Source organism: Homalodisca vitripennis, unplaced genomic scaffold, assembly GCF_021130785.1.
Source record: "Homalodisca vitripennis isolate AUS2020 unplaced genomic scaffold, UT_GWSS_2.1 ScUCBcl_335;HRSCAF=2099, whole genome shotgun sequence".
Lineage (NCBI taxonomy): Eukaryota > Metazoa > Arthropoda > Insecta > Hemiptera > Cicadellidae > Homalodisca > Homalodisca vitripennis.
Window position 1 is genome coordinate 1 of NW_025776448.1, and position 72,089 is coordinate 72,089.

The 72,089-nt window shown below is 34.4% G+C and overlaps 3 protein-coding genes across 4 annotated transcripts in view; 2 read left to right on the forward strand and 1 right to left on the reverse strand.

Annotated features, from left to right (window-relative positions):
• Window positions 1–880: 880 nt before the first annotated feature.
• On the reverse strand, window positions 881–28,068 carry LOC124370578 (transmembrane protein 94-like; the record flags this gene model as incomplete). Of its 2 annotated transcripts, XM_046828870.1 has the most annotated exon segments (5): window positions 881–1,017; window positions 11,384–11,518; window positions 13,847–13,980; window positions 14,508–14,728; window positions 27,530–28,068. In XM_046828870.1, coding segments are annotated over 3 exon segments (394 nt in total), but the record flags the coding sequence as incomplete, so codon positions are not given.
• Window positions 28,069–31,811: 3,743 nt separating this feature from the next.
• LOC124370582 (zinc finger protein 79-like) lies at window positions 31,812–48,145 on the forward strand. Its single transcript, XM_046828876.1, has 3 exons — window positions 31,812–31,962; window positions 35,663–35,735; window positions 46,853–48,145. Exon 3 carries the CDS (start codon window positions 47,354–47,356, stop codon window positions 48,005–48,007), a length of 654 nt encoding a protein of 217 aa, XP_046684832.1. The 5' UTR covers window positions 31,812–31,962; window positions 35,663–35,735; window positions 46,853–47,353; the 3' UTR covers window positions 48,008–48,145.
• Window positions 48,146–63,730: 15,585 nt separating this feature from the next.
• Window positions 63,731–72,089, forward strand: part of LOC124370581 (zinc finger protein 79-like) — a 20,222-nt gene continuing 11,863 nt past the window's right edge. The window contains exon 1 of the mRNA XM_046828874.1: window positions 63,731–63,864. The gene's annotated coding sequence lies outside the window, so the exon portion shown is untranslated. The remainder of the gene's footprint in view (window positions 63,865–72,089) is intronic.

Sequence of the window (72,089 nt, forward strand, 5' to 3'; positions counted from 1 at the left end):
AGTAACAAAAGGTCAAAGAGGCATTACGCACATTTGCTAGTTGTTTCAATAAAGAAGAACGAATTTTTATAGAGGATCAGAATTTGCATAGAAAATACATATACAATTTTACTTGTAAGGACCACAACCTATGTCATAATTATTGTTTAAATCAAGAACATGTATTAATTTTCATCAAAAACCCACCTTAATAAGTTCACTGGTTAAATAAATCTATGGGAATTTTAAAATGTTTTTAAAGTTTAACCAGAGCCATTTTCTTCAATTCATAAGTGAACAACTCCTCTTACAAACGTCTATTATTTCCATAAACTTTTTTTTTTTTAATTGCAATCTATTCTACAGAGATATTATTGAAAAATTTAACAAAATTACCAAAATTTTTAACTTGTTTATATGAGCTCCTGGAGTTATATAATCGTACAGTGTGAAACCATCAAATTGTTTTCAAAGATGTAATTTGGATCTTGTGAAGCATATGTGGAACTAGAAACAGGCACTATGGTAAACTATAAATCTAGATTACACCAGTGTTCTATACTGAGACCTCTCTTGTTTTTTGTAATTATAGGTGACCTACCTAAACCTTATTATAAAAATAAGTAATCTAAACTAAATTGATATTATATTATAAACTTTAACAATGTAACTAAAAAGACTTCTTTTCTTTTAGTATTGAACTCTTATAAACTAGTAGTGATGAATATGATCTCAATTTGTAACTGGCTTAAGTGAAATTGGTTATATAGTCAACAATTACATTTTAACAGTAAACAATGTTGTAAATATAACCTAAGAATATAACTTGAACAAATTCTAAAGCTATACATACTTTCATTATCAGTGGTTTTTCACCAAATCTCAACAGAAAAATACTAACGTTTCAATACTGAAGTTAAATCTACTGCCTTTTTGTACATTTCCTTGTGACGAAGCCTGGCATCCCACATGGCTAGTGACAGATTAAACACCAGCAGTCCCAATATCAGCAAGCCCTGGGCAACCAGGCAGCAGGAACTGAGGACAAATGGAAAGTGACTCACTTGTACGTATAAACGCTTTATTTTGTGACAAAGGCTGGCATTACACATGGCTAGTGCAGGTTAAACACCAGCAGTCCCAATATCAGCAAGCCCTGGGCAACCAGGCAGCAGGAACTGAGGACAAATGGCAAGTGACTCACTTGTACGTATAAACGCTTTATTTTGTGACAAAGGCTGGCATTACACATGGCTAGTGCAGGTTAAACACCAGCAGTCCCAATATCAGCAAGCCCTGGGCAACCAGGCAGCAGGAACTGAGGACAAATGGCAAGTGACTCACTTGTACGTATAAACACTTTACTTTGTGACAAAGCCTGGCATTACACATGGCTAGTGACAGATTAAACACCAGCAGTCCCAATATCAGCAAGCCCTGGGCAACCAGGCAGCAGGAACTGAGGACAAATGGCAAGTGACTCACTTGTACGTATAAACGCTTTATTTTGTGACAAAGGCTGGCATTACACATGGCTAGTGCAGGTTAAACACCAGCAGTCCCAATATCAGCAAGCCCTGGGCAACCAGGCAGCAGGAACTGAGGACAAATGGCAAGTGACTCACTTGTACGTATAAACGCTTTATTTTGTGACAAAGGCTGGCATTACACATGGCTAGTGACAGGTTAAACACCAGCAGTCCCAATATCAGCAAGCCCTGGGCAACCAGGCAGCAGGAACTGAGGACAAAATGGCAAGTGACTCACTTGTACGTATAAACACTTTACTTTGTGACGAAGCCTGGCATTACACATGGCTAGTGCAGATTAAACACCAGCAGTCCTAATATCAGCAAGCCCTGGGCAACCAGGCAGCAGGAACTGAGGACAAATGGCAAGTGACTCACTTGTACGTATAAACGCTTTATTTTGTGACAAAGGCTGGCATTACACATGGCTAGTGCAGGTTAAACACCAGCAGTCCCAATATCAGCAAGCCCTGGGCAACCAGGCAGCAGGAACTGAGGACAAATGGCAAGTGACTCACTTGTACGTATAAACACTTTACTTTGTGACGAAGCCTGGCATTACACATGGCTAGTGACAGATTAAACACCAGCAGTCCCAATATCAGCAAGCCCTGGGCAACCAGGCAGCAGGAACTGAGGACAAATGGCAAGTGACTCACTTGTACGTATAAACGCTTTATTTTGTGACAAAGGCTGGCATTACACATGGTTAGTGCAGGTTAAACACCAGCAGTCCCAATATCAGCAAGCCCTGGGCTACCAGGCAGCAGGAACTGAGGACAAATGGCAAGTGACTCACTTGTACGTATAAACACTTTACTTTGTGACGAAGCCTGGCATTACACATGGCTAGTGCAGGTTAAATACCAGCAGTCCCAATATCAGCAAGCCCTGGGCAACCAGGCAGCAGGAACTGAGGACAAATGGCAAGTGACTCACTTGTACGTATAAACACTTTACTTTGTGACGAAGCCTGGCATTACACATGGCTAGTGACAGGTTAAATACCAGCAGTCCCAATATCAGCAAGCCCTGGGCATCCAGGCAGCAGGAACTGAGGACAAATGGCAAGTGACTACTCAGCACCTGTAAGTGATGTAAATTTAAGAATACATTTACTGTCTTTACCTACACATTTCAACTACCAGTATCTTAACATTAACTGTTAAAACTACAAATGGGATACACAAATAAGAAATTTTTATAACTATAAATGTTGTCTTTGTTCGCCAAACGCTTTTTTCTAGGATCCTGTACAGGTTCATGCACTATGATGCTTACAAATAACTATTATTAAAGGAATACAGTCAAGTTTAATTATTTAGAGGTTACTATAAATTACCTGTGGCTTCACATGCAATTTTCAAAATTGTAGTCCATAGCCATTCTTAGTGAAAGTAATTATCATATAATATTATGGAGCCGTATGATATTTTTCAAACTGAAATAGGTATATATCAGTTACATATTATTTCAGAGTTGAAGGTTAAGGCAGTGCAATCGATTTGGGGTTGAGTAAAATTTGTTTAATTTAATAGTCACAATCCTTAAAGATACCCCTCCTGAAGACCGAAATGAAAAAAAAGATTTTTGGGCCACTTCACGAGAAATTATAGTCATTTTGTAACATATTGATATCATTCAAATTCAAATGGTTAGCACCAAGATAGGTAAGCAGAAATTGACTTGAACCACAAACAGCTGATAAAGCAAAAACAGATGTAATGTTTTCATCCCATTTAAACATATTGGTCTGGGTTGGAGGCTGAAGGGCTAAAGACTTCCGTTGATTTCCGATATGTGAGCCCCGTTTTATAACCACAACGGTTGTGGTGGAATCTCAGCCTTCTTACTTTCTTGTCTTGGCAGTGGTAATGAATACATGTGCGTGTATCCTATACTCAAGAAGCACATGTTTTAGAAAAATGTGTGAAATTTGATCATAATTAAAAGTATTAAATTCTAAACATATATTAACCCTTACCGCGCTATGCACTCAAATGCTAAATGTACCCAAAAAGCTGAAACTTATGTAAAAAAAATACAAATTTTAAATTTTAAAAGCTATGTTTGGTTTTAGGTTCTGTAATGTTAAAATAAAACAAAAATTAATAAAATTCTAATTATAATGTTGTATTAGCAAAATTATATACATATTTGTAAATAAAAAAATCAAAATTTTACCTAAAAATTTTCTTTTGTATGATATGCTTCAAAACAGTCTTCTACATGAAGTGCTGGGGTTGATGTGCATGTTTTGCAGAAATATGGTGTGTCACGTCTATGTCCGTTCTGCATACAAACAACACACCTTCTCCTTTTTTTTCTGCCTTTGATGGGAAATGCCGCCCACTTAGGCCGCTCGTGAAGGGGCCCAGCTGGCGCGCGCCGTCGTCTCTTTCTCTCTCCGTAGACTTGCCTTCTCTGCCACAAGATCTTCAACAAGGCTCTCCCTGAATTCCTCATGTGACATTGGTCTTCGGCCGTGTGTAGTTTGTATACTCTTATACAACAAATAAGAGTTTACAATTGCTACTTCTAGTAGCCAGAAAAAATATTTTCCTATACCACTTCTTTGTTTTGGCGCATGAATTGGTAATTGGATATGAAGTGGTCACTTCTATCAACAGCACCCATGTGCTTTGTATAAATCTAGGACGACATTAGGTTTTGGTATTGGAGGTTGATTGGGCCATTTACTTGGAACAATTGTCATATCGTGTTTGCTCCCTTTGCTCTTAGTGCTGAGCATGGGTAACAACTCTCTTGTCCCTCCAACTCACAACTAAGGTGTCTCCTTTTCGGTACGAAAATAAATCACCTTTTTTCATTTTTTTATATTTTTCTTTGAGTCCACGTGGCATTCCAACCCTATGCGTCATTACAGTGCCCGTGAGATGGCAATGAGTTTTCAATAGCTCTGCGGCTAATTCCGGACTTGTATAGTAGCGGTCGGTATATACATGAAGACCGCGTTTGGGATTAGTTACATCTTTATAGATTACAGAATCACTGAGAACTTTCACAATTTGAGTGGTTTTCAATAGATTTGAACCAGAAATCAAGGTTTCTTTTCCAAAATATGGAATGAAATTATAAACATAACCGTTATCACAGTCTGAGACAACAAAAAGTTTTCATTCCAAATTTTTACAGGTTTCTGAGGGTTATAAACCTTGAAACTAATATTTCCCTTGAAGGAAACTGTGCTTTCATCAATAGCTACAGAATTAGTTGGATTATAAAACAATTGACACATTTTCTTTATATGATCAATAATAGGTCTCACAAGAAACCCTTTATCTCTTGGTAGTTGCGTTTCGTTGTGGTTAAAATGGATGTTCCAAAATATATTGAGAAACTCGTCCTTTAGAAAAACACATCGCTGAAAAATGGCATCCGCTTAAACCCACTTAGTAGAGAAATAATTATTTATATTAGACATAGTTAAAAGGCCCATGTTGATGATAACTCCTAAGAAAGCTTTCAAATCTACTTCAGATATGTCTGTCCATTTTTGTAGGCGAGAATTTGGTGACAACAAACGTGTTTTTTTTGTATTAGCAAAATAGTTAGTCTCATCACAAATGTATTTTAACAAGTCATCATTAAAAAATAAAGCAAAATAGTCCATTGGTTTTGTCTTATGATCAAAGCTGGTGGGCAAGTTAGGCCCAGTATTTACACTATAAATCGGAATAGTAGTAGAAGGTCCTTGATCGAAATTGGTTACATCTATCCATTCATTATCATTTGTGGGAATAAGGCCTATAGTTCCTCATGAAAAGTTGACATACCTGGTAATCCGTCATTATTTTGATTACCGCCACTAGTACTTGGTAATCCTTCATTTGGAACACCACTTTCACTGTCTGTGTCACTGTTAGTTATATTGTGCAAAATCACATCGTCCATATCGAAATCTTCTGGTTCATTTGGATAAAAAGCACTCGAAAAGGATGTGTCCATTATCCCCTCAACAAAAACTATCAAACTCCGGATCGTCTGGATTCGCCATATTTTCACAAAAGAAACACTAATACTAATAAAAACTAACTGATACTAAATAACCATTATTATAACACATAAACTACATCACACTACAAATAAACACTACTATAAAAATGTCTTTGTACACTAAATAATATTGTAACTGAATAAAAATAGAAAACGAGTAAGCAACGATCCGTAGTTGAAAGCGAGATACAAGTGACTGACGGCTGGCACTACACGCACGCAGACCCTGAGTCAACCGCGCTGCCTGGGAGTGTCGCCGTGAAGCTCCAGACACAAAAACAATAAATAATATTTTGTCTGTCGACAAGGAACGGTCCGTGTCCACGTGTTGGGTTGCCCAGGCCCATACATCAACCTTCCCCTTCGTTCTAGCACGTTTGTTGTAAACAACACGTCATTTGTAGCCAATAAAATTGAATGCACTCAGCATCTGAGTTCACAGCGTTTTCAGTAACATGTGAACCTCACTCAGCGTTTGAGTGCATCGCGCGGTAAGGGTTAAAAGCTATTTATGCTACAGTATAACTGAAATTGGTGAGTGAAGCAAGACCAAATGCTCAAATATAAAATCTAAATTCAAATGAGTGAAATTAATTAAATCCTTGACTTAACATTGGTGAGGATTATTTTTAAGCAACGAGACTTTATTAAAATTAATTTTCAATTACAGCAATTTAAAAATTCAAAATTATATAAACAATAATTTGTGGTAGATTTAAACTATTAATAAATTTAATAGCATTGGTTTTTGTTAGTGAAGTGAAATAAAACTCAGATGTAGAATTTTGTCATGTTGCATAGCCAACATTGCATAATATAACTTAATTTGATATATGAAGCAGTTAAATTATAATAACAACATAATATACTTTACAACATAATTAAATCAATATAATATACTTTAAAGTTCATCCATGTATAATATACAGGTGTTGGTTCATGTATGGGGGCCTTTACACAATTTCAACTAGTTTTTATCACTTTTCATGTTATCCGACCTTGCCGCGGCCAGTTTAAGTCAGATAATTGAAACTCTACTGTATGTCTGTTACATTCTGTGTACATTACATTGTAAGATTTTATAACAGTTTGTTCAGTTAAGTCAAAAACAAATCTGACACCTCAAATATGATAGTATCTTGTGATTACCATTTGCACAAGTATCCACGAGGGAGTAAAGCCACAAACCTTAGCTAAACAAAAAATAATTAACATGGACGGAAAGTAACACAGTAATATGAATTATTTATCAGTAGGAATGGACTTCCCAGCTTATTTGATCCCAGAACGTCACGTCCGGTCATTTAAAAATTTCAAAAATGTTACTATACATTGATACAAAATTTTTATCATATCTATTAGAGTAGTTATATATAAATATATATACAGTGGAGTCCCGCTAATCCGAACACGTGTAATCCGAACGTCGGTTAATCCGAAACAGGTCCAGGAGGAATTATTTTTAACGATAATGAGCAGTTATAGGAACTAATTACTTAAAAATGAAAATTGGTGCATCATTTCGTACATAAACAAAGAAAACTTTAATTAAATAGACATACAGTATTTTATTAAGACAAATTGTGTACGGTACAGTACAAAAATAATGAAGTTAAATACAGTACCAAATTGAAACTTATAGGTTAAGTATGAGTTAAATTACTGTATTAAGAAGTGAAATCAAACAAAAATTGGGCGTACAGTACTGATATTATTATTGAGTACAATATTAATTGTTAAAAGACATAAATTCAGTTATTGTCTTCCGTCGCATTGAAGAGAGTCTATTGGATGACGCGTAGTTTCACCATCGTGTCATAAACATGATATCGGCAGGTGTAGCAGTAGCCTGTTGCTCTAGGTATCGTAGTGCAAGGTTTAAGCGCTGCTGCACCATCTGCGTGTGGCACCAACTCTCCTTATCGCCCAGGTTCTCATCGTCCCGTAGCTCGTGGACCCGTACAATATCCAGTACGCTCACATTGCTTAACAATAGAACTCTCACACTAAATACGGTAAATGTGCTTAGTATTCGCAAACACGTTTATTTATCAAGAAATACAATGCAACAGTCAGAAAACATGTTTTAATAAACAATGTTGATAATTCTATAACAAAATAGACCCATTCTCAAGTTTAAAACCGTATTTTTCTGTAATTCTGGCTAATCCGAACAATCACATAATCCGAATAGGGCTCGGTCCCAATTAGGTCGGATGAACGGGACTCTACTGTATATATATATATATATATATATCAATCATATATATATATATATATATCAATCATATATATATATATATATATATATATATATATATATATGATCCTATCTACTACTGTTATAATGTATAATCGAAACCAGGTCCTCCTTTTCTAAAATTATTTGGATTTTATCCTTGCTACATAAAAAATGACACCATAAGGGTATGACATATCTGCATTATGATATACTTAAAATATATATGGTTTAGAAATAAATATTCCTGCCGATTTAATAAAAAAAAGGTAGATTTCACTGAAGGAAGGATCCATTTTTAAACGTCAAACTAAACATGCATTTTTAGTTTAGACGGTTAATTTTTACAACAATGACGGTATAATGATTATGAAGACCAACTAATTAATGGCATGATACTTGCAACACTTCCAAGTATTTAAAAACTCTTATCGTCTTAAAATCTTAGAAACATGCATTTGTTTGTAAAAACGGAAAATTGATTTAGTTAAAATCAACCAGTAATTATGTTTGTTAATATATTTACTTATAAAGATCAAATATACACTTTGTATACTACCAAAGGAATGTTTTTTTTATATTTTCCATCCTTTAACAATTGAATAGTTTTATTTCAGAAACCCCCTAACCGACATTTTTTTTTAATTTGACTTTTTTGTTAGAAACTATAGTATTAGTATAAACCACACAGTTTGGTGTAGAACCCCTTATCTGTAACCTCTATAACCAACACTAAAATGCAAGTGAATATTCTGTTTAGTGCAGAAACCCCTCAAGTGACAACACTTGAGGGGTTTCTGAAAACAAATAGGGGATAATTTAAAATTTATGAGAAATGACAGTTGGTAACACTGAGCCAGTAGCATTTTTCCCACTCATTCAGTTCTGGTCAGCTGTTGTTTGTTTGTTAATACTGCTTATTTAACTAACCTAAACCTAAACTTGTCAGAAAATCTGAGTTAGTGAATAGTGATCACAGTTTTGTTTATTAACTATACGTGTTTGTCACAATGAGTGAAAGTTCTGATGAGGAGCAACAACCACCAAGGAAAGAAAAGAGGAACAACACGACCAGAAAGTTTATAAACGTTATATCATACGTGATGCCAGAGTAAAGGGGGCAGGTTATGTTTCCTACAAAGGTAAGCAGGTGTCAAGTAAAGTGTTTACCGAGGATATAGTTTGTAAGTGTCCAATCAAATGTCATCGTAAGATAAACAATGAGTCCAAGAAAAAACATTTGGAACTTTTTTTACTCCCTGGAAACAAAAAAATGCTCAAGATGTCTACCTTCAAAACACTTGTTGAGGCCAAAGAAATTGGTAGGCGTTCCAAATGTGGACAAAATATTGAATCAATGAGTGAAGAACCAAATGAGCTAATGGAACAGGACACTAGAAGTTTCAAGAGAAAGAAATCATACTTATGTTTATCATTTAAAAATTAACGGTTGTCTTATACCTGTTTGCAAAAGTGTGTTTTTAAAAGTCCATGGAATTTCAGCTGGATCGTATGAAAAGGGATTTGTCAGCTTTTGCTCCAGGAGAAAAGTTCCACGTGACTTGAGGGGCAAAACCCGAAGTGGAAACGCCATACCAGGAAATATCTGTATACTTATTGATCAACATATAAAGTCATATGAAATAAAGGAAACTCATTATGGTGGTAAGCCAAAGAAATACTTAGATGCTCGGCTTACTGTCAAGAAAATGCATGAAATGTTTATAGATAAACATCCTGATCTAGAAAAAAGTTGTAAAATACAACTTTTATTACGGCTACTTTAAGGAAAATTTTAATTTCTCATTTGGTCGTCCTCAAGTTGACGTATGCTGTCAGTGCGAAAAGTTTTTCCAGTAAATTAAAGGATCCCCTTATGTGTGACAATGCTAAAACGTAATGTTGCTGCTGAGCTAATTCTTCACAAAAGGAGAGCAAAAAAATTTTATCATTCCTTACAGTTAGCAAGTGAAGATACAAATGATGACACTGTTGCTATATGTTTTGATTTTTATGCAGAACCTCCCCCTGCCCCACATACCCGTACAGGAGGTATTTTACATGAGGCAATTATGGGTAAAACAATTTTTGTATTCATGATTTGAAATCAAATAAGGCCAAGATGTACGTCTATCACGAAGGGGAAGGAAACAAATCTCCCAATGAGGTGTGTTCTTTTATTTTTGACTATATAAAAAACGGAGATCCCAGATTCTGTAAAACATTTGATCTTATTCAGTGATGGACCTTTTCGGCCAAAACAAGAACAACACTGTAATTAGGTTTTTAAATGAATTTGTGTGACAACTGCAACTAGGAGACAATCACTTACAACTTCCCAGTACGAGGGCACTCGTACTCTCCTTGTGATAGGGATTTTGGTTGTATAAAGCGTCTCATAAGAAAAGGTAGACAGGATCTACACCCCTGAAGAATATAGAGAACTTATTTTGAGGGCTAGTAATACAGGCCGCTTTTCAGTTCACATGGTTAAAACAGATGAAATCTTGAATTTCAAGGACTGGTGGCCACTTTCTTATAAAAAGTCCACTTCTGCTTCTGATGAAACTTCAGGAAGGAATGTTCCGAAAAAAGACAAGGAGCCCTTCAAACTTTCAACATATAAGCAGTTTTGTTTCAGCTCAAGAACAAAGGGAAAAAGTAGTAGTGAAACCTTTTATTGATGGTATGATTTCATCTACATTCACCTTCCTGAAATGTGATAAGCCTCCAGAACTACCAAATCAGCCGGCCTATCCCCCAAGGAAAGGTAAGCCTAAACTTATTTCTTAAAATTTGTTCCACTAAAATTTAGACTAACTCCATGAGAATAATGTAAAGGAATGATAAAAATTAGCAAACAAGTTTTTGTTATTTTATTTCTCATCAGTAAACTGCATTTTTTTATAAAAAGTGGAATGGTTTCAGGTACCCATTAACAAGGAAAAAGATACAGGATTTGAGAAAATTAACTGAGTACACGAGAGGTTATGAACATTTTTATAATGCAATCCTACTGTGGCCTACAACTGACTCTGAAAACCCTGAGGAAGTGGATCAAGGGTGTGAATAAGTTGCACTTCTGTCTTTTTATTTGCAAATAGATGTTTTCTCTGTAATAAATAATCATTTTTGACACTTGTTCAGTGTGTAATTTATTTTAACTACACCAAAAAATACCATAAAATAATATAAAGACAATGAAAAGTGTATATGGAACAACCATTTGGTGCAGAAACCCTTCAAACTGATTTTTTTTAATAATTTTTTTTCTACAAAAATGTAATATGTAGAGAGATAAAAACACAACTAAGCAATTTCTAAATGTAGGTGGAACCAACGTAAAAAAACCTAAGATAAAGAAAAAAAAATGTGTTTGTAGAGGAGAGTTTTTTATTGTTTTCCTAAAATTTACTTTTTGTTAGTTAGGGGGTTTCTGAAATAAACGATTCAATTGCAAATTAGAGGTTTAATAATAAAGGCTAGTAAGTTTTATAATGTGTGAAACATACATTACCTATCTCTTGAATAAATGTATATTTCTTGAAATCACTGGATTTACATCACTTTTTTAAACAGGTAAGGTGTGGTTGAAGTAAAGGCATATATAAAATCTCACCCATCTAATCCATTGTCCAGAGCAACCCCTGAAAACAGCAACACCACTGCCGAGATAATGAAAGCCACCATGGGAACCCAGCAGAAGCGAGAGTGCTGGCTTCGATGGTCAAGAACCTCCCATATCCACTGCTTCCTAAACACCATCCAACAGTTGATAAATACTATGTGTTATCTAAGATACAAAATCTATTATTATAAAGCTAAAAATGGTCACTGGTTGACGTAAAGTTTAGTTAAATACCTTTAAAGCTACATATTTCAATCTACCATAGCAAGTGACATGGAGCATATGTTCACCAGGCACTATCTGATTTGGTTTGCAATTCTGTGCAACTTGGGTCAGATAGTGGACCAGGCAGAGTTAAAAGTTGGCCAAACCTCTAGTTTACCATATCGCCCATAAACATAAGCAAATCGAATCAAGGTTTAGAGCATGGTGCAGCCAAACAAGTTCAACAGTGTATGGACAATTGTTGACTTAACATTTATCCATCCCAACATTAAGCAAACCTGGTATGGTCTGGTTCTTTGGACCGAGTTGAATAGTGTATAGAAGCTTACAGCACAACCGAGAAATTAAAGACCTGTTCATCTCCAAATGTTACAACTGAAAGTAGGAGTAGAAGTACTGACTATCATGAAGTAATTTTCATTATTTATTACATGTTAATTGAATTTTGTTTATTTATAAAATAACTTGATTTTTTGTCATACCATACATATTGGAATTGTTGCAACAGATAATTTTATTTCCGTTACAATTACTCAAATCCTAATTTTAATAGTATAAATGCAAAAGTTCCTTTGTTTGTTTGGCTTGCTTTCATGCATAAACTATGCAACCGATTGGGTTGAAATTTGACATGATTATTTTAAGGTTTCCTGGATAAATATAGGCCTATTCTTATTTTCGAAAATACCCCACTGGTCTTTAAAGTACTAACAAAATCCCACATTGGTCTCTATAGTTGTGAAATATTAATTAAAAGAACATTTCTAATGTTATCAACTGTTCTGTGTAAACATTGTTTAGTATTTTCAATTTGTTTACATTTATAGTGAGTACAAATATATAATGCTGTTTTAGATTTCAGCAATTAATTAAGTACTATCTACCTTAAAAAATGCCCCAAAACATAAGATGGTCAGAATTTGACACAGAAAACTCCCTCTGAAGCAGTCGGCAAGTACTATGCTAGATGAAAGTTCACTGAAGTGTGCTTTTAAACTAATGTACTAATTCCAGCTCTAAATGTTCTACAATATTAACAATATTTTTCAGTTTATAAAGAAACAAACGCTTAGTGTCATTGTTAATGTAGCTTTAGCTGTACATTTGTATCAAATATTAAGTAGTAGTAATAAAAGAAAATGTTACTATCCAACAAATTAAATTAGAATGGCCATAAATATAAACTTTTTGATGTGTTTTCTTGATCGTAGCAACAAGGCAAACTCAAAATTGGTGTCAAAAATATGATTCATTCGAACCAGCAGTGGTCACACACATGCAACATCTACTAAATTGCATGTAAAGGAGCTATATATATGGAACAGCTTCATTTACCAAACCCAATTCCTTTGTCATACTAATCTTCCAATACACCCTTAAAATACCAGAAATATGATAATATCATATTCATAGTAAACTAGATTTATGCAAACAAAAATCACACATGGGTCAAAAATTTTAGATTTTACCAGATGGAATCAAGTATGAAAACGTAACAATAAAATTTCAATAAAAAATTAAAGAATTTTAATCCCAAAAATTAGAATTTTTACTAATAATATCCATTTTTTTGACAAGTTTTACCAATTTGTAAAAGAATTCTTAGTCAAATAAATGCTCTTAGTATTTATTACCTGTAAATTTTCCCAAAATATATTAATAATGATGTTTGGTTTCAGTTAATCAGTGTTATTCGGACTAATGTTCCACTGAATAATTTTCTTGTTTTGTTACACAAAATCGATTTCTAAAATATTTGTCACTGTTGTGAAACACCTGAATACATATTAGTTGTGTTCACACATTATACTCATCACACAAAATTAACTGATTTCTACAACAACAAAAAAAATACAAGCTAACAGTTTTAAAAAAATTAGAGTAATTCAGTTTTTTTTAATTTGTTCATTAAAAGTGTTAAATAAATTTGTAATTAAAATTTTTACAAAAAAAAATCATTTTGATGTGTTAAAGAAATGAATTTTATTAAAAAGTGAAGTTTAGTAAAGTGTTTTGTTTAGAGTGCTGATATCATTAAATTTCCTGTTGTCACAAAATTTTATGATTTTTACTCTCACCAATATGGAATACAACCACTTTAGTATAAAAATAAGTTAGATTGCTACGTGAAAATAGTTGTGAAAAACAACTTTGGATTAAGAAAACAGCCATTCTAAGTAAATTATTCTTTATAGCAAGGTGTACAAAATCATGTGTATTGTAACTCACTTCTTCCCAGTAGTTGCTTGATATTCAGCTAGCACCTCTTCAACATCCTTGTAAAGTCTCTTCAGAGCTTCTGCAGTGTTCAGCCCGTTGAGCTCCTCTATGCTTTCCTGCGGAGGCAGCATGGTGCATGGATTCTGAAAATAAATTAAACCCGATCGTTATATATAAAATTACCACCACATTGCTCTTTTGTAGCCAGGCACTTATGTAATGAACATACTTAAGAGCTTATTCTCCATACCTTTACTTAACAGAAGAATTAAGTAACGAGATAGTGTAACTGCTGAATCCCTTTTAACCAATATTTGATTTAACCTAACCTTGAAAGTTGTGCATATTGCATATTAAATACATAAGTCTTAAAGTACACTTATTATGGTATATACTAAATAATGTTTATTGAATGGCTACTCAAGTGCAAATCATCAGATAATATTATATTGCCCATCTAGTATTACATGAGGAATTTGAAAGCTACGCAAAATGTGCAATACAATAGAGTCTCGATAATACGAAGTAATTGAGGCTGGTGGTAACTTGAATTTTGAGTAACTCAGATTACCCAGAATAAACACGAAAAAAGCATTTTCAATGTATTTTATATATTTAATTTACACAGTAGTCTATATACAGTGAAACACATAATTTATCATTCAGTTACCTGGTATGCACGTATAGTTTACTTTTGTTCGCTTTAAATTTGACAATCTCTTTTTTGCAGTGATGTCCTGCCATCATCTGAGGAGCATTGTATCGACTAGAGTCGCTTCCGGTTGTTGTTCTACATAGTTAGACACTGCCTCCAGAGCTGCTAGCCCTTCCATGTGAGTCATCACTGCTATACTCTCTTCACACACATCCTCGTCATCACTGCTGGGTCACCTGGTTCAGATATCATTATCACCACATATCATTACTATGATAGCTTGGTTAGTAACTTTATGTTGCTCATAATTTTTTTAACCACTCGGCCACTTCACTTGTGTCTATTTGTTCACATCTGGGAGCTTCTTTATAAGTTCTGCTAAGGGCAAATTGTCATCTAGATTGTTCTCTTCACTTGTGCTGGGGTCTTTTTTCAAGATTTTGTGCCACGATTTATTGATTGTGTCTGCTTTAACTTCATCCTAAGAATCGGCTACCCAATAGACCACATTGTATAATTTTACTTGAGAAAATTGCCTGCAGCATACACTGCAACAAACAATATCAATACATTTTTTTAATAGCTTCTAATACACCTTGATCCATAGGCTAAATGAAGCTAGTGACGTTTGGTGGCAAAAACAGAGTGCAGATTCCCTCACACGTGAGTTCTTCTTCATCAGGATGGCACCCAGCGTTGTCTAGCGTCAAAATCGCTTTCAAACACAAGTTTTGTTTCTTTCAATATTTTTTCGTTTCTAAGAATTGCTTAGTCCATCCATGCAGATTTTTTATTTGCATAAGTTACGGGCAAACCAGACTTTGAGATATTTAATAAAGCCCGAGGTTTTGCAGATTTACCAATTACCATCAGCTTTACTTAGTGGTTACCACTAACATTTGCAGCAGCTAACACTGTAACTCTCTCTTTTGATTTTTTAAGTCCTTTGCCTTTTCTTCTTTAGAGGCAAAGGTCTTGGAGGGTAACATCTTAAAATTCAATCCAGTTTTGTCAGAATTGTAAATCTGGTTTACAGTAAGATTTTCGCCTTTGATAATCTGCTGAAACTTTTCACAAAACTTTCCAACGACTTCAGAATCTGCACACAATTGTTTGCTGCATATTTCAAGCTGCCTGATACCGAATTGTTTTTCCCAACAGTCCAATCATCCTGCACTTGCAGAAATATCTGGTTCACCTTCTTAAAAACCCATTTCGGCAAAACAAAGCTTTTACCTGAAGGGTCAGGCCCGAAATAGGGCTTCCTTTTTGATGTTGTTGACTAAACCAGAGAAAAGGAACTTGTTTTTTCATACTTGGATTTTTTCATTGATTTTTTGTTGGATGCAGTTATGTCAGTACGTTTTTTTACTCTAAGCTGTCTTGGATACCATGGAACCTCAGATTACCAGGGCTCAAATTATCGACTCTACTGTATTGGCTTTTTAATGTAATAATTAATATATATATAAAATTGAAACTGACGTTATTAAGGAATTGCTCTTTAAAGATAATAAAACAGTGAGGACAAGTCTTACACAGGAAAATAAAGAGCATGAGCTAAACTAGAGTTATAAACATGATTTGAAAACACGTTCATTGGACAATTCATGGACAAAATTCCACCAAAGGAAAAAATGAAAGTCACTAAAAAAACAATGAATGTAAAATTACTGCCAGTATGAAATAGATTTTAACCACTGAGTCATCTGGATAATACTCAATTTCTCAGTAATGAGCCGGTTCAATACCTATATCTCCCCGGCTCATGTGTGTTTTATATAGTGTATGTGTGTGTGGTTTATTGGCTGCAGAGGCCACTGACCATTTGAAGGCGTTTGGCTTTTCCGGTAGAGTGGCAAAGACTCCGAGCCGTGGTGTACAAGTTAGGAGTAGCTCCAGCTTAAATTTTTGTTTAATTAAGTGTTTTTGTTAGTTTTGCTGAGCTGTTTTCCTTCTGACATGTGCGGCTAAGTTTACGGCCCCTCACTGATGAGGTCCAAGAGATGAATTGTTTCCTCCTGTCATCTCTCCATCATGCGTGGGTCGCAGAGAACCTTCGCTTTTTCGCTCTGCTGAAGGAGGGCCACCATGATGGACATTTCTTCTAGTCAACACCCTGCTTCTAGTCTTCTGTGATGCCCTGCTTATATTCTTTATTTATTTTTTATTGTTATTGTTGCCATTTATATAGTTTATATTTTGTTATTTAATTTTAAGTTAGTTTTAGGATATATTTAGTTATTTCTTGGATTTCATTAGGAGCCCGCCCTTTAGCCGAAGGATTAGCCGGGGGTGAAATTGGCATTTCTTGTTTCAAAAATTATGGCGTTTCTAATATTTGTATGCAGGTGCACCTGACAAGGATTGTTTGAGGTATCTACTACTGCAGGCACTTTTTATTTTTTTTTATTTATAGTATATATACTTATATATTTTCTATTGACTGGATAGGCCTATGTTTTGTCTTAGTGAATGAACCTGAGTATACTGACCACGGTGTTCTTATTTTACCTAGTTAGTTTTGATCCGGCATCCCGTTCGCCGCCATGGGCGCGCGCTTCCCTGATGTTTGCTGTGGGTGTGCGAGCGGCGATGTAACGGTTTTCAATGGTAGCAGAGCGTGGTTCGCTGCTCTCTCAGCTGTCTCTCAGTTCTGGTTTTGTTTGTTGGTTGTAGGTTAGTGTTAGGTAGGGGGAGGTTAGAGTACACAACTTTTTTTTCATTAGGAGCTCGCCCTAGCACAGGATACCGGGTGGAATTGGTTTAGTGTCCTTGCTTCTGCAGACTTACCCTTTGCAGGAGCAAGGGACTCTAAATTGCTTAAACCGCTAAATTTATCTAACTGTACTCTACTTCTCCCCTATCAATGTGTTGTTTTGTTATATTTATTGCTTTCTGTGTTTGTAGGTTGTGGTTAGTGTATATTTGCAGGGTATCCTTCTATTGGGTAGCAGGTGTTGAGTTCTTCCCTTGGACCTCGTCAGTGTAAGCCTTTTGTGAGTTGAGTCCACTTAGGTTACTAAGTAATTGTTGCGTACGCTTTGTTGTTTATTGTTGTATTTATTTGTCTTAATTGTTTGGTATGGCGTTTTTCCCTGGTGCCTGAACATCTACGCAAGCCCGAGTTGGTTTTTGAGGTCCTGGCGAGAGGACAGAAGCCCGAGGGAGATGTGAGGGCATTAAGAGCTCAATTACGGGCTTGTATAGCGTTGGACCGCAGCTGGAATGCAGAGTTCCAAAATTAACACAGAATTTGAGTTTTGTAAAACCCGAATGGAGGAATTAGAAGACGATATTAATTTTGAGTCACTTCCCATGTCCGGGTCAGCAAAGGCTAGATTGGGCATCTCAGCTTTTACATTGGCGTGACAGAATAGTTTTACTTATGTCAGCTCCTAGTTTAGACTCTGATATTAAAAGTTGGGCTTTTTCGGCCAGTAATAAATTAAAACAAGCCTTAGATGGTTTGAGTGAGGTGCGCTCGGTGAAAGAGAAGGGGGTACTATTTTACCGCTGTCACTCCAACGGAGGTTCCCACTACCATTACTTTTGCTAACCATCCACCGGCTCTTTCTTTCGAGCCTCCCAGAGTTACTATGTCTCCGATTGGGTAGTGGCCCTCCTGAAGCGGCTGGTGAGGCATCATCTATAGTTGTGCCTTTCCCTTTTCTAGCTTTGGCAAACTGCCTCATCCTTTGGGGAGTGTTTTACAACACTTCCCAGAGTTGATGGACTTGACACTAATTTACTTATCCATTTCCTTCTGGAAGTTTTTAAGCTAAGAGAATTTCCTGGTATGACAGATGCCATGCTTATGCAGATTTTAGCGCAGTTTTCCTTAAGGCCGCTTTTTGATCGCCTTCTAGACTGCCTTAAGAGAGGTGCCACCTTTGACCAGTTCCACGCCGAGATCTTGGAGTTCTTTGTACCTGCTCGGGTTAGGGAGCGCTTGCGGGTGGAACGCGGTTTACCGTCCTCAGGCACCAGACGAGACGTTGAGCCATTTTGTCGGGGAGATACGGGATGTAACCCGGGTGTTGCGCTTGAGCTTGAGCGAAACGGAGTTGGTGAGCCTTATTTTGGAGGGCATTAAACCTGAAGAACGCTCCTGTTTGATTTTTTGTAGCCGTCCCGCATCTTTTGCGGATTTGGACCGCCTCTCCATCATCTCTAGAGGGGTTCAGGATGCGGATGATCAAAGGGAGGCCATGTCGAGGCATCTTCCTCACTTGCCTCCGGGGCCGGTCCATGCTCCGGTGCAGTCTGAGCCAGCAGCTGCTCCTTCCCGTAGGCAGCCTCCTACCTGTTATGGCTGCAAGCAAGTGGGACATATTAGACCGTTTTGTCCACTTAATAAAAAAAAACTAGTAAGCTTGCGGACGAGTAAGCCCGACTCGTGCCGTAAAGGTAATTTTGAGGGCAAATATGTACCTAATTTTGAAGGTAAAAGGGTAGCTGGTTTAATACAGAACAGAAAGAAAACAGAAGAAATAGACTTGGGGGACAGTTATCATCGTTGGCCCGGCGAGAGGGGAGGTTGCTGCTCTGGCTGCGCAGGGAGTAAGGGCTGCCCGCTCAACCTGCCCACAACTGGATGTGCTTGTGGGGAATGTGGTGCAGAAGGCCCTGGTTGATTCTGGGTCAGCACGCAGCCTGATTTCTTTGTCGTTTTTTTGAAGATCTAAAATCCTCTGGGCTAATACGGCAGGTTGAGCCTAGTTCACTTATCTGCTGGACTGCTTCACGCACACTTTACCTATTATCTGTAGTGCCCAGATTCACATCAAAATTAATTATTTCTCTTGGGATTGGAGCTTTTTGGTGGCTAAGGACCTGGACTTTTCCTTTCATCTTGGGAGCAGATTTTATCGGGAAAAACTGGCATGATTTTGGATTTGGCCTCCAGTCATGTTTTCTTTGCTTTCGCCAGGCGGGTGCTCGTTCCCTTTTCAGATGTCGAGTCTCGTGGGACGGCTGCCTTAGAGATGGAAGATAAGAGCTTGACTCCTCCTGACCAACTAGGACATCTTACGCCGAAAGAGGCTGAGGACATAAGGCAGATTTGTTCCAGTTTTCCTGAAGTCCTAACTGACAAACTGGGCACGACCAATCTCTTGGAATATGAGATTCGTCTTACAGACACCCGTCCTGTACGTTCCCATCCATATAAGCTTGCTCCGCCCAAGATGGAAATTCTGAGAATATGATTGATGATTTACTTAAGAGTGGGGTAATCGAGCCCGTCTTGCTCAAATTTTTCCAGTCCAGCGTTTCTAGTGCCGAAACCTAATGGGAAGTCCAGATTGGTCCTGGATTATCGAAAGCTCAATGCTCAGATAGAAATTGACTCCGTGCCTCTCCCCGATTTGCATTCTGCTTTCGACTGGTTTGGTAAGGCCAAGTATTTCTCCATTTTTGATCTTAATCAGGCATATCATCAGATTCCTCTAAAACACGAGTCTCGACCTCTATCACTGCCTTTTGTGTGCCTTGGAATTTTGTACCAGTTCACCCGAGTGCCAATGGGCTTGGCTGTGGGGGCCCAGTACACTCACCAGACTCCTGGATTCTATCTTTTCATGATGTCAAATTTAAGTTCGTGTTCAACTATCTGGATGACCTGCTTGTGTACAGTGAGAGTTATGAGGAGCACTTGACTCATCTAGAGGAAGTTCTAACTAGGCTGCGAGAGTCTGGCCTTACCGTCAATCCTGAAAAGGTGAGTTTTGCTCAGCCTGAAATATCGTTTCTGGGTCATCTTGTCTCTTCCCGAGGTGTTTGTATTGATCCAGAGAGAACCCAGGCAATCAGGGAGTTTCCTCCTCCTAAGGATGCCAAGGGGATTGCCCGTTTTGTGGGAATGATAAATTTTTATCGTCGTTTCATCCCAAATGTTGCTGAAGTGGCGGCCCCTCTGAACTCTCTTAGGAAAAAGGGTGCCAAGTTTTGAGTGGGGGTGAAGCGCAACAGACTGCTTTTGAGCAGCTGAAAAGAGGCAGTGATGCAGCCTCCAGTCTTGGCTATGCCTGATTTTCAGTCGTAAGTTCGTCTTGCAAACTGATGCTTCCTCCTTAGCCGTTGCTGCTGTTTTATCGCAAGAAGTAGATGGTATCCGGCAGCCCATAGCTTATGCTTCACGCACGTTAACCCCTTGTGAGAAGAAGAGTTGTTCTGTTTATGAGCTGGAGTGTTTGGCTGTCGGTGTTTGGAATTAACAAGTTCAGGCGTTACCTAGAACATAAAGAATTTTTGTTGGAAACCGACAACCAGGCTCTTTCTTGGCTCCTTGCCCACCCCCGTCAGCTCGGGAAGATTGGTCGCTGGGTAGTCCAGATTTCTGCCCTTAAGTTCACAGTGCAGCACGTGCGAGGGCACCCAAAATATCATAGCGGACACTCTGTCACGCATGTATCACTTACCCAACGACCACCAGAATTTATCAGAGCCGCCATGTTGTGGCGTGCTCCTAGACTTTCCTCTGGCATTTTTCGGACATTGTTCCACACCAACTTAAGGATCCCGAGCTGACTGCTATCATCAATGAGCTTAAAAACGGAGGTGCCCACCCTCCTTATTTTCTGTACCGAGGTGCTCTATGCTGCCGTGACAAGCAGCGGAGAAAACCTAAGTTAGTGCTGCCAAGCTTTCTTGTACCGATGGTCTTTCAGTATTTTCATTCTTCTCCTGTGGGCGGACATCTAGGAATTCATAAGACCATCGCGAAGATTAGGGATCAGTTCATCTGGAAAGGTATGGACCGGGATATTGCAGCTCGAGTACGTTCTTGTGAACTGTGCTCGCTAAGCAAAACCCGCTCAAAATACCAAGTTGGGTCTTTTGTCATCTGAGGTGGCGGAAAAACCTTTGGAGAAGGTTTCATTGACTATGTTGGGCCTCTCCCGCGTAGCAAGTCCGGAAATAAGTTTCCTACTTGTTTGTGTGGATGCCTTCTCCAAGTTTGTTTGGTTGTTCCCATTGCGGAGTGCTACCGCGCAGCTCACGGTGCAAGCACTTCGTAACCATTTTTTTCAACACTTTTTAATCCCCGCCACCTTAGTTTCCGATAATGGTTCACAGTTTGTCTCCAATATCTTTTAAAAAAATGTGCTTTGGGCACGGAATCCGCCATGGTGACTACTTCCCCTTTCTATCCTCAGCCTTCTCACGCCGAACGGGTTTAATCGCAATCTTCGATCTGCTTCTCATTGCCTTTCATGCGGAAAATCAGACCACCTGGGATCAACAACTACCTTGGATCCAATTCGCCTTTAATACGGCCCAGCATGAAAGTCACAAAGGCGGTACCTTTCGAGTTATTATTTGGCTTTCCGCCAAACAACCCTTTGGCGAACCTTTGGAAAATTAGCGATCTTCTGCCACCTCCTGGTACTCCCAATGTGAAAGCCACTTGGGAGGCAGCCAGGCGGAATCTCATTCGGGCTAGGGAGTTAGTAAGGAGGAAGTACAACCGAGGTCGTATTGCCAATCCCTTCCAGGTGGGGGATCTAGTTTACTGCAAGGCTCACCCAGTCAGTTCGGCTGTGGATAAAGAGCTGCTAAACTTTGCTACAGGTGGACTGGTCCCCACCGCATCTTGAAGTTTCTGACTCCGGTGACTGCCCGACTGGGAGATCCTCAGTCCGGGAAGATTTTCAGGAAGGCGCACATATCCCATCTGAAGCCTTGCCGGAGTCATCCGTGATTTCTCTTTAGTCTGTGCGGGAGGGTTTTAGGTCCAGAGGCCTGATCACCTCTGCTCCTTCTTCCTGATCAAGGTTCCTGTTTTCTTCTTTGTACCCACGCAACTCTTGGAGGGATTTCTTGCCTCCAACTGGATTTTCTTGGTTTTACCTTCTGCAGACTTCAGGGTTTCCGGTTTATAATTCTTCAACCATTGGGGGGAGAGGCATTTCGTTTGGTTCTTCATTTTGAAGAAATTAACAGAGGGGAGTTCCTCCTTTTGGGGGGGGAGTCCTGAGCCGGTTCAATACCTATATCTCCCAGCTCATGTGTGTTTTTATATAGTGTATGTGTGTGTGTGGTTTATTGGCTGCAGAGGCCACTGACCATTTGAAGGCGTTTGGCTTTTCCGGTAGAGTGGCAAAGACTCCGAGCCGTGGTGTACAAGTTAGGAGTAGCTCCAGCTTAAATTTTTGTTTAATTAAGTGTTTTTGTTAGTTTTGCTGAGCTGTTTTCCTTCTGACATGTGCGGCTAAGTTTACGGCCCTCACTGATGAGGTCCAAGAGATGAATTGTTTCCTCCTGTCATCTCTCCATCATTGCGTGGTCGCAGAGAACCTTCGCTTTTGCGCTCTGCTGAAGGAGGGCCACCATGATGGACATTTCTTCTAGTCAACACCCTGCTTCTAGTCTTCTGTGATGCCCTGCTTATATTCTTTATTTATTTTTTATTGTTATTGTTGCCTTTTATATAGTTTATATTTTGTTATTTAATTTTAAGTTAGTTTTAGATTATATTTAGTTATTTCTTGGATTTCATTAGGAGCCCGCCCTTAGCCGAAGGATACGGGTGAAATTGGCATTTCTTGTTTCAAATTATGGCGTTTCTAATTTTTGTATGCAGGTGCACCTGACAAGGATTGTTTGAGGTATCTACTACTGCAGGCACTTTTTATTTTTTTTTATTTATAGTATATATACTTATATATATTTCTATTGACTGGATAGGCCTATGTTTTGTCTTAGTGAAATGAACCTGAGTATACTGACCACGGTGTTCTTATTTTACCTAGTTAGTTTTGATCCGGCATCCCGTTCGCCGCCATGGGCGCGCGCTTCCCTGATGTTTGCTGTGGGTGTGCGAGCGGCGATGTAACGGTTTCAGTAATGAAACATTTGCAACCCCTTATGTATTGGACAAAAATTGATTGTATTCACATCCTCTATCAACCCTGAAAAAAATTCGCACTTTTATCGGAATCACCCGGTAGAATTAAATGATGTTGCTTAGTTTGGATTAGATTAAAAAACTTTAAATTATATGAAATCAAACACTTAAAAATATTGAAACATACCATTAAAACTGGTATAATTAAAAGAAATTTGTAATGAATTTTCAAGCTCAAAAATGTGAATGTGAAATTGTAAGTTTAGATTCAATTTTGGAAAGTGGACTCATTAGGTTCGTTATTACAAAAAAGATAAAACTGCTTACTATTCTGATTCATGTGGAAGAATTTAAGACAACTCCCTGACAGAACTCGAATAAAATATTTAAGAATAACATATTAGGCTATAATGATTCTCAAGTTCAAGATTATGAAGATCCATTAACTTTTGTGGAGTTATTTCTACAATTTAAATAAACTACCAAAAAGATAAAGATTTTGAAAAAGTATTAAACAAATTATTAATAAATAAATATGAAGTAACAAAATATTTTTGGTGTATTAGTACACAAATCAAAACCAAACATTTACAAAATAGAAACCTAAAGTTTGAGAAATTAATTTAATAATAAAATTTAAAATTTGTTACCAAATCTGTCAGAAGATGACAATTTAGATGTTAGGGCCTACTGATATGAAAACAGAAAATTATTTTAAAATTTTTGAGAAGAAAATTTTTAATTTGTTATAGTTATATGTACTCGAGGTTAAAAGAGAAGATTTTTAAAGGTAATTTGAAAACAAGATTTAAAGATGTAAGAAAAGTTTTGAAGTTGGTGCAGAAAACTTAATGACTCATACTGAAAAAGCTGATAAAATAACTGATGCAAAGTAAAAAAATATGTAAGTTTAGTCAAAAAGAAAAATAAAGTAGTAGTGAAACCTAGTATCGATAAATATGGTGTTGTTAATGAACAAATATTAAAACCTTTAAAATTGTTAAAAAACACAAATATCCTTGATTTGAATCAACCAAATGTAGAATGCAAGAAGAAATTAGCAGAGTTAAAAAAGGAATATATCTTAATATATCAAAATGAGATGGTGTTTGTTAGTTTCACTTAAACTCGAAAACAGCTAGACCAATTTGGTTAATTCTGATTTTTAAATATTTGTAGAAGTCCAAGGAAGGTTTAAAAATGAGAAACATTCGAAAAGTTTCTCAAAATATTTAATAATTCCTGAAAATAATTAGAATATTAATTTATGATACATAATCCAAAGTTAACTGACCCTAAACAGCTGTTGACAGTTTCAGCTAAAGTTCACTAAAGTGGCAGAAACATTTGTTTAAATTTTTTTTTAATTGAATAATAATACAGTGCTTGAACAGTAATGTTATGCAGATTGCAAAAACTAAGTTACTATCTAAATTTTATTTTAGATTGCACCAGTGATGAATAAACCATCTAATACATTAAAAATAACATTTAAACGCTATTCCAAAACCCACCATGATGAACAAAGCTGAGAATGTTTTGCACATAAGATTATCGAAACTGATTGCCTCCCTTAATAATTTTACTATAACGCAAAAATACAAAACGTTACGTAACGTTACGTTAGTTTTTTTTAAAGCAAAGGGATGGCACATTCTACCCCTCATATATCAAAAGCAGAATAATACAAATACAAATATCTTTATTGTTATCAAACAAAATAAATTGCATCAACAATTGTCATTACAAACATTTTCTAAAAGCTAAACATATTTCTTATCTAAATAGAATATAAGCGATGGAAGTAGATGCATTTTGATTAGTCTTTTAAGCTTATATATACACATATTTTCTTCATCAGGGTAAAAAATCAATATTACTTATAGCACCAAAAACATTGCAGACAGCAAAAAAGTGCTTTTAAATCCGAGTGGGATTCCAAAACCCGCATGTGTTTATTTTCTTGGTCAGTGCAACAACATAAACTCTTCTCTGGAATCTTAAATAAATTAGAGTGGAAGTGAATTTAATCTGTCGTATCTAACTCTTTTGGATCGCAGTGACTTTTTAGTTGTATGTAAATTACATATTTCCTTCATCAAGACAAAAAGCAAAGTAGCATTATGGCACTAGAAAAATCTAAAACTCTTCTTACTAAGACAGAAAGAAAATTAAAATTAAAAGGGCCAAAAGTAGACGCTTTTGAATTGAAGTTAATTTTTTGTTGTATATATTTTCTTGGTCGGGTACAACTATAGCACTTGAAATACCTTAGGTAGAATAATAATCTAAACAGATGGAACTTAACACTTTTTGACCAAATTAGATTTTCGAGACAAAACTTAAAACAAAATAACGGACCGAATTATATTATAGGTATTTTATATCATGATATAGTTAATCTATTTATTACATATAAAAAGTAATAATTTAATGATGAGTTATAAAATATAGCTATAGTATGATAAACGGCCATCAGGGCAATCAAATCTGCGACTAAATTATTGTTTAGAATTTATTGAGTTAGATTTGTGAAGGTCGCTTATTATACTGCTGCCTTAAAAACAAATAGAAATAGGGACCAAGTAGTTTAACCTGGAGCTGACACTAACTCTTCTGGCAACCAGTAGGGCCACCAGCAGTACCTTTGGCGTGCTGATAGCGACGAATAAAAAACCTCTCTACATTTACTTTGCCTCCATCACAATATCAGAATTCTAGGTCTGATCGCTTGAGTCACCAAAGATCATTACACTATTTTTTACATAACTCGACCTAAATTTAAATAGTTATACAATTCATGTTTGTGTACTAACATTTTTTTAACCTTTAAAGATCACACTGAGGTCCTCAGGACCCACATAAATTTTTTTTTCATATTGCTCAGTTTAAGTTTTTTATACAAAATTTTGGTACCCATGTAATTAATTTTGCGTCACTAGGCTTCAAGCTCCACTATTGGCCTTCTTACTTGCCAGCTGTCAGCTGAGTAATCAACAATTTTATTTGTCTTGGGGTCCAATGTATCCTTTTGTGCTGTTTAAGGTTGCGCTTTTTCCCCATTGTCTATATTCAATTATATTGGTTGTTATTTCATTTATGTGGTTACTTTTTAAATAATTTACATAATATTCCTTAACTTACTTACATTAAAACATAATACCAATATATTATATACTTTTATTTTTAATACAAAATGTAATACAAAAATATAAAAGTATTAAATATTGGTTTTATGTTTTAATGTAAGTTATCAGCAACCAATATAAGCTCCATCTACAAAATAATATTCCTTATTGACCAAAAACAATGTTTAATCAATAACCAATCAAATAAATTATTCAATTTTATAAAACCAATATTTTGAATTATATAGGTAGCCTAGATATTTTTATGGCTAAATTTTGTCTGTTTGTGACTTTGCGTAAGATAGGTCATAATTATGATGGAATAAATACATACATATATATTGTCTCCCTACATATAATAAAGTGTTAGCTATTATATAGTTATACATCTAAATCTTAAAAAAACTCATACACGAGACTATATTTAAAGACCTTACATTCCCCCCTAAAAATACAGCATTGTTTGAGAAAACATTTATAAATTGTTAAATTTATTGTTTTTAACCAGTATAATACAGCATACACTAATAGTTTAAAGAAACAAACAAAACTTATAAAATATAAGTTATTTATATTTAGTTCTATATTTGTTTTTTAAATAGAGTCCAGTAAACCCCTGTGTGCCTGTTGGTTCAAAAATATGTGTGCCTTTTGAAGGTTAAGTTCATACATGACTAAAATCCATTGTAGAAATTATACTAGCCTATTATACGAAATTGTCAATAGTAGTTTTATATTATTTTAGGTAATATGGATAAAGTTAATTTTATAATCTCAGATATTTTATTTAAAAAAATATAATTTCTAAGTCTGCTTCTTTAAATGACACATAATGAGTATTTTCCATCTAATGCAAATATTTTGCATCAGAAAACATGTCTTTTAGAACTGAAAGTTATTTATTAATTGTTCCTAAAGTATAAAACTATTTACAAAGGTTAAAAATCATGCAGCTGACTAGTATTGGTAGACTATAATTTCTTTGGGTTCAGGTTTTTACCTTCCCAGACTTTGTGACAAGTATAACTTGGAAATAATAATAACGTGTGTTCCTTTACCTGACTTAAGAATTCTTCATTATCTTGTAGACTGTGCAAAAATTTTGAACAATATTACAAACACTAAACTAACATTTTAAATTTTGTTTAAACAAATTTACTCAATTATTATAAGTTAATATGTCATAGCCTGTTTAAACACATCCTTTACAAACACCCCACTTTAAACTAAACAGCCAGTTTCAGAGTATTCTTATTTTGATTCTGATTGTATTTTTTTATTTCATTTTGCTTTGGACTGATTGGTTGGGTTTTACTTTTGTTATTTCTCAGAACTCAGATCCTCATCCTGACATCCTGTGACTGATCCACAGAGTAAAAATTAAAGCCATGTCCAGTTATTATTTCACGTTTATTACTATGCCTAAAAGCACACTTCTTTTTTTGACTTAGTACCCATTGTTCAGCTGATTATACAAGTCCGGTTAACTTACATACGGTGACCGTGACAAGGATTGTCTAACATGTGGATTGCGATAAGTGAACAGTGCAGTTTGATTTTATTTTTCTGGTGGCATTTTTCAATCTATAATAATTTAAACTTATTTTTTGTAAAGTCTAGAAATACTTAAAATATGTAGTAAAATTCCTAGTTAGTGTCAATCCATAATTATGTTACGAAAACTATTGACTTCGACTTAATTGTAACAAAATTCACTCCTCAAAGGTTAACCTTTCAACTGTAAATAAAGGTTTATTATCAAGTGTATGTGAAGATCATAGTTATTGTCACACTGGCGCTACTGCGAAATTTTATGAAACGACTCGAATAACTTGTTCTAATGAAAATGGGGAGGACGACCAAAATCAAACCGGTTGGCAACTGGTGCCAACTAGAAATAAGAGACATTGGCTTTCAGACAATGATTTGAATGTTATAAAATCTTGTGTATAGTCTGATACAACCTATGATATCAACTTACTAAATAGTGTTAAAGTACTAAACAACAAGAAACAAGCTATAGATGTTGAAATAAACTCCGAACAGGAAGAACGTAATAAGTCTACAAAAATAAGACCTCCTATATATTTGTCCCCAACATTTCCAATATAAAGAATATGATTTTAAGCATTGAAAATGTAATAACGAGGAACTTTTATTCGTACAAATGTATTACTAGGGACAAAGTAAATATTAACACTGTAACCATTGATGCATACCGTGTTATCGTTAAGTACTTAACTGAGCCTAAGGCGAGTTTTCATACATACCAAATCAAGTGAAGGAGGGCCTACAAGGGTTTTCTTAAAAACATGCACTTCTCTACTGAGCCAAATGAAATAAAACAGCTATAAACGCTTATGGTCATACTACTGTTAGAAATGAATCATACATAACAAGCAAATCAAACTAAGAAGTGCTAAAACTTAACACGATTTATCTATATTTTTCATTGATTTAGAGCTTGCGTCTCATTTAATTCATTGCGGAACATTTTTAATTCCTATTGAATGTCTGAAACTGTATTTGGACCTCTGCATAAACTTAATGATGTGGTACAATGACAAAAGTGTCAGCGGAAAGGGTGTACCAAGTCTTACTGCTAGCTCCCAGACCGTTGTGTAAAATGCGCTTCTGATCAAAATACTACAAATTGTATAATCGTAAAATCTAAAAATTCTCCCTCCAAATGTGTACTACGTGATGGTGAGTACACATCAAATTACAAACGATGCTCTTTATACAGAGGCATCAAAAATCAATCTTTTTCCGCCACTAAAACTGATTACTAAGAAAGCACGTACTCCATCACCAGAAAATTGTAAGGCTGATAAATTTATCCAAGACCTAAATCCATCTGTATCACAGGCTTAAGAGTATACCGTAAAACACGTATCATCCCTGTGTTATACTAGGGTAAAATTGAGTCGATGTAAGTTTTTTTTGTATCATATCTTTGAAAACTTATTATTCTGAAATGCTAAATTTAAGAATACAGTAAAGTAAACAAATAGTCAACGGGCTCATCCAATCTTCCATCACAGCACTAATAGCTTGAATATAATTTTACTAAATTTTTGGAAGCTTGTAAAGTCTTATAGTCTATTTAAACCTTTTAGTGCCAGAGTTATTTTTTGTAATGTAAGGAATAATGCAGATTCTTTTATGAAAATTCATAACTTTTTTATTTTAAGTCCGGCAGTGATGAAATTGAGGTTGTTTTATTTATAATTAGTTATATATTGACACTTATATAAATTTTGTTATTTAACATAATTTTAGTTTTTGTAAATTATTTTAAATTTTGTTTATACACATTTTATTTAAGTTTGAACTATCATAACGTCCCTTAAAATCAAACCATCACCAATATTATTGTTTTATCTTATGGTGCATTTAATTTATAACACATATACAAAAATTCAAGCCCTTATCTTTATAAATACAAAAGTTGTACACATGGCCTGGATATATATATATATATATATATATATATATATATATATATATATATATATACAAAATTTAAAAAATCATGTTCTACGAAATTGGTATAACTTTAATGTTGTGCTCATAAAACTTCTATAAACATACTAAACTCAATAAAGTTTATTTGAAACAAAATAACACGTCTACTACAGTAATGATGCACTTTGTTCTGTGTACAAAAGGAGTCTATACACAATTTTTTGGTGTAGAATGATTTTAAAATTTGTTGTTACCAAAGCATGTAGCATAGACACCTTTCTTACATACTTTACTAACAGTTTTGGTTCTCTTTCTTATACCTCTAACACTAGTACTTTGCCTAATAGAATAATAACTTAATAGAAGCTTAATAGAAGTCAAAGACATGTGAGATACAAAATAAAGAACGATCGCTATAACTATCGCACTCCCACTGTGAGTAGTTTTATTGCTGCTGTAAACAAAATTGGGAAGTATGAAGAAGTTTTTGTTAGTAAAATGGGTTTCAGATACTAACATGATATCAAATGTATGTAAGGAAATAAAACCCTTTATATCTTGACTATGATGAAACTGGTAAGGACATAGACAATGCCGTTGAAATGTTTACCTCTTTTAAACAGTCTTCTGGCTATCTACTCCTAAGCTGAAAAATTAAACTACTTGTATATTAATCCATTGTGCATAAAAAATTGCAAAGAACGTCACCTGTGAAGAATCTGGCTAAATTTAAGAAATAATATTGATAAAATAAGTTTTATCGGAGCTTCAAGACAATTAAAAAACTATTTTAAGATACATAAATAATGTATGCTTGTGAGAATCCTCGGACAACATTTCCCAATCTAAGATGACTGATAACTTATTGTTGAAAGTGACCAAAAGGATAATATAGTACCAAATCACACTCCCTCCTTTTCCTAAACCTTGCGATACGGTAGTATTATACCTGTAATACACCAAAGACATCCCGTTAGCTCCCAGAATGGACCTCGCATTCTACGCTGAAGACGTGTTATTATTCGTACGGTCAGCGAATCCTCGTCAATCGTGCAAGTTTATTCAGAACAACTCAACCTCCTGGAACCATGACTAAAAGTAGAGAATGAAGGTGGATACTGCCAAATATAAAACTGTATGCTTCACCAGGAATAAGTGGGAACCAGTTCTTCCTTGAGAATATTCGTCTCTAGCACGAAATGTTACGGTGAAACACCAAAACTAAATACTTAGAATAGTATTAAACCGCACCCAGACCACCACACCGGCCATCATCGCCCGCATTATCCTGGGAAAAGTCTTTTGCAACAGCATTTTAATATTATCTGCAAAAAGACACATATTACTTATAGAAACACAGGCAGATTAAATGGTAAAGAGCCTAGATGGAACCTTGATGCACATCTTAAACATAAGCCTATTTGCCATAGACGCCCAATAGCGAGATATTTTACAGGAAAGAATCCTACAGCAAGACGCCTTGCTGCCTGACGCTAAACTATGATATTCATCACTAGGGGATTCTTTATTGTAGAACGTACGTCTCGCTGTGAGACTCTACCTATGACATTCATCGCTATTTATAGAATCCCTCGCTGTAGGACTCAAAATTTTTACAAATCAGTTAAACACATTTAGTCGTAGTAGTGATGAAAATGTGATAAACAATAAAAATCCCTGATTATACACCTACAGGTTGAAAAATATTCAAGTTTTGCAGCGTGAATTTGAGAATATTAGAGAACGACGAAATTGCATGGTTTAAATACATGAGCCTGCCATAATTGGCCAGTCAGAAAAAAAATTGACCGGGTCTGGCGGATCAATGTTTTGGCTGTTTTGAGTGACAGGCGCGGTAAATAATGGAAGTTATGGAAGATAGAATGATAGAACTGAGAAGTGGAGTGGAGTATCAGCGATTGACACAGTTCTCAACCAAGATTGACATATAGAATCAAAATGAACATAACTACAAATCAACAAATATGTAAAACTGAATCAATTTACACGTTCTAGGCGACTTGTGAGTACCACTCTCGCATTAGCTACCTTGATATTATTGAGCCATTCTAACCATAGAAACGACGATTTATTTACTATACATTGGAGGCCCCGTTTTAGATGGTTTGTTTGGCTGTCTTGGGATTAGATTTGTTTAATGTACATACATTAAAAAGGATGTTCAACTTAAAACACAAAACATTAAAAATATTAGTAGCCTCGTTCTACTGTTTTTGCAATTTATATTATTAGGTGTTGTTAATCAAAAGGAAATGCCCTGGAAGAAAATTAAAGAAACAGTATAATAAGTGGCCACCAACACAATGGGATGATAATTATCAAATGATATGGAATCATCGATATTCATGACCATCTAGAAGACAGAAAACAGAATGTCGGACCAAATAAGATAATAGATTTATATAGATATTTTTTTTAACAGTATGGTTTGGCTAGTTATTAATCTTAAAAATTAATATATAAATATTAATATAATTTGCAAATTAATATTTATTTTTTTACGAAACATGATTTTAATTTTGAATTTATTTCCATACACGTTTTTACTTTGAACAAATGTTCAACAATGATGTTGAATTAAATTAAGTTTTAGGCTTTAAAAATGTTAATATAGAAAAGCTATTTTGTTTATATGTAGTCCAAAAAGAAATGAATTTGTTTTTTAAAATTGTATTAAAAGTACTCTTGAGCTGCGTAGTACTAACTGTTACTGCACAGGGTACACATGTTTCATAGCATTTAAAAGATGCTCGAATGGATCGCCACCAATAATCATAATTTCTCGTTTATACATACATTCTGTAAGATGATTGGCAATGCACTCACTTCTGAAACTAGTTTTTTTTATAAAATTATTTTGAGCCAATATTCATATATTCGTCACCTTTGTTCTTGTCATCACTAGCCTTCTCCTATATAAATGAACTAACAGCTCGAAATGGCGTTACTAGCAACAGCAGTTAATGACGCACTAGTCTAATTTAAGAAAGCTGGCAATGATTAATTATGAATATCTATAGGTCATATGTCGTATCCGATAGTATCGATATTTAAAATCGATAATCATCCAATTGTGTTAGTGGCCACTTATTATACTGTTGCCAGGTAATAAATGTTTACTTTACCCACTTTCGTGGAAACTAATAAATGGTCTACATTTGTTAGTCGATTGTTATTATCAAACAATTAGATATATTATCCTATTTTGATATTATATAATTGTTGGCAACAAGAAATATAATACATAAAACCATACATTACAAATTTTTAATAAAATAAATGTAACAATTACATTATGAAAGTAACAATACCAGCTTTTGCCTAGACCTACACATTAGAGAAATGTTACAGTATTTATAGCTTGCCGAGATATTAGTGAGTAACCGTTTTTGTGAAGTAGAGGAAAGGATTCTCCCCAAACAGGCACACTTCCCTCCAGTACAGTCACGAAGATGGTCTGCTAGACAGTCTGTCGGTAGTCCACTCCTCAAACTTCTCTTACTGCTCACCAAGAACGGTCACTTTCAATTGCATATCTCACACAATTTCCTCGTATTCATCATCATTTACAAATTTCCAAAAGTTACTTCATGTACTTTATATTGTTTATATTAAACATTACTATAATTAGGATGTTGAAAGCTTTTGTTAAGTTAAATTAATTGTAATATCAAATTATTTATTTCATCAAAACATTAGATGAAAAGGTACTTTGGGATTATACCGACCACACTAGTATGAAGAACACAAAAATAGAAATTTATAGAAACAAACATGATAGAACGAAAAAACAACTCTTCAATTACAAAATTACAAACTTACAAGCATTTCCAGGTATTGTGATCGGTATTGTTGTCGCTGTTATCTTATCTTTCTCGAGAATCCTGATTACGGCAGGCCGCGCGGCATCACGTGATTTGCACGGTACATAATTGCCTTTCCATTACAATTCAATTTATATTTCTGATTAGCCCCTCTAGAATTTGATATTTTACTGATAGGTACTATCTCGAGGGATGTTTTTCTTTCATCGACATCAGCGCGGGGCAGCACCAAAGGTGCTGCCAAGGCCCGCGCTGATGGCCGGAGGCACTCGCATTTTGGGTGGCGGAATGTGATCAAGAATAAAAACAAGTTTTTAGTGTTTTTTTAATAAAGAGTTTAGTTTGGTAAATGATTGTTTTTGTTGAATTTTTGTGTTTGGAGAAATGTAGAGGTAAAACACGGAAGTACAACAAAGCGATGCACCAGCTGAACGGGCGGCGAGACTGCAATCACGTTATCTACTAGACGCTCGACTTTGACCTCTGTCTGAGGATGGGGAGGGGTTTGCGATAAGACAATTCCTGTTTTATATTGACGAAATATTGTTCTACGCTAATCTAGTAATCAGTAGAAACGAAATGTGAAATAACGGTTCATGTCTGGGTGTGGTCGGTATAATCCCAAAGTACCGATGAAAACAACTGAATTATGAGTGTTATTAAAGTCCCTGAAAAGTATGTTCAAACTGCCTATTTCGCATACTTTCAGTCAATCATTAGATATGGCCTGGTCCTATAGAGAAATTGTAGTAAAATAGACAACATTTTATTGTTGCAAAAAAAGCTGTTAGAGCAAGGCTGTTGTACAAGACTATTGTTAACCTCTGTTTGTGAAGATGGAAATTCAAAATGTATAAACCTTTATATATTTTATCTTCCTTTATATAATATAATGAGAAAGCCACAGTTAGGAACACTTGCCAGTGATGTACATAACTACAACACCTGTAATAAAAATAAAACAATAATTCACTCTCACAGATTGGGCAAGTTAAATGGTCATTCAGTCCTTTCACTTAAGATTTACGATAAAATTGAGCATCTCATTCTTAAATACCCTGTAAAAACTTTTACACACAAATTTTTACCATTGGTTCTGTGAACATCTCAATTTTATTCAGTTGAAAAATTCCTCACTGCAAATGATTTATTTCTAGTTTGTATAATTTGATATATTGATTGTTAAATTTTATATTTACTGTAGAATTTTATACCTATTACTGATTTATATATTTTTTAGGGAATTTTTTAAAATTGTATACATTTTGTTACAATCTTGTTACTTTTTACAATTGTTAATGCCTTGTCCTGACTAGTTTTAATGCAGCCTGCTTAAAAAACAAAGTACTAGAAAAACTGTCTCAAACCACTGAACTAATATAATGTTGCTGTAAATGCTACTGTTGGAACTTTATTTTTATTTTATTTAGTTTTTAGAATAGTACATTGTTACATGTACTTTTTACTTGGCCATCTGGCAGCAAATAGACATTGACAATACTTGTAGAAGTCTTAAGGCAATAAACATGATTTGATTTGATTAATACCAATAAATATTTGTGATTGTGTACAGTTTTATATGTAGTGTTTAGTAAAATAAAACATTTTGTGCCTCCAGCCATAAGCTAGAGTTGCCTTGGACTGATAGTGATTTATGAATAACATCCTCGTGATAGCACGTACAACTAACATTTTAGAAGGTCTTATTACAAATGCCTCTGGTCATAACTATGAACTGTGGAACACAACTTGCCAGAGAATACAAATACTGTTAATTCACCTAACTATTACTTAATATTTTCTTGCAAGAAAACTAGTTCCACATTTAATGACTTGCAACTTTATTTTATCATTTCAACACCACTTTCTTTCTTTTAGGAGGATGATTACATGCAAAGGTTAACACACGGATCTGAGAAATGGCAGATCGTCCAACGTGATCTGAGTTTGGGTAAGTACTAATCAATCAGTAATTCCCTTGGGCATCACTGTAAGCTTTGGTGCCTTCAGCACCACCCTTCACTTTTGGCAAAAAAAAGAAAACTATCCTTGGAGATAATACCTAAATTCAAGCTCAGATTACATAAGGGCTCTGGTAATTTAACTTTTTTTATCTATAATTAGTATGTACATACTGACCTATATCAGTAAGCCAATAAAAAATAGTAGATATGCACAGAGGATTATAGTGCTTCATTTTATATTAAAATTTTTTTGTTATTTCATATTTGTTACCCTTATATTCATCTAAAATGTTATTAAAAACTTTCAGTTTGTAATATATTTTAACATTAGAAATAATTTTAACGTGATATATAACAAATTATAAATTTAGTAAATTACATTATCTGTTTTATTTTTTGGTCATGTCTTCTTTCAGACACCAGCTTTTCTTACATATGCAATTAAAAAGATTTACACTGTAATATATTGTTATATTAAAGAAATTGAGGTTGATACAATAATTTTCTAGATAATCATTGCGGAACTAACGCAAACCATAACTTCGTAATTTTGTATGTACAATACATATAATCGATTTATAAAACATCTGGTAACTTGATCACATCTAAATATAAGTTTCTTTATTAAAAATCAACACAATGACTTCACACTGAAAAATATGTTGAGTTAATTCCCTAAAATTGTAATTACTCATTTAATCCATACTCAAATATGTATATAGTTTTTCAAACTAAATTTAATGTATTAGTGTGATCAACAAGTACAATCGAGAAGGAACGTTTAGGTCCTGATGGTTCTGATGGATAGCAATGACAGAATTACCTGAGAACTGGGCGGCAGGAAAAACTATATGTCTGAAGTTTGCGGCAGATCAGCGGCACCCTGTGGTACCGTCCTGCCGTCTACGTCATTCGTAGTCAGTGTCGAGCGTTCTCCGTAAGTGCAATAAAAAAACATTACACTTTTTAAGTCGCCGCTTCGTATTTCGGCGAGGCCCCGGTTTGGTCTGTGGACGGGTGTCCAAATTACAAAAGAAAGTTTTGTTAGGTTTTGCTATCTCGGTCATATCAAAAGCTTGACTGAACTAGCTGATTTTAAATTGGAAAAAAGTTGCGCAAGTTTTGTCTCAGACAGTAAAAATTGTCTAGTCTAAACGGGCGCAAGAACTTGAGAGCGCCGCAACCAGTATCGCCGGACAGTTGTTTGCAAGGATTGGACAAAGGTGTCAGCCGTTAATTAATTATAAACATTGCTGAGACATCACATCCGTGTGTGAACAGAACAGACTTCGTACTGACTCCCGCAACAACGAGCGATAATGCTGTACCAAGTTCCCGCGATTAAAATTACTTATCTTATTCACATTCTCAAGTTCTCTCGCAACTTTACTTGCCAGTGTAAAAGCAACGTAATATTGTTGTCAGTCTGCAGACAGCCATCCGGCCAAATCCACCACGCACATAAGTTTTCGTCGTCAGAGCAGCATTGGATGGACAGCGGCTAGCTGAAATCCCTTCAGTCCTCCGATCAAAACTATTCATTCTTCACCCACACGTAACGGTTGGTCGATAATTTTAACTGTTGAAACGAAATAATCCAGCGTGTATGAGGAGCCTAATGTCATGTTATTTCGTAGTCCATAGCTATAATATAGCGAACACGCTGTGGCTTAAACTTAACTTTTCGTGTGTTTAGTTTACTGTGTAAGTTGAATAATTGTGATTCTATTCTTGCATTAATTTAAAGGCAAACACCAAATATTTAAGAGCCAATATTTTGTGATAATTGATTACGTTAACTATGTTCGTATTCTGAGGGCTCGTGCCGATGGCCGAGAGGTCTAGACGTTGGACTTTGAGTCTGAGGTAGAGATAGCGCAAGTTCTAATCCTATCTGTGGCCCTTGTACTTTTTATCAGTACCATCGACATTGTATTGTATTGACTCTCACCCGTTTTCTGTTTCATAAGATCCTCGCATAGGCCAGTGGCCCATGAGGACAGACAGAATAACTATGAAAGGTGACTGTTCTGTACATGTGTCTACTGACTAGATGATTCTACGGGGGCAGCTCTTTTACTCTACGAATCGTTGTCTCAACGACCCTATTTTTGTATTTGCAATATTAGTGTTGGGTCTTTTACACTACTAATCGTTGACTCAACGACCCTTTCTGAAAAAATAACAAATAACAGGGGGTCTTTTACTCTACGAAGCGTTGTGACAACGACCCGATTTACTAAGAAAACTAAAAGTTCAATCCAAAGATTCTTTGTCACAACGACCCATATACCGAATATAAGAATAGAACTACAAGTGGGTTCGTTGACACAACGACCCTTTTTCCATATTTTTTATCTAATTCATTAAATTGGGCCGTTTACACTACGGATCTTTGTGTCAACGGCCCAAATATAAATTAAAAGTTGAAAAGTAGAAAAAGGTTCGTAGAATCAACAACCTAGTTTCAGAATAAGTTGAAATATATGTATTAAGGGGTCGTTGACTCAAAGACCCTATAATGCATCTAACCTCAAATAAGACATTCTAGGGCTTTTACTCAACTGATCGTTGTCTCAACGCCCCTCCGTCCCAAACAAGCGCTTTCAAACGAAACAGGGTCAATCAGTCAACTCCTAGCCCGGTAGGCATGAAGGCGCTGCGTCTGTGCCGAGTTTAGTCCTAACATCAGATATAAGGGTAAATACTTTGTATAAGTATTATATGTAAATATTTTGTTTATTATACGTGTATATTATTGAGCTAGATTTAAAGTCTGGTAACAGTTGTATTTATAAAATATAAGAAATATTTTTAAGACATACATTTCTTGTTATGATTCCCATTTCTTGTTTATGTATTCAAAATACAGTATATTTCACTCATGTACATAAACTGAAATAATGTAACTGTCATTCATATTTCTACTTCTGTCGGAAACAGGTTGAGGTTTCTAATTATTATTAAATGGTTAATCAAACAGTACCCAACGTTAAAATTAAAGTTAAAATGAAAACGTTGCAAACAAATGAAAACACTAATACTAGATTTTGACAACTACAACTCCAAACATGCACTATGAGGAATTCGATTGACAGTGCCGAAGCCACTCATCTGAGAAGGACGAAAGATTTAATTTCTGTATGTCTGTATGACCGCACAATATATCGAAAACGAATTGACTTATATATGGTTATTGATTTATAGCGATCACTTTTAAATTGCTATTGCGGTTAACCGTACAGTGAAAATCGCAGAAGAAATAAATTTGTAAGCAAACTGTATACAGTCATATGACATTTTTAGATGTGGCATGGTAACACAAGTACCCTATCCATCCGCAAGATATTTCTAAAAATGTCTTTTTTTGTATGCTTTAAATTTTATATGAATCTTTATTTATACATAGACAAGAAGGAGCTCCATTTTGGCGCATGTATACTCATGCTTTTCGGCTGAGCATAATATATTAGGTATATTGTAACATATACGTACTTGAATTCTGTGCGCTCCACTACCCGTGTGTTATTTTTATTATATCTGACTGAGTTCATTTATAAGTCTAGGTGAGTTACTGTAGTCGACACTATATACATCACCTGATATCAAACCTTTCTTACCACTCAGTAGCTAATCCCATCGTGTAATTGTAGAATATTTAGCGTATCAACTATACCATGTAATCGATTTGTTAATTACGTGTATAAGTTGTTAAAAGAGGTTTGTTAGCATTGGATAGTTTTAACAGTTTAAATTAATCTATGGTCAAATATCAATGGAATGAAACTTAAATATTCTAACTACAACTAGTCACAAAATGTTGTTGGCCAAGATGCACTATTACAGCTTTGGAGAAAACGCTATTGAGTGGGTGAAGTCTTATCTTGGAGGAAGAAGCCAGGTGACAAGGGTTGAGGGCGAGACATCTGCCTCTCTAAGTAGGGAGCGAGGTGTGCCTCAGGGAAGTTGTCTTGGTCCTGTACTGTTTAACCTGTACACCTCTGACTTCCCAAAGTGTATTAAACACTGTACGGCTCATATGTATGCTGATGACTGCCAGTTGCATTTGTCCTATGACCCTAGCTCAGTTCAGGTGGCTTTTGCCCATATAAACTCTGATCTTGAAAACATCAGTAAATGGTCTGTAGACAATGGGTTAAAGCTCAATGTTGGCAAGTGCACTGTCCTTCATACTATACCACACAACACAATACAGGCCTTGACAGACAGTGGTGTGGGGATTGCTCTTGATGGGGAGTTTTTGACCTTGAGTGACAGGGTGAAAACGCTCGGCATCATGCTTGATAGCGATTTAACATTCTCTGAACACGTCACTTATGTCATACAACGTGCACTTGGCAGATTAAGAGGTCTATACAGATTCAGATCTCTACTGCCGGAATTTGCGAAGCTTCAGCTTATGCAGTCGATGGTTTTTTCCGTCATTTATTACTGCTATCCAGCCTATGGTAACAGCATCTCGCGGGGGGACGTAGAACGTATTCAGAGACTTCAAAACTCTGCGGTGCGTTTCATTTTCAACTTGAAACGTTTTGATCACGTGTCCCCCTTTCGAGATGCTGCCAGCCTGCTACCAGTGGAGTCCGTCTGCAGGATGTTGACTTGCACATTGGTCCACAAGGTCCTATCACACCAGGAGCCGCAGTACCTGAGCGAGCGGTTGTTGTTCCGGGAGGGGGTCTCGCAACGCAGTACCCGCCATGGCTACCTTCTTGACTTTCGAAAAGTCAGGCATGAAGTCGGGAGGAAAAGTTTTTCGTATTTCGGCCCTAAATTGTACAATGACCTCCCCCTTAGCCTTAAGCAATACAGTTGCAATTCTTTTAAATTAAAACTTAAGGACTACATATGTGGTGATAAATAACGTATTTAAATTGTTAGTGTATAAGTTTTAGTATTTAGTATAATCCAATGTTGTTCCTTTTAGTTTTAATCACAAGTTCTTTGTTATTTAGTATTTAAGGCCATTAAATGACTTGAGTTGTTCTGCAAAACAGTGTATGTACTGAGAAACGCTTGTAAATAAAGGCATTTTGATTTGATTTGATTTGATTTGAACTACAGAAACAACAGTGAGGTAGTCTCAGGTAAAGGCTCGGGTGAGGTGGTTCCTTCCTCAAAATGGTGTCGTTAGCAGACAATGCAATAGTTTTATTGCAACCGGTCTCTAGTTTACGTGTCCCTTCTGAATGGGTCTAATGAAATTACGTGGAAGGGGTTATAAAACGATTCTCAGAAATTCCGTGAGGGGTATTGGGTAAAGAGATAAGTCTGCATAATAGCCTTTCTTCCATATTATAACATCTGCTCCTACCTACCAGGTGTCAGCAATAAGATAAATTTCTCAAGCCTCAACCACATCTGACACTGAAAAATTAGCAGAAATTAGGGAACCCCTAATATCCTATATCACACGACATTTAAATACAATACAACCCTGCGATATAATAACTCTAAATAAGATTCAGTGATTAAAAAATACCCTCAACAATAGTTAAAAACTTTACAATAGTAAAAAAATTGATGACACATTTGAAAATAAATTGTTGCAGATAAAAACAGAAATAAACTGAATGCAAAATAATGAATGAAATTTAAAATAATTTGTTTTTTAAAATATATGTGAGGTTAGAAAAAATATATTGTTAATTAGCCTACAAATTTTACTTACTATTTTCTTGGATATAAGAGGCAACGTCATTTAAAGATGCAGCGAGCACAATCCGACGTAAGACCATCGAGGTATATAAATTACAGGCTCGTGCCGACCATCAATGACACTACTGAATTTGTGACATCTCATGAAATCGAGCGGCAGATTAGCGAAATAAAAATGGGCCTCGCTTTAAACGACGAAGGGGCTTCAGAACCAGGAAGTGGAAACACGCGTTGCAACGTGTGTCTTACGATGAAGGCAACCAGGGTGGCCACACCTTGTGGACACAATGTAGTGTGCAGGCCGTGCGCCGTCTCTATGACCGAGGATGAAATATTTCATCAGGTCACAAATGGCGATGGAACTATTTACAACACATATACGCCTGCCACTAACATGTCCTATTTGTAGAGCAATTGTTGGTGCTTTTGTAAAACCATTTTAATCATATCTTTACCGTTTTAAAACAATGTAACTGTAAAATATATTGTTCTATTAAAAGTGTCTAAAAGAATGGTTTTTTCTTTGCACAACTAGTTCGTAGTTACCCGTATTACGAGTATGTATATCTTATATTTATTGCAGCGTTTTATATATTTTGGGCTATCTAATCCTATAATGTATATATCTATTATATATAATATGATGTCAGTTTGTTCTCAAGATGTCCTGTGAACAGAAATAAATTATATCTTTCCAGCCCTCATAGGCTTTACTGCGTTCGGCCAATAGAAACCTTTATACTTTAATTGCTTATTTATGAAACAGGTATAAGCATTATTAAAGATTTTGAAGACTATTTTATTTCATCTACTAATAGATCCAACTCTAAATAGCGAAACATTATCCGAAAACACATAAATACTTTTCCAACTTTTTTCTAAACTGCAGACATAAGCATTTTCACAAACTAGCTATTAGCATGAGCTTTTTTATAAACAAACACATGTTATTTTCGATTAAATATTAAAATACAAATAATTTATATATACTATCTGACATAATTAGTTTATATAGTTGTTATTAACAGTAAACCTTTTAAGAAAGGAAAAGTTATTTGTTAAAACGCCTTTAACATTGCAACATTAAAACAAAAATATTTGAAATGTTACTCTATTTAATCAACTTTTTTACTATTGTCGAGGGAACTGCAGAGGGTAAGTTAACTGTTAAAGGTAATAATTTTAAATTTTATGTTATTGGGGGATATTTTCGTTTTCTAGCCATTTTCCAAGTTCTTTTCTTTACATAATACTATAGGTTTAGTTATATTTAAAACATTTTCATAAAATATGCAAAACATGCTGTATATATGTAGTGTTTTTCAATTCGTAAAAAATAAAATAATTAAAGTACAAAACATAAAATTATAACTTTTAAACATACAAATTTTAACATTTTGGTGATTGTGTATGGAACTGACGAGTGTATCAAGGGAAGTAACATAATCTAATTTAAAAAGAATGTAATTAGAAAAATATTGATTGAAAATCGTACTTCTAAAATTAATATTAAAGTCGGGAAGCCGGTCGAATACTGGTATGGGCGAGATATATCCAGACATTTGTCTACTTCATAGTTGATGAGAGAGAAATTCGCTTTATTTGTACTACTAAATGCATTGACTGAAATAAACTACTGATTAAATTATATACACCCAAACGTGTTTTTACTGCTCAATTACTAAAATAACCGCATATGTATGTAACGGTTAAAAAGGCTCAATACTTATTACTGCATTTTTCAATAATTTAAGTGATACAATTGTATCAATACTCAATGTTAATTGTTGTTATCAATTAATATATTATATTTGTTATTTATGCTAGTTATCTTTTAACAATTTCACTTTTAGTGGCTGTTATTAAAATATGAGTACAATTGGTTGCATGTAACACTAGCTACCCTCACTGATACCCTTAGATTCACACTCAATTTTGCTCGCATGACAGATGCGTTACGGAAACATCCTTTTTAATGGCAAAGCAGGCATTTCCGACATAAATGGTAAATGGTGGTTATGAAAGAAAATTCCACGTATAAATCCATTTCCCACTAATTACATATGACAGTAAAGATGTTTTAGAATTCTGAAGTCGGAAGTGAAACATTTCTATTTGCACTAAATAACTGAAATTTTGCTTGCTTGAACAGTTTCAAAGATTCCAATATTAATGAATTGTTAATAAATAATTTTAGATCAATTGGTAGAATACTGAGGTCTAAGTCCATAGCCCTTTTGCAGTGGACTCTTGTAGTATAGAGACATTAGAGAGCTGGAACGTTAATATATAACATGTCGTAATTCTTTAATGATTTGTTCCTTTAGACTAAGTATATGGTTAGATCTCTGGTGACTTGAAAATAATAAATAGTATTTAGTATTTATATCTTTTAATTTAACTATAAACTGACAAATCAAATAACAAACTCCAAGGATTAGATCGAATCATAATTTTAAGAGCTAATGCTAGAATCACAAACTAGCAAAGATGAATCACAAAATTCTAGAAGGGGCATTTTAAAATTATAATAACATTTTGTACCACATGATTTCTATATGGTGGTTTGAAACGGAAAAAGAAGTTTTATGATGTAACTTTTAACATATTTGTAGCTTCCATAATTTATTTTTAGTTCTTATTAGTCACATTCTAATACATTTAGCATATAACTTCATAGGGATTATTTTCAATTCTCCTTTTTAAAAGATGTATTGACGACACGTTTTGTCGGCATAGTCGAAATGTAATTCTCCTCATTTAATTAATTTTCTATAATGATGAATGGTTAAATGATGGTAGCCACTTAACCTATTCTTACAGTGAAGAATCTCCTTAGACTACTAGATACGATTATATCTTAATATATTAATTCTTAATCCTCTAAAGAAACTCTCCATGACTTCTTTTTCACCTCAAACATTATTAATAAGCATAAATGTGTATGAACATGAATATATCAATATTCCGTGCAGGTATTAGAAGCATTTATTAAACTTCAAGTATCAACTTTATTCAATCCACAAAGTAAATTATTTATAAATTAAGAGATATAGATAAAGTTAATAACATATTGAAATTAGAAGAGGAGTGAACGAAAAATAAAAGTACAATTTTGCTGTGAACAGCACTAAAATTCTATTAATTTGTTTAAATATTACAAATAAACTAATTTTATAAAATTATATATTTATTTGGCATGAATTGTATAGTTTATATAGAGAATCAAACTAATTCGTAAAAATGTAAGTTTTAAATAATGAATATTTACGTTTTAATAATTCATTGTATATAAGCTAAATTACCGATTACTTTCAAAATTGTATGTAATTTTTATCTACTATTATTAATTTGATCTATATTCTTGATATTTAGAATTGCTACTTATCGTTACAATTTCCATTTTTAATATTTATTTGTATTCCATTTTTATCACTCTTACTTGGTAATGTCTTATCATTACTGCTTATAAAGTATATCTGTATCCGGTAAAAGGGGTTTATATTAATATAGTTTTAAATTAATACAAAACAAATTATTACATTTGTAAATTTATAGTGGCAAGAGAATAATGTACGCTACATCAATACGAGCGCAACATTCAGCGCACGACTGGTGCGCGGCAACATCTCGCCACATTGTCCGGCTGCACGCAGTTGACACAAAGACCCTAGTAGACTAAAAGAACCTCTGAACAGTTTAAAGTAGGTCGTTGTCTCAACGACCCTCTTACTATATTTTATCCATTAAGTTGAAAAATGGGTAGTTGTCGCTACGACCCTTCTTCACATTGCTTATACATTTCTCCATATTGGTCCGTTGACACAAAGAATGGTTGAGTAAAAGACCTGGTTCTCTCAATATAAGCATTTAATATAATTTAGGGTCGTTGAGACAACGACCCATCTTTTGAAATATTCAACTAAACAGGCTAAAAGTGGCGTTGTTGCTACGAACCCAGTTGAGTAATTGACCCTTTTCATTCATTTTACTGGGTCGTTGTCACAACGAACCTATGTAGAAAATCTTAAATATCAAAATGGGGTCGTTGTCTCAACGACCTGTAGACTAAATGACCCTGTCTTATTTGTTATTTTCTCAGAAAGGGTCGTTGAGTCAACGATTAGTAGTGTAAAAGACCCGTCACCGATTCTACAGATCTCAAACTAACCGCACTTCCGTAGCAGATAACTCTCTGATGTATTCTTCATATATTGGCCGGCAGTGGGATAAATGCGGAGCCATGATACTTTCGTAGGATTGTAACCGAAGCTGCCACCAAATATGAGAACCTCAATATGCGTGAATTATGCATGCATTTCGGACTCGTGAAAAACATGTTGATTATGCATGTATTTCTATAATGTCTTAAATTGTTATTAGGGATGAATCGATTTCGATATTCGATCCCGCGGCTATTTTCACTAAAATCTGATACCAACCGAAGTACTTAATATTTAAGTATAATTCGTATGTTCTATATTTATTTTGGCGCATCATCGTCGAGAATCTGCTGCATCTATTCGTGGGCAACAACTGATCACCAGTACACAAATTTCCCCTTGTTAAAACGTGGTTTGTAGTTCTTTGTGTATAAAATATATTTAGAAACATATAGTAAATTTACCAACGTCTCATCTACTACTGTGCTTTTCAATAACCATGAGAACTATCACAATATCGATACTTATTCATTAATGTTTAGGCACTTTAATGTCTAAAATATTCATGTTTTATGTTCACATTTACGTTCTTTACCTTGTAAAATTATTTTAATCAATATAAGTACTTTTTTGTTTATATTCATATTATAATATATATATATATATATATATAATATATATAATAAAAATAAATATTCATATCATTTCACATTTCAGTTTGTCATGAACGGTAAGGATAAGTCATTCGAATTTCGTGAAAAACCATGTTTTTGTTGTGATGAGATTACAAAATTATAATTTACATAAAATATAAATTTAAACCTAAATATATCAACTACAAGGAAGGTATAATTTTGGCCATGGATAAGTGCTATTTACCCCCACTGTGCGTCATCTTCATGTGACCAGTGAGCTTACGCAGTTTGTGCTCAGGTTCTTGTATTTGAGCACAACAGTGGTCCGATTGGAAGTAGTCTTAACCATTAAATGTGATGCTTGACATCAACTCATTGCTATTGACAATCCCTACTTGTGTTAATGATATTTGATTACTATGATAAATACATACCTGTGCCTCTCTTGTAGCAATAAGAAATTAGTATTCTAGTTTATTATTAATAAATAACAATGTTCCTTACACTTTGAAAATCTTACAATGTTCAGTAAATAATGTTTTAATTATAGATGTGTAAAGGCAAATTTACTCTACTCCACTAAATTATGAAATAAAACTTCTTGTATAAGTTTGTTCTTTGTTTCAGATTCAATGTGATAGCTGTTGGAAGCAGTTATAACTGAGGACACAATTTATTTTGCATGTGTGCATCATGCAAATCAAAATGTTACAAGTGTTTAATTTTTCATTAAACACAAGTGATATACATCAGAGTTTCCTAATGCAATTTGCTTCCACGATAGACTTTTCTGTGATCAGAATATTGGCTCATTTATTTGCTATTAGATAATACTTGGTATTTGCATTAAATATCTATCAGTAAATGTTGTTTGTTTATGTCATTTAAACAAAATAAAATTATGTATGCTATAAAAGTTGTGTATCAAGTAAAATCTTAAATGATAAATATTATTAACATTGGTTTTCATTTAGTTTATATTCCATGCAAAAGTGATTTATTATGATTAGCCTAATTATTTATTATAGATTCATAGTATTGGCAAAAATGTACACTTTTACACATTGTGGCTAGGCTACAAGTAAAGAAGGAAAGAAAACTGTTTTCTGTGCAGCTATACTTGTACATATGTGCCACTGGAGGAATAAAATGGCAACCCAAAGTGAAAACCCATATAAGTGTTCACTTTGTAGCTATTCTTGTACTAGAAATAGTAACTTGAAGAAACATATATTAACTCACACAGGTGTAAAACCTTATACATGTTCCATGTGCAGTTATGCTTGTACTACAAATGGTAATTTGAAGAATCATATATTAACCCATACAGGTGAGAAACCTTATAAGTGTTCAATGTGTAGATATGCTACTTCTAGAAATGGTGCCTTGAAAAAACACATGTTAACTCACACAGGCGAAAAGCCTTGTAAGTGCCCCCTCTGTAACTATGCCTGTACTACAAATGGTAACTTGAAGAAACATATGTTAACACACACAGGCATAAAACCTTATACATGTTCCACATGCAACTACGCTTGTACAACAAGTGGGAATTTGAAGACTCATATATTAACTCACACAGGTGAGAAACCTTATAAGTGCTCTGTGTGTAGTTATGCTTGTTCTAGAAGTGGTGCCTTGAAGATCCACATGTTAACTCACACAGGAGAAAAGGCATATAAGTGTTTCCATTGCGACTATGCTTTTGCTACAAGTTGTAACTTGAGAAAACATTTATTAATTCATACAGGTGAAAAACCTTATAAGTGTTTTTTTGTGTAGCTACGATTGTACAACAAGCGATGCGTTGAAGAGGCATACATTAACACACACAGGAGAAAAACCGTATAAGTGTTCCCAGTGCAGCTATGCTTCTGCACAAAATTATGCCATGAAGAAACATGTACTTACACACACAGGTGAAAAACCTTTTATTTGTTCCCTGTGCAACTATGCTTGTACTCAAAGTGGCTCATTGAAGAGACATTTGTTAAAACACACAAATGAAAAAACTATGTAAGTGATTGTTGTAAATATATCCATGTATTACAAATTATACATTAATTAACATGCACAGATGAGAAATCTTAAAAGAATTTGGTCAGTGGGGAGGTGTTTTTACTACAATTGAAGAACACAGGTGACAAACTTTAGTGTTTCCTCTTTTGCACTCAAAAGGGGGCCTTGTAGAAACATAATAACTAATTCTCACGGAAAAACTTGTTTTTCATTGTTTAGCTATCTTTGTACTGGAAATGACCATTTGAAAATAAATCCTAACCCATATGGGTTGAAACCTTTAAGGGTAGCACTTCGCCCTATCTTCGTAATGTTAACATAGGTACACTTATCTCAAGAACTACTTGAGGTATCTTCATAATTCTTTTTTTCATTTAAAGAGGGCTTCTAGGGGAACACGTGGAACCAAAAAAAAAAAATTTTTTTTTGGCATATACCCTAAAAGTTATATATTTTTGTTTTAACGCTTGTCAAAAACCTATATAAATATGTGTATATGTATGTATAATAAATATTGAACTCAGTGAAATGTGATGTTTTTAGTGGTTCCACATATGTAAAACAGTGCTACAAACATACAAAAAAAATTTCATATTCCTACCATTTGTAGTTTTTGAGAAAAATGTACTTTTGTATTGAAAACCGCAACTTTCGGAAAAACACAAAAAAACGGAAAAAATACTGCTTTATTACCTTTTTCAGTACATTCCAGGTGCATAGGCTGGCTGATCTCCTTCCTGCTCCTCATATTCATCCTCCAGACTTCTTTTTAGTAAGTTTTTCTTCTGTCTAATTTTTTTTTCTCTATATCTTCTTGAGCTTTCTCTGCCTTCCAAATTCGCCGCCGGTCAAGCTTTTTCATTGCTGTAAATAAAATGCTGCCCTGGTGACACTCCTATTTCTTGAAATACTTTGCATTTGCCAATGTAGCCATCATTAAAAGCTGTAACAGCTTCATATATGCCAAATTTCAAAGTTTTAATCTCCACAAATGTTCTTTTAGGTATGTAGGTCCAAATGACATTGTTGAGGGACTCATTGGGATTTTGAGTTTTTCCCTTAGTACATTTGCCCAGTAGAGTTGGATTGGCTAGATCTTGAAAAAATAGGTTTAATAAATGTCATTAGGTTTTCAGGCAAGTGAAAATGGCTGCCATGATCATAGTTTTCATTGGATTTTACGGCTTTGCGGTACTTACACCAGGGTTTCTTCATCATCTGGACATAGTCCATGTTGAGGCCTTTCATTAGAAGACATCACATGGAAAAAACTCTGCCCAAATGGCTTTTTTCATGTCTTCAACAGAGTTTGTGTTGCGTCTAATTGCCAATCCGTAGTATTTTTTGGAGCTGAATAATGGCAGAATCTGTTAGCTTGTTTCTTGCCGCCAAGTCGTGAGCCGTCAGGGAGTGTTTTAGTCTTAGCTTTTAGATTTTTTAATCTCGATCCCATCCGTTTCTGGACATGGCCTATGCATTCTATCTTTGTTATGGCAGTATCACCATAGGGCTTGGCTTCGCATACACTGGAGTACGCCTTGCTGTCTCCATCACCAAGGTATTCAAGGTAAAACGAGCCTCATACAATGCCTGCGAGCGCTGAAAAATTGCGACTGCTCCCAGCAACTTCCATGGCTCCACTAGAACCTTCAAAGTTTGCGATACAGCCATCACCATGCGTGTTGTTTAGTCTATTAGTGCATCTGCAATATTTTAGATAAAATCTCGATGTCTAGGACCTTACCGGTTGATAAAGATGTCACTGATACCACTCCATTTAGTGAAAGGTGACCCCGCTTCTGCCATGAGCCATCAGCAGCTATAGCGAGGTCTCTGCAACCATCATTATCCGATACAGCTTCTTGCACAGCACTTTGCATTGACTTCTTACACACTAACTCAGCAATTGAACCCAAAGTAATGCTCATGTTCATGATATCTCAAAGGCGGAGGTGTAAGATTCATAAAAGCGCAAATTTTCTCCGCAGCCACTCTACCTTTGCCTATGTTACGCATAGCATAAACCAAACGAAGATTTAGGTCATAAAATGTGTTAGGCCTATCAGACTTTGCTTCATTCTGATTAGTGTTAGGCTGACTAATTCAGAGTTTGTCACAGTAATAGTGTTTTCACAATCAGAAACAGCTGACTATAATTTTTGATGCTAGGCCTACAATGTGTTTTACTTTGTAAACAAGTTGGCCATGGCAATTTTTACACACTGAAACGTTACTAAGAGCCTCATTCAACAATCCTATATTAACTATACAGTTTTCAGACTCATCATTTTCATTCAATTGGTACTGTTTCAAAAAAGGACTGACCTTCTTAGAAGATGCACTTTGAGGTCTTGGCCTATCCACATTTGGAGTATTGGTACCTCGATTGTTACTTGATCCTGAGAAACTAGGCCTAGGACTAGTTGGAGGGTTATGTTGATTTCCTTTGAAAACGCGTTTCTTGAAAGCAGGCTTTGAACGTGGCATTATAAAATTCACTACACTTATAACAAAAAATACTCAGAACTCTCCACTAAACTCACAAAAAAAAACCATAATCATTTACGTAATTTTTCACTCTCTAAAACAGAAATGTCAGTAACCAAAACATGTATGCTACCTAGGTTATAAGCAATGGTTATAAAACAGATGTTTTTGTTGGTTAGTGTAAGTTGTTGACATAACAAACTGTCACTGCCAACCAAATCATGAACATGACTGCAACGAAGTAGTACTATAACAGCACCATTCAAAGTGTGACTGCTACAGGCCCGAAACTGCCTGCAGGCCTATTTAAAAAAAAAATATTTCGGACACTTCTAGTCATCATAAAAAAAATTTTAATACCACCATTGTTATCGGGAAAATTCCAAACTTTAATAAAAAAAAAAAAAAAAAAAATTTGTAATTTTTGAGATTTTTTACGAAGTGCTCCCCTTAAAGTGTTTCCTTTTTATCTATATTTGTACTGAAATTTAAAAATTAAAGGTATCAATATGCAGGAGATAATCTTGTGTTCTTAATGCCAATGTAGGCGTGTGTCCTGTAAGTTAAAGTAAAAGGCAAATTAATTATCTTTTACTCAAAATGGTACGATTATTTATGCTACTCAATAAACTAAAATACTATCTACCTCATATGATACAAATAATTATTTTGACATTACTTTATATTGTGTTTTGTATTCACACTTGAAAGAGGTGCGCGCACGTGTGTGTGTGGTTGTATTTGTTTTATGAAACATTAAGCCCCTGTAAACGTGTAGGAACTAATTTAGGAAAAAGACAATAGTATAATGACAACAGTTTACTAATCCAAGTCCAATCTATAGTCCAAGTAAACTAGTACGATGCCTCCTGGTATCGTGGTCCAAGTATTCTAAATTAGAAGCAGGTGGCCCAAAGCATACCATCTTAATATTTTTCATGGAGACTACTAGATTCTGTGGTAGGTGTAATTTATGATTGTTGTAATTGTTTAGTATTTTAAGTACTACATAGTTGGGCTAAAACAAAATGGTTTTTGTATAACATAGCTCTAATTAGTGTCCTAAAATAGTGCGCTCACTGGAGGATTATGTAAATTAATGTTTGTCATCACTAGATTTGTCATACTCTTGTACAAATTAGAAGAAGTAAAGATTAGCAGATCTTAATTGAGGAAAGCACCAAAGGATAGTAACAGGATCAATTTTAAGAAATATTTTTAATTGCAGTATTACAATAAAGTGTTTTTATATTATCATTGAGCTTTAACTTACAATAAAAAGGAAAAAAAGGGTATTTATGAATAACGTCCAATGTAGCCTCAAATGGTGCAACTGCAAAACCCAACGTACCATAACATTAGTTAAAAACATTAATCAAGGAAATAAAGGTAAGCAATTTATATAGGTACATAAGTTGCATCTACATTGGTCTATAATTAATTGATTAGATAAAACGTGTGGTTAAAGTGGACTGTGTTTTATTTGCATCCTCAATACTTTGTTTTTTTATTTGTACTGTAGTAAATTCCATATATGGATCTTCTTTTTGTCACTTCCACTGTCTTAATTATCTTCAGATTTTTCCCACAAAAGTTATGAGATTTTGGACATAATTTTTTTCCTGGTTTTATGTAAATTCCTCTACCAGTTAATTATTTTGCCAAAGTCAGACTTACTTGTCTCAAAGACTTGACATATGATGTTTTGCACCTTTTATAAGGGTCACAGCAAGTTCTATGATAACTTTCAAAAATCTTTAAATAATAGTAGATGTGATGTCTCTTGCTGTATTCCAAAAGTACATTGATTCAAAATTCCAATGGTGACACAAGAACACAGTGCAGTTTCAAAAGAGACATTATGTAAATAAACTTATTTCCTTAAACAGTACTTAAAATGCAAAGTTCCTACATACATTTTAAAATTAATAAAAATATGGTCACATAAATCCATATGTCTGTGCATCCAGAGCAAGTTCCTTTGCAGGTATTGTTTGTTTAATAATTTTGTTTTGATAAAATGCACAAAATTAACAGAATAAGTTTTTGAGGTGATTAATTACAAAACACATTTAATATAAAACTGTGGAAATAAAAAATATGTGGCATTTTAAATTATATGACAAACTATGGACATGTCAGTTCCGTGTTCTATTATATAATAATAATAATAATATATATCAAAATATTTAAACCTCTAAGTGGGACACTCTGTACAATAAGCATTAAGGATTCTTTGTACCTGTTTTCCTTTCTTTTGTTTTTTTAAACATGGCAGATAACCTGTTTTTGTGCTGTATAAAAGCGAAAAAGCTAATATTAAAATTCATTTACAGCCAGTGAAGCAGACATGTACAGCTAGTTTTATAATTTTGTTAAAAATTACATTATTTAAGAATGAACACAAAAAAGCCAAGTCCTAGAACAATAAAACTTTACAGATTATTTTTGGCCACACAGTGCAGAGGGAAGATTAAGAGTAACCGGTTTCACTCAGTATACATCATCAATGAAGGTGTTAACTACTGTATTATAGCTAGATAGTGATTGTACAGTAGATTAACACATTGACTGCGGTAGGTACCTTACGATGGAAAGGGAGAATTAATGGTAGGTGGTCTTTCTGAGTATACATTAGCAGTGAAGGTTTTAACTACATGTATTATAGCTAGATAGTGATTGTACAGTAGATTAACACATTGACTGTGGTAGGTACCTTACGGTGGAGAGGGAAAATTAATGGTAGGTGGTCTTTTTCAGTATACATTAGCAGTGAAGGTTTTAACTACATGTATTATAGCTAGATAGTAATTGTACAGTAGATTAACACATTGACTGTGGTAGGTACCTTATGGTGGAGAGGGTAGATTAATGGTAGGGGGTCTTTCTCAGTATACATTAGCAGTGAAGGTTTTAACTACATGTATTATAGCTAGATAGTGATTGTACAGTAGATTAACACATCGACTGCGGTAGGTACCTTGCGGTGGAGTGGGAGGATTAATGGTAGGTGGTCTTTCTCAGTATACATTACCAGTGAAGGTTTTAACTACATGTATTATAGCTAGATAGTGTTTGTACAGTAGATTATCACATTTACTGCGGTAGGTGCCTTACGGTGGAGAGGGAGGACTACAGGTATTGTGGTCTTACTCTGTATAGAGCCGCAGTGTAGGTGTAAACCCTTGAACTGGCAGTTCAAATTTCTTGCAGTGAGAGATAATGTTTGATTGATTTGCACTCTCTCTGTAAAATTATTATAAATAATATATTTTTATTATTGAACAACATTTTTTTTTATATGACTTTTTTTAAAGAAACAAGTAGAAATTTAAATTGTAATATCATTATCACTTTATGAATAATTTTATACTTTAGAATAAGGTCTGAGAAAATAATATTTCTCTACAAAATACAGAAAAAGAGTAGATAAAATTTAAAATGTCTTAAATGTGCAAAAGATTGTTAATGTCCAATTTTATTAAATATATGACTTTTTTTTATTCACAAAAATGCTAAATAAACAGTAACAGTTTTTAATTTATACTAAAATTTAAAGTGGTACTATGATTACTAAATAATACTACACATTTATTATTTTATACACTAATATAATACAGAAATAGCACATAAGTCTAATTTTGTTTAACTACCGTAAGTATATTTTAAGAAATTTACAATTAAGTCTCAAAATCACTGATAAGAACCTTACTTTAATACTTGGTATTTGTTTTATAATGAAAACTATTATATCACTAAACCACTTATTTTGTAACCAAAATAAATTTGGCAACATTATTACATCGAATTAAAACAACGATGTTAACAATATGTTAACATAATCACTACTTTCTGTAATTTAATTAGTTGTTATTTATTTTGTTGATGTCATATTTAAGTTGCATGAAAATGTTGTGAAATTATTGTATATTGGCGGATGCCGTTGAAATAATAATAAATAAATAAACAAGCCAGTGGTGATGGAAAATGTTCCCTAGAGCTGGCAATGGTTGTTCCTGAAATGCCACAGTATTTTAGATTGATATGTAATGGGTTTTTTAGACAAGTATTTATACCAATTAACTTACTCCAAATGTAACATATTATACATGGTTTTTTTCAGAAAAGACTACTGAATCTAAATGTGCCTAAAGAAATTAGATAAATTAGAAAAAAACACAAAAATTTTGTTTTACTTTCCTAAAGTTTTTTTAAAAAAACTAAAAATATTCCGTTGCCTAGCAAAGTTCCTGTGTATCAAGTAAGAAATCGTAGATATACATTTTGCTCCAAATGTTATGCTCATTTCGGAAATATATAGTTTATTGCACTTTAAATGCATAAAATTATACTTATAGTGGTTTATAAAAAAATCCGTACCCGTATTTTATTCTACGAGGCACGTTCAGAAAGTAAGTGTACTGGTACTCACACCTGTAGGGAATACTTTTTCGACATATTGGCAACACTGCCGCGTAGCTTGACTACTCCCCTTCTAAACGAGACCAATTCGAGGTTAGTGTGTTGAAAATTCTTGACGCAGTACCATCTCTCGCGAAAAATGTCGATCGTATCTCCCGCCAAGTGCGAAATTCGCGCCGTCATTCGCTACCTCGTTGTGAAGGGAAAAACTCCGGTTGAAATTTATAATGAGGTGAAAACTGTATAGACTGCCTCTTAGTTTCATAGTGTAGTGGGTAACCAAAGTTTCGTCTCCAGTAACAATAGAGTAGAGAAAATCATCGCCTTCAAGTTAGTAGCGTTCCAAAAACTCTTTGTAGCTCTGCACTCAATTCAACTTGTGCTGTTCTGTCAGCTGTTTTGGAACCCATCTCGCAGACAATTTCCGATATCCGAGAGTTTCTGTGATTGTTTCGTGTAACAGGGATCTGGAGATTTGCGGAAACATCGCAGAAAGTTCATCTAACGTCAATCTGCGATCGTCACCGACCGCAATGGTCGTTTTCCGCAGCGACCGCCCCGTTCGCCCCCACCCCTTCGGACGGCCCTGAGTTCTAGGGTTAAGAAATTTACAATTAAGTCTCAAAATCACTGATAAGAACCTTTCTTTAATACTTGGTATTTGTTTTATAATAAAAACTTTTGTATCACTAAACCACTTATTTTGTCACCAAAATAAATTTGGCAACATTATTACATCGAATTAAAACAATGATGTTCAAGCCAGTGGTGGTGGAAAATGTTCCCTAGAGCTGGCAATGGTTGTTCCTGAAATGCCACAACCATTTAGATTGATATGTAATGGTTATCAATGATACATTATCTCTGAGCACCTGATAGTTTTTTAGACATTTTAATAAAATAATCTGAAATAAAATGAAACTTCTTTAAAAAATTATGCTTGTTTACTTAAAATGAAATTAAAAAATAATGTTTAAATCTGTTGGTCTACATATTGCGTAGTTTTTATTCCTACGCTACGACATGCAAGCTAGAGTGCACATAGTACCTTGGTTGAAACAACATTTACATAATTATTACCAATACATATGACAACCAACATATTTAACTACCACATGTCTGTAGCTTTTGTATATGTAGGTACTAATCAGCGACCACTAATACAATACGAAGCTCACCTCTCACGTACACATTCGCTTAATTTCACAGCTCTAATAGTCTCTACAAACACTAAACACACGAGACTAGTTAGCAACCTAACCTATACGGTGTAGACGCAATGACAGTGACAGTTGGAGTTGCGAGTGCGGTGTTGCCAAATGGTCTGTTGTTTTTGCCGCGCGGTGTTGCCAAACTTAACTTACTAAAAATAAACAGTATTTTTAAGTATATGGTTCAAACCAAGTTCTTTTTAACAAATATTAAGGCACCGGATTGGGGGTTTGTATGTATATAGTAGAATATCGTTGAAATTTTGTTTTATAAATTTAATATTGACTATGAGTAAGGCACCTTCTAGCCGCGGCGCGGCGCCCCCTTGGCCGCAGCGCCCGGGGCGACAGCCCCTGCCCCGTTCGCCCACCCCCTTCGGACGGCCCTGAGTTGTAGGGTTAAGAAATTTACAATTAAGTCTCAAAATCACTGATAAGAACCTTTCTTTAATACTTGGTATTTGTTTTATAATAAAAACTTTTGTATCACTAAACCACTTATTTTGTCACCAAAATAAATTTGGTAACATTATTACATCGAATTAAAACAATGATGTTCAAGCCAGTGGTGATGGAAAATGTTTTATTTTCAATAACAAACGATTCCTAATGATTGAAAATCACGTGATAATCAGCTGGAAAAAACAAAGCTATTACTGAAATTAGCAAAGCATTGTGAATTCATGCTATATGAATCATGGTGATAGTGTTGAAGTATGTAAATGCAAGTGGGATTAATATTATAATGCCAACTGCCAGTTCGATAGTTATATAGCGTGGTTACCAATGCCTAGTCAATTGTTACCTCATACTAACCTGTTACCATAAAGCTACATCACAACACTGTGAGTCAACAACAAACGTTAACTTACCGACATTCGAAGAGAAGGGGCTTCAGGTCATCTCTAACGTCATCTGCTTCCACATCTATCTCGATGTGGGGTGGAGGGGGAGTAGGGCCAGGGGCCCCATGGTTGTTCTCTGTACCGCTAACACACACAGAGCAGACGGGCAGGCAGAGGTTAATACAGACATACATACATTCACATGACACTTAGTTGGGTACCAGAAATGCTGCTGCTGTTTCTTATCTGAAAATTATCTCGTCACAGAGTCAAAAAAGATTTAAAGTATAGTAACACTACAGTACGGTAACAAAAATTTGATTTCTGCAAAAGATTTCACTAATATCTTTCTAAAAGCAGTTATTTATCATTAATTCATTTTTTAATTATATACATTGGTGATGAAAACAAATTCTAGATTATATAAATTTTTCAATAAAAAGAACCACAGTATAGTCCGGATGGAAGCAACAGTTGTTTTTATAGATCTTATCTAAAGTTTTTCTATGTAAAAAGCTTGGTTTATAGGTCATGTCTAAATATCTATTTTTTTAAAGATTTTGTATCACAAGTTTTTGGGATGATGATAAGTGGTATGAAAGGTGTAAAGAATACTAATTGAATTGTGTTGTAATTGGAGGTTATTATTGTGTGTTATGTACCGGCCACCTAAAGCAGGTTATATGTGTGAATTTTATCAATTAGTAGGATATTTGTTACCCTCTTATGATAATGTTATTTTGATAGGAGATTTCAATATTGATTTGAAGACTGATAGATCTTTTTCGGAATGATAACAAATGTTAAACTTTGTACAGAAGACAACCACCATCATCGCCTGACAATAATCATGTTGACATGAACATTCTGCAATTAAATCAATTTGGTATCCATTCAAGTAGTTATATAAAATAAATGTATTTGGTCCATTCTAATAAATTTAATTGTAGAATTGCACAAATCCAGGTTTGAAAGGAATGCATTCCTTGGAATAGTAAATGACAAAGAAAACTACATTTTGGAGGATTTGAAAGAGGCTGTGAATAGGATAAGATGTCTGAGCTGTGCAAAGTTAAGAGTGATTGTTCCACTATTATAATATGCCTTCATGCTATGTTGTTTTACCAATGAGGTAGTACTGTTGGCCACTTTGGACATCAAGAATACTTTTAATTCGGCAAAATGGATTGACATGCTGGAGGCATTTGAGAAACATTTCAGTATCCCATAGTATCTGGCTCAGGATGGTGTAAAACTACCTGACAGATCTGCAGCTGGTCTTTATGACATCAGATGACAAACGCAGGTGGGAGGCCACAAACAGGGCTGCTCAGGGTTCCATCTATGGAATTTTGCGTTTGCAGATGCCTCCGGAGGCATTCCAGGTGGGATATACAAATGAGATTACTGCAGTCATTATTGCTCATAGCACAGAAGAGCACAGATGGTGCTGAACACGGTAATGCGATGCGTGAGCTCATGGCTAAGAGATATGGCTAAGAGAACATGGGTTAACACTAGCGACTGAAAAGAACAACTCCGTGTGAGTTGGTTCTGCTCATAGGGAAAAGAATTCCTATAGCCATCCAACTCCAAGTTGGAAAAGTTTAAATACGTACAACGCCTGCAGTGAAGTAGCTTTGTATACCTGAATACCAAAGGAATCATTTCAGGAGCATATCCAGTACTTATTAGAAAAAGTTACCAAGATATCAGTGGTAGTATATTTTTCAAGAGGTATCAACTAATAACAATAAGTAGAGAGTAATAACAATAATTCAGGAATCGATTTTGGTTAACAGATTCACACAAAGTAAATACATTACTGTATTAGTTTAGCTGTTCACTGAGCATTAAAGATTTAAGTTGACAGCAAATTATGAGTTGGGTAATGGTGGAAGGGACAATGAAGTAATATTCAAATTGGATGAGGCTGTGAATGAAAGAAACATTCAAGAAGGAGGACGGACTAAACATTCTAAAGCATTTACAGCAGCGATGACATGGGTTGGAAAGCAAAGTGTGAACACACCCACCCATTTGCTACAGAAGAGATTTTCTTATTGATGGAGAAAATACTTGGGCACAATCAGCAAAATTCACTAGTGAGTGTGACTCGTGCCCACTGACCAAGGTATCTCATCCTCTCGGGACTACTTTTCATATTACTTCAAGAGTGTGCCTACATAAGCCAATAGAGGGCTTCAAAATATATAGTTTTAACATTTGCTACCGTAGGGACGCAGTAGAGATGTGTAATATCATACATTGCTCTGCTTGACAGCCAAAGTGTTAACACTATACTACAGGTAGAGTAGTACTTGGATATAACACATTTGCTACCATAGTAGCAATTATATTAAATTACATTTCAAAGTCTTTTTGAAATGTAATTTAATATAATTTCTTTTTCTTGAATTAGAAATTCCAATTTTAATTAATTGACTATACTAATAATATTTTTTATCGTCTAGACTTTATAATGGCAATACATTCACAGTTGTTATATAGTTAATATTTTAATAAATAGATATGGTTATTTTCTCCAAACATTATTACTATTATTTTCAAACTATATTTTTTAATTTTCAACAAAGTGTGACTCCAGATGAATAATTATTGCTTTTAAATACAGTTTAGGGCTATATTAATAAGCAAAAAATAGTTTTTTATATTGAAGATGTCCACTAGCCTTGCTATGTGTTTATTTAGAATATCTGAAATTTAAAAAATATCAATTAATCTACATTGTTGGCGCTTTATTTGATCACTATAAAAAATAATTTTTATATCCAAATTTCAAAATAAAGATCTTTAATGAAATTATAGTTCTTGCAGCAGTACTGCAAAAAAATTATTCTTTGTTTAGAGTTCATTATGATTAAAATGATTTGAAAGGGTCTTTTCATAAGAAATATGTTGAATAAATCAATTGATTTAGACATCTTACAATACTGTCTACCAAATTATTTAGTGAAACCACTTGAATTGTGTTTCCTAAGTTTATTTTCACCATTTTCTTCCTAACCCATGAACATTTTTAATTATAGTGATGTGTCGAAGGCTAATCCCGAATCTTGAATCCACCTATCTTCAACAGTGTTTGACATACTTTGAATTTTCAAAACCATAAATATGTAACACAAGTAAATATCAAACATTTGTAAGTACGAGTAATATTTTGGTTTCAGTTAGTATTTTGTATGATTATTTTTGCATAGCTGCATGTATGTGCAGGTGTCAGCAGCTAATTTTTCTTCACTTTACAATTTTTGTAGTTGTTAAAAATATGTTGTTTCTATTTTAATATTTTTATTATGACTAGGGATGGTTTACATTTTGTTCAAATATTTCAAGTTTAGAATATGTTCAATAAGTGACACAAATATATGCCTTACTTTTTACAGATTAAAGGCATACATTCTGGAAGCCCATATAATAATGTATCATATTACCATATTATACTTCATCGAATTAAAGCAGAAATTAAAGGACGTTACTTTGTTCTTAAAGTATAGCTGTTGCTTTGAATCTCTGCAAATCCCTTTTCAACAGAGTGGTATCCTTTTATTACAATTTACGTACCATCAGATAGTCTCCAAAGGTTTAAGAGTGGCATAAATTGGATTAACAGTGAATTTATGTAATACTTGGATTAAAAAAGCTATGAGGATTCAAAATTTGAGAATCAAAGATTGATTTTTTTAGATTGAGAATCAGACTTGAGATCCAAAAATGTTGGATTCACCCATCACTTCTTAAATATCAAATTGTACCTACTCCTCAAGCTACTACCATTATATTTCCTCTAACAGCTTTCTTTATTATTAGCAAGTCTGGCAACGATTATGGTTGGAACCTCCTACGGCTGGACTTCTGCCTCATTGGATCATCTTCTCTCAAGCAACAGCTCCATCCTTATGACTCTGGATGACAGCTCTAGGATGGTATCAATCATCAACTTTGGCCAACTGATCTCATGCCTCCCAGCAGCATTAGCAGCAAATATGTACGAAAGAAAGCACTGTCTATTGCTCATGGCACATATCAATTTCCTTTCTTGGATATCAATTACATATTTTACACATTCCATCTGGGTCCTGCCCGGAATTCGTATCGTCCAAGGTATTACCTTGGGAGCAGTTTGTACCATTCTGCCAATGTACATAAGCGAAATTGCCAACCACCAATACCGAGGGGCTCTTAGCAGCATTCCCGTGTTGATGTGGTATGTAGGAATCCTTATTGAATACATCTTTGGCTCCTTTTTGAGCTTCAACACTTTAATTTAATTTACATAACTGCTGGATTTTCACTTGTACTTTTTTCTCTTTTCTCTTGACAACAGAATCACCCTATTTTCTTATATTGAAAGGACGAATAGAAGAAGCAAAGAAATCTTTGAGTAAATTAAGGAATGGTTCTGTTGACAAGGAAATTGACGAGATACGGAAGGCCATTGAGACAGAATCATTGAACAAATCATCATGGATGAAGTTTGTCTCTGATTTTACTGCAATAAAAACACTAATAATTGTTATTTGCATAGTCAAATTGATTTTAAGTTTCTGTTTCTTGATAACTGGTAAACAAAGGTCATAATATGTCTTTCTCTTCTAATTTGGATAATTCCAGTCTTGGACTGTCTGAACAGGACTCAATATTACAGGTGCTTATGATGATGTGTATATTCCTGAACTTTGCAAAAAAATTGTTAATCTTAAAATTCCCAGTAAATTTATTATTTACCTTCACAGGTGGCTCACCAATAGGCACCGTACTGTGTCAAATAGGCAAATATCTATAACAAGAACCACAACAAGAGGTATTCCGCAAGGAAGTGTGTTATCACCATTATTATTCGCTATTTACATATCACAAATAAATTTAACTTTGCCTTTGCAAATTAAATCCTTGCAATATGCAGATGATATTGTAGTATATCATTCTGACAAAAATCTTAATGTATTAAGTCATAAATTACAGGGAGCACTAAACAATCTCATAACAACATTAATTTGATATTCTCCAGCTTCAGCTAAATGAAACCAAATGCAATACAATTATCTTTTCAAGAAAAAGACAAGTAAACATGAATCCGTTGTCAATCAGTGGACAGGTACTCTCTCTCAAAGATAATATAAAGATTTTAGGGGTAATACTAGATAATAAGCTAGACATAATAAGCTAGTCATTTAGACATCTCACAAATTACCCATTTACAAAAAAGAATCCAAATAATAGTATTCTAAGGCAACTATGGCTAAACAATCTGTCACAAACATACTCAGGTTATGTTTATGTTTACACTGACGGATCGAAAACAAACCAAGGTTGTGGCGCTGCCTTCTTGGTTCCTCAGACTAACACAGCTGGCCATTTATCTCTTAGTAAGTATTTCTCTAGTTATAGTGCAGACCTTATAGACATATACAAAGCAGTTACGTATGTAAATAATACTAATTTAAACAATGTACTCATATGCACGGATTCCCAAGCGGCCGAGAAGGTAATATACAATTTTGACACCGGTAAAAAAGCACACCGGTTAATAGTAATATAGTCTATGAAATCTTAGCTTCAAATAAGAATATTGCATTTACTTGGATTCCAGGACATATTTCACTTGAACACAATGAAACAGTCGACAAAATGACGAGAGATGCCATACTTTCTGGTGTAAGTACAGCTGATATAAACATTCCTCTAGAAGATTTTAAAATAGCCCAAAAAAGAAAGGGTCTCAAAGAGTTTCAGGATGTTTTTCAATTAACCCCAAAAGCTCAGTGGTATAAGCAAACCGTAAATAAGGTATCAACAATTCCTTGGTTTCAGAATTATAATTTAAAACGAAAAGAAATTATGACGATCACACGGATGAGAGTGGGACTTGCAAAGGTAAACAGCAACCTATTCATGATCAAACGATTTTTCACACCTCTGTGTCTTAATTGCACATTAGGTGTGAATGAAAGTATAAATCACATCTTTTTACAGTGCCCGAATTATGAATATGCTAGATGTCAGTGTTGTAAAGAATTTACAGGTAAGTTCAGGAACAGAGATTATGATATAAGAGACATTTTGAAGACAACAGATTTAACAATGTATAAAGAACTTCTCACTTTTCTCTTTACGATTAAGAAAGACATAAACAAAAACAAACTATTTCATCCATTCTATCAACATTAATGTTACCTTTCTTGGGAGTGTTAACAAAATCAATCCGTGGCCCATACCTTTTCGGGTTAGGAAGTTGGCCTGACGGGTCCCTGGCCATGAAGACAGTAAACCCTACCTTGATCCTATTCACATCCTGCCATTATTTTACAATCCCAATCCTCTTTGAACTAACAGTACACAATCATATTTGTTTCACCCGATTCCACTAACAAAATAGGGAAAATCTTGTAGAATATTGAACAACGAGGCTGCATGATATAGGAAGCCTTCTCTAAGAAGCTAAACTTGAAGAAGAAAAAAAAGATGTTTAGGCTGTTTCAGTTTCAGTTTCAGTGACAGGTGCGGTAAATAATGGAAGATAGAATGATAGAGATAGAATCACACCCAAGACTGACATATCGAATAAAAATGAACATAACTACAAATCAACAAATGTGTAAAATTGAATCAATTTACACGTTCTAGGCGACTTGTGAGTACCACTCTATCGCATTAGCTACCTTGATATTATTGAGCCATTCTAACCATAGAACCGACCATTTGTTCACTATATATTGGAGGCCACGTTTTAGATGGTTTGTTAGGCTGTCTTGGGATTAAATTTGTTTAATGTACATACATTACAAAGGATGTTCAACTTAAAACACAAAACATTAAATATATTAGTAGCCTAGTTCTACTGCTTTTGCTTGATATAAAGATCTAGCTTTATCCAGTTTATATTAGGCTAGTTAATCAAAAGAAAATGCTCTGGAAGAAAATTAAAGTAACAGTATAATAAGTGGCCACAAACACAATGGGATGATAGCCTAATTATCAAATGATATGGAATCATCGATATTCATGACCATCTAGAAGACAGAAAACAAAATGTCAGACCAAATAAGATAATAGATTTATGCTAGATATTTTTTTTAACAATATGGTTTGGCTAGTTTTTAATCTTAAAAATTAATATATAAATATTAATATAATTTGCAAATTAATACTTATTTTTTTACAAAACATGATTTTAATTTTGAATTTATTTTTATACACGTTTTTACTTTGAATAAATTTTGAACGATGATGTCGAATTAAATTAACTTTTAGGCTTTAAAAATGTTAATATAGAGAAGCTATATGTTTGTATGTAGTCCAAAAAGAAATGAATTTGTTTTTTAAATTGTATTTAAAGTACTCTTGAGCTGCATAGTACTAACTATTACAATTAGGGTAGACATGTTTCATAGCATTTAAAAGATGCTCGAATGGATCACCACCAATAATCATAATTTCTCGTTTATACATACATTCTGTAAGATGATTGGCAATGCACTCACTTCTGAAACTGGTTTTTTTTATAAAATTATTTTGAGCCAATATTCATATATTCGTCACCTTTGTTCTTGTCATCACTAGCCTTCTCCTACATAAATGAAATAACGGCTCGAAATGGCGTTACTAGCAACAGCAGTTAATGACGCTCTAGTCTAATTTAAGAAAGCTGGCAATGATTAATTATGAATATCTATAGGTCACATGTCGTATCCGATAGTATCGATATTTAAAAGCGATAATCATCCAATTGTGTTGGCCACTTATTATACTGTTGCTAGGTAAATGTTTACTTTACCCACTTTTGTGGAAACTAACAAATGGTCTACATTCGTTAGTCGATTGTTATTATCAAACAATTAGATATATTATCCTATTTTGATATTATACAATTGTAGGCAACAAGAAATATAATACATAAAAACATACATTACAAATTTTTAATAAAATAAATGTAAAAATTACATTATGAAAGTAACAATACCAGCTTTTGCCTAGACCTAGGCTACACATTAGAGAAATGTTACAGTATTTTTAGCTTGCCCAGATATTAGTGAGTAACCGTTTTTGTGAAGTAGAGGAAAGGATTCTCCCCAAACAGGCACACTTCCCTCCAGTACAGTCACGAAGATGGTCTGCTAGACAGTCTGTCGGTAGTCCACTCCTCAAACTTCTCTTTAATGCTCACCAAGAACGGTCACTTTCAATTGCATATCTCACACAATTTCCTCATATTCATCATCATTTACAAATTTCCAAAAGTTACTTCTTGTATATTGTTTATATTACACATTACTATAATTAGGATGTTGAAAGCTTTTGTTAAGTTAAATTAATTGTAATATCAAATTATTCATTTCATCAAAACATTCGATGAAAACAACCGAATTGTGAGTGTTATTAAAGTCCCTGAAAAGTATATTCAAACTGCTTATTTCGCATACTTTCAGTCAATCATTAGATATGACCTGGTCCTATAGAGAAATTGTAGTAAAATAGACAAAATTTTATTGTTGCAATAAAAGCTGTTAGAGCAAGGCTGTTGTACAAGACCATTGTTAACCTCTGTATGTGAAGATGGGAATTCAAACTGTAATAAACCTTTATATATTTTATCTTCCTTTATATATAATGAGAAACCCACAGTTAGGAAGACTTTTCAGTGATGTACATAGCTACAAAACTCGTAATAAAAATAAAACAATAATTCACTCTCACAGATTGGACAAGTTAAATGGTCACTTTCACTTGAGCATCTCATTCTTAACCCGCTGCTACTCGCGCGTGTCAGGTTTTCTAACATAAGAATTTGTTTTAAAAAAAACACCCATTTTGTTACAAAATGAACTTATTGAACATGTTTCACAGCAATATAAATGTATAAAAAGACCATATTAACTTATTTTAATGATAAAATATTAGTTTAAAATGTAAAATAAAAATATTTTTTGTATTATGTTAAACAATACTTTAAAAACGTAATTATCTTTAAGTAAATATTACGTAGTTTTTAAGAAGTACTATGGAAGTAGTTTTTAAAAGTCTTAGAAATAAAATATACTTTGATTTCAATAATAATAAAAATAAAACTTTCTGTTGTAAACATAATCAGGGCCTGTCTAATCAGAGTCTGCTTCTACATTCTCGCACTGTAGGCAGCTAAGTACAGTCTTCGCCGTGTGTTCTTTGCATATTGGTTTCTCACAGGCATTGCACTGATGTTGTGTGAATCTGTTTTTTCGAAGAGGGCAGAAAACACACCGTGGCTTTTATCCTTCTTGACGAGGTGTAGGCTCAGGTGGAGGAAGTTGAGCAACACGTCTTATTTTCTGACGAAGTTTGTAAGAAAGGTTTGGTACTATTGCTCTTCTGACTAGATGCGGTTTAGTCAGTTGTGTTGCAAGTTGTTTAAGATAGTTTCTTCTTATCATGGACACTTGAGTGTTGCTGTTGAGGATGATCTGTGCGTTTATTCCACCAATGTTCAACATTGAACAAAACAGTGTCAGAGGCCACCGATGACTGATTCTTGATATGCTGTACTCACTCTTCATCCTGTCTACGTCAACTCCTCCTTTCGTCAGGTTGTAAAAGGATATCACCTCTGCTTTACAGAGGTCTCCAGAACTTTCGTTGATAGTATAATCTTTGTGCATTGTAGAGATCATGAGCACATTTTTGTTTTTTTAGGCACATAAGAAGCAAGAAGACACCTGTTAGGGGATTTGCCATAAAAAATAGAGAGCTGTTTACTGGACGATCCTTGATGAAAGTGGCCTGAGGTGGCAACTGAGGCTTGTTTTTACGGATGTTACCAACTACTGTCAGTCTATGGTTCGCAAAAAGATAATTTTCAAGAGGGATTCCGGTGAAATAGTTGTCCATTATGATGTTTCGGCCAGAATTACTTATAGGTGCAATTAGTCGCTTCACAAAATTAGCTGCATCGTTATCTACATAAAATGGCCCCGAAGGTTGTTTGGCAGTATACACTTCCAAATTGTATGTGTAAAAGGTACGGGAATCTACCAGAGCATAAATCCTAATCCCGTACCTCGCTGGTATGTTCGGTATGTACTGGCGAAACTTACAATGCCCTCGAAATCCATCTAACATCTCATCTAAGGTTGCATATTCACTTATTGTATAGGAACCTTGACACTTTTCTACAAATTTGACAAATAGATCACGAATTGGAGCAAGATTATTGTATCTTTGTCTCTCATCTCGGGTGTTCATGTCATCAAATCTAAGAGCTTGAAGTAACGTTTGGAACCGTTTCTTAGACATCGTTGCCACAAAAATATCAGGAGCAGTTCCATCAGTACGCCACAATTCTTCAACATGTAAGTGACCAGCTTTTTTAACACCCATTAGGTACAACATACCTATTACAGCTAATAGCTCAGTGGCGTCAGTTTGAGGACAATCTCTTTGTCCTCTGGTGTACGAATCACACATCAAAAGTAACCTTTGATTCTTATAACAGACTATTTTTTCAATTACGGTACGTCATCGGGGAAAAAAAGTCTCCAACTATCTAAAACTGATTTACTGTTTTTGGCTAAACTTTTGGTACCAGGCAGTTTTGTTACTACATTTTGTCTAATAGTTCTTGTAGTTGCAGAGGTTGGCTTGTGATTGTGACAAGATGTAATGCCATCTTTTCCAACAGTATGGCCTACAGTGACATTTTGACGTTGATTTATTTGTGGAGCAGGTTGAGGCTCGGTTGGTTCTTGATGACCTTAGTCAACATTATCTATGTCCATAGATTCTATACCTTCCTCATCACCCGTTTGTTCAGAAGCAGTGTCGTGATTGCTGTGTTCACTTTCTGCATCAGACACAGAAACGTTTCCATGTGGATCTCCATCAACAACTTCATTCTCGTCTTTCTCACAACAAGAATACACAAAAAAGAATCAGATTTACAGTATTAGTGTCCAAAGAAAACTAATAAAAGACACTCACATAGTTACTCGCGCCCTTAGAATTTTACTAACATAAAGATTTACACGATTACTTGCGTGTTAGATTCCTATTAACACTATGTGTGCGGCGGTCTTTTATCCCCTCCACTGCACCATGACACCACTTAAGAGATGGAAAACTTCAAAAAAATTGCAGCAGAATACTTAAGGGAGGCAATGAAGAAGCGGCGGCACTGTTAAAAAATTTTTGCAACTTTTATGAAAAAAATGGCAAAAATGTTAGATATTTTCTAACACGGGAGTAATCGCGGGTTAAATACCCTGTAAAAACATTTACACACAAATTTTACCATTGTTTCTGAACATCTCAATTTCATTCAGTTGAGAAATTTCTCACTGCAAATGATTTGTTTCTAATTTGTATAATTTTATATATTGATTGTTAAATTTTGTATTTGTTGTTAAATCTTATATTTACTGTTGAATTTTATACCTATTACTGATTTATATATTTTTTAGGGAATTTTTTTAAAATTGTATACATTTTGTTACAATCTTGTTACTTTTTACAATTGTTGATGCCTTGTCCTGACTAGTTTTAATGCAGCCTGCTTAAAAAACAAAGTACTAGAAAAACTGTCTCAAACCACTGAACTAATATAATGTTGCTGTAAATGCTACTGTTGGAACTTTATTTTTATTTTATTTAGTTTTTAGAATAGTACATTGTTACCTAAATTCAAGCTCAGATTCAACATTCAAGGTTTTTATTGTCATTAGGCAGTCCATAGAAATGCAATTGACAAAGTCATAGCTAACTATTTACAATGATCACAGCATATAAACCTTAAAAAATACATATTAGGCACATATTTTTCATGTAAGTCAATTGAATAAATATGAAAGTCAATAAATAAACTAAACTATGTACATAAATTATTTACTAAAGTTAATGTAAGGTTTAAAAGTTGAATCTACACACAGTTAAAAATATCATAAATAAATGAATAAATAATTTAAAATCTTAGGCTACTAATATCACAATTCCAAAAATGATTCACTGAATAAAAAACATTTTGTTTAAACCACCTTTCTGTTACTTGTTTAAAACTTTGCAGGGGTACAGTCCATGCCTTTTCAGGTAATTTGTTAAAAAAATTTAAGTTTCATTTTAATGTGACTTCTATTGGTTTTATCTAATTTTATTTGAGGCAATTCTAAGAAATAATTTGATCTAGTTGGATATTTATGTACTTCCTGCCGTACTTTAAACAACTCAAGACTCTCTTTAACACTAGTTAAACAGCAATATATATAAATTATAAAGGGTCATTACTTCTAGTTCTTTAAAAATTTCTACACACGACGCCCTAGGTTCAAAATTTTTATTATCCTAAGGGCTTTTTTTTGCCATACAAAAACTTTTTCGGAGTTACAAGAGTTACCCCATAGGGTTATGCCATAAAGCAAATGAGATTGAAAAAATGCATAGTAGGCCATAATTAGCATATTTCTTGATACACAGTTCACCTATCTTCCTTCTCAAAAGATAGGTTACCCTTGCCAGTTTTTTACACAGTTCTTCAATGTGATAATCCCAGCTTAACCTAGATACATTCCCAAAAGCTTTACAGGCTTAATGTCTTTATATATATTGTGTGATTCAAAGAGAAAATGATTTTTTCAGTTTTGCTGTTGTTTACCATAAGTTTATTAGCCTCAAACCAATCTAATGCCCTTTTAACTGCCTGGTTTTCTAACGTAGCAAGTTCATCAAGATTTTGATCAAAATTTAAGAGAGTGGTATCCTCAGCGTAGAATATTGTTGTACACAGTGTATTAAAAGCTAAGTCATTGATGGCAATAACGAAGAGTAAAGGTCCTAACACTGAACCTTGCGGGACACCCACTTTTATTTCTCTAAAATTAGATTTGTCTTGCCCTTGTACAACCATCTGCTCTCTATAACTTTCCACTACTCTTTCTACAGCTTTTACAGTACTACGTCCAGAGATGAATCCAAATTGTTGATCGCAGAACAAATTATTTTGTACAAAGAAAAGATTTAGTTGCATTTTTATACACCCTTCTAAAATTTTACTAAATATTGGTATCAAGGAAATTGGGTGATAACTTGATGGATTAAGTTTTATCTCCTTTTTTTAATAAATGGGTGTAACTTTACTTATCTTAAAAGCTTTAGGATATTTACCTTGTTCCAGAATCATATTAAAAATAAAGGTGAGAGGTCTTAAAATTATGTCTATGATGTCCTTTACCACTTTGTTAGATATCCCGTAATAGTCCTCACTCCTTGATGAGCTCAAGTTTGATACTAATTTTAAAATGTCACTATCTACAATTTTTTTCCAACTAAAGATCTCTATTACCCTATTACAATTCAAGACATAATAATTATTTGTAAGTTCTATTGTATTGTTTTCCAATACACCATTGTTTAAACCACTACCTATATCTAGATTACTTACTAAATTAACAAAATAGTCATTAAATGTATCACATTGTATGCCTGCTGCCTGATCATACTTATTGTTATTGCCAGAGTTAGTTTCTGCTTTTATTACATTCCAGGCTGCTTTACATTTATTTGTGGCATTTTGTATATAGTTTTCATTTGACTTTATTTTTTCTTGCCTAATTTTGGACCTGTACTCTTTTAAAGCTCCTAAATATTCCTTCTTATGGTAATTTTCATTAAGTGTACCCTTGCTACTTTTGAACCTATCATAAAGGCTAACCACAAACTCTCTAAATTTTCTTAACTCTGATGTAAACCATTTATGGTGTGGGATTTTCAAAGCGTTAGTTTTAATCTGCTTCACTTTACAAAACTCATAGAGAGAGTTTGTCACATTAGTAATAAAGTAATCACAGGCTTGATCAACCTCTGAAAAATTGCCAAATGTATGTGACCAGTCTACAGCTTTTAAATTTTCCCCAAGATTTAAAGTGGCATTATATGAAAGGTTTCTAACATATTTTACTTCCTTATTACCATTTAATTTTGCGTTAAAAAAAATCAAACTTTGCTATAATCCCTGCGTGATCCGATAAGTGGGGTTCTACAACTATACAGTCAACATGTTCTCTAGATACATTTGTGGCAATATTGCCTATACATGCTTTACCTCTAGTTGCTTCTTGATTCAGACAGTACAGGTTACAAGATCTTAAAACATTTAAAAAAGAATTTGTTTTATATGATTTCTTTACAATATTTATGTTAAAATCTGCTGTTAAAACAATTTTTGAATTTTTATATTTTTTGTACAGAAAAGTTAAAAGTGTGTTCAAAGACTTAAGAAAAATGTCCATATTAGAATCTGGTGGTCTGTAAGCTGTAACTATGGCAAGGTTTTCCCTAGACAGAATCACTGCTGTCGCTTCAAAGGTTCTTTCGATACAAAAACTATCCACATCAATAGTCTTGAAATCAACATCCTGCTTGACAAATATAACACTTCCTCCTCCTAGTGACATTTTCCTACAACTAATATTTCCTATCTTAAAACCATATGGAACATACATGGAGGCTTCCTCAGTATAAAGCCAGTGCTCACTTAGTGTTACAATATGACAATTCAAACTACTTAAAAATAAATCCAACAAATCTAACTTATTTCTAATGGATCGAATGTTTAAATGAAAAATATTTAAGGATTTATTGTTGCTGTAGTCTGACCTGGATGCTTGCCCAGCTGCAAGGGTTGGCAGTTTTCCGACGCAGTACTTCTTGAAGAGGAAAGATCTTCTACTTGCTGTCTTGACTGCTGAGTTGCTGGAATGTCTCTGCCTCACTTATTGTAATTTGTTGAATTTTTTCAGCTATCAGCTTTGCTAACCACTGTTTCCCTCGGGTGTTGAGATGTTGGCCGTGACGAGTATGGAAGTGTCTCTCTGCTTTACTCACATCAACCACTGTAGC

What these genes read in the sequence shown, in the direction of transcription:
- LOC124370582 (XM_046828876.1), top strand. Translation starts at nt 47,354, where the DNA reads ATGTGCCACTGGAGGAATAAAATGGCAACCCAAAGTGAAAACCCATAT.